Source organism: Ambystoma mexicanum (assembly GCF_040938575.1).
Source record: "Ambystoma mexicanum isolate Mex_15411 chromosome 12 unlocalized genomic scaffold, UKY_AmexF1_1 Mex_chr12_unloc.1, whole genome shotgun sequence".
NCBI lineage: Eukaryota > Metazoa > Chordata > Amphibia > Caudata > Ambystomatidae > Ambystoma > Ambystoma mexicanum.
The window spans coordinates 7,459,268-7,514,901 of NW_027182322.1; the positions used below are offsets into that span (position 1 = coordinate 7,459,268).

General features: G+C 46.3%; 3 non-coding genes across 3 annotated transcripts; all 3 read left to right on the top strand.

Annotated features, from left to right (window-relative positions):
- The first annotated feature begins 12,842 nt into the window (after nt 1-12,842).
- TRNAH-GUG (transfer RNA histidin (anticodon GUG)) lies at nt 12,843-12,914 on the top strand. The gene has a single exon. It is a non-coding gene; the product is annotated as a tRNA-His (tRNA).
- Nucleotides 12,915-17,653: 4,739 nt separating this feature from the next.
- Nucleotides 17,654-17,725, top strand: TRNAH-GUG (transfer RNA histidin (anticodon GUG)). The gene has a single exon. It is a non-coding gene; the product is annotated as a tRNA-His (tRNA).
- Nucleotides 17,726-29,869: 12,144 nt separating this feature from the next.
- TRNAH-GUG (transfer RNA histidin (anticodon GUG)) lies at nt 29,870-29,941 on the top strand. The gene has a single exon. It is a non-coding gene; the product is annotated as a tRNA-His (tRNA).
- Nucleotides 29,942-55,634: the final 25,693 nt, after the last annotated feature.

Sequence of the window (55,634 nt, forward strand, 5' to 3'; positions counted from 1 at the left end):
GGGAGGAGATATGATCCCCGTATGAAGCCGAGAGAAGGAGGAGGCGTGAACGTGCATCCATGTATGCAGGCGAGAAGGGAAGGAGCATTGGTCATGCATCCCTGCATGAGGGTGAGACAGGGAGGAGATATGATCCCCGTATGAAGCCGAGAGAAGGAGGAGGCGTGAACGTGCATCCATGTATGCGGGCGAGACAGGAAGGAGCATTGGTCATGCATCCCTGCATGAGGGTGAGACAGGGAGGAGATATGATCCCCGTATGAAGCCGAGAGAAGGAGGAGGCGTGAATGTGCATCCATGTATGCGGGCGAGACGGGAAGGAGCATTGGTCATGCATCCCTTCCTGAGGGTGAGACAGGGAGGAGATAAAATCCCTGTATGAAGCCGAGAGAACGAGGAGACATGAACGTGCATCCATGTATGCGGGCGAGAAGGGAAGGAGCATTGGTCATGCATCCCTGCATGAGGGTGAGACAGGGAGGAGATAAAATCCCTGTATGAAGCCAAGAGAACGAGGCGGCATGAACATGCATCCTTGTATGCAGGTGTGACATGGAGTCATCATGAACATGCATCCCTTTATAAGGACATAACATGTAGGACGCATGAACATGAATGCCTGAATTTTATGGTGGTGGCCTTCGGGTGATTTGGCACGTGCAATTGGTGAAGAGCACTTCCCCTGCGCAAAAAAATAAATGTACTATTAGCACCCCGGAGGGAGCCTCTGCACTTCTTATAGGGAGAAAACTCTGCAATGGAAGGGGACAGGGTCAATAACAGCTGTAAACTCTCACAAGACCATCACTGCTCTCACACTTTCCTGCTCTCAGGCTGGCGGGCCATTATCGGCCCTGGCTGCCGCACCATTGCCAGGTTTGTGTAACTATATTATTTCTAATTGGCTCCACTTTGATGACTTTCATTTGGATTCTGACTTGATTATTGAGATCTTAAATAAGTGACTGGGGATCAGGTGTCCACTTATTCTCATGGATAACATCACAACCAACCTTTAATTCAAACATGAGTCATGACATCACAGATGGAGTACAGCTTATGATAGAGGTGGAACGTCACATTGTAGCAGCCCAAGTAGCTCGCCGTGATCGTATAGTGGTTAGTACTCTGCGTTGTGGCTGCAGCAACTTCGGTTCGAATCCGAGTCACGGCATTGCGGTGAGGCAATGTCACGGCAGTTGGGCAGATATTTTAGAATTTCCATTAAGACATTGGCAATCTCTGTGGAGGACTGAAACAATTCGATATGTCCTGTTACTGTTATGAACCTTTTGTTTCTTTAATGCTCTTTGCACACTTTTTCATCGGGTGACTGTAATGTATTTCAACCAAATCTAATTAAGAGCGCATTATGTGGTGACATTTGCAGTACATGAAACATTATAACACTGCCATTTACGTCAATAACCACTAGCTTGATTAAGACATATGTATTGCAGCGACAGTATTTCCCAGTTACAAATGGGAATAAAAACAACATCCGCGAGGGATTGAACCAACGACATTTAACTGATGTTGCCAATGGAGCGCGTTACAGAGAGCGCGAGGTCCCGCCTTTACAGTCACACGCTGATGATAATACAGATGTTTAAATAAACAGGCATATCTGTGGACTTGTGGTCTTTCTACATTGGGACTCATAGTCTAGTCCTAGGCTATTGTAGGCAAAGGCGTATCTTTTAGTGGAATGAGAGGCATTCTGTAGTCGCGTGAAAGGACCTTTCAAGTCAATCTGATCTGTATTGTCCTGTGAAAAAAAGCGTTCTTAGACACAGTGAGGAGTTTTTGGGGATAATGGGAAAATCATTTCCAACTAAATGACAGGAATTTCTTAGTCCAATCATGAGGTGTGCTAGGCTTTTTTATACTTTGGCGGAAAGAGAGAGAGTATAACAATCATTATAAATAAAGGGCCAAGGAAGTGACAGTTTATGGAAGGAACAATTTGCACATAGTTTTAGAATGTGGTCAGGAGGAGGACAATGTGCTTACACATATGAAACATTAGAAGGTAGACATTATGGAAGCACATATATTTCTTTATTTTTATTGTATTTGGGGAGAGGGGGTTAATATAGCACGTCCAATGTGGAAAAGTGCTTTCCATAGCACCTTGCAGGTGGGCGACATCTAGAGCTGTGCAGTAGCCACCCATGCCCCAGACGTCAAAGAGAACAAGAAGTTACACATGTTGGAAGTGAGGGTGAGACATTGAGGAGATATGATCCCCGTATGAAGCCGAGAGAAGGAGGAGGCGTGAACGTGCATCCATGTTTGCAGGCGAGAAGGGAAGGAGAATTGGTCATGCATCCCTGCATGAGGGTGAGACAGGGAGGAGATATGATCCCCGTATGAAGCCGAGAGAAGGAGGAGGCGTGAGCGTGCATCCATGTATGCGGGCGAGACAGGAAGGAGCGTTGGTCATGCATCCCTGCATGAGGGTGAGACAGGGAGGAGATATGATCCCCGTATGAAGCCGAGAGAAGGAGGAGGCGTGAATGTGCATCCATGTATGCAGGCGAGAAGGGAAGGAGCATTGGTCATGCATCCCTGCATGAGGGTGAGACAGGGAGGAGATATGATCCCGTATGAAGCCGAGAGAAGGAGGAGGCGTGAACGTGCATCCATGTATGCGGGCGAGACAGGAAGGAGCATTGGTCATGCATCCCTTCCTGAGGGTGAGACAGGGAGGAGATAAAATCCCCGTATGAAGCCGAGAGAACGAGAAGACATGAACGTGCATCATTGTATGCGGGCGAGAAGGGAAGGAGCATTGGTCATGCATCCCTGCATGAGGGTGAGACAGGGAGGAGATAAAATCCCTGTATGAAGCCAAGAGAACGAGGCGGCATGAACATGCATCCTTGTATGCAGGTGTGACATGGAGTCATCATGAACATGCATCCCTTTATAAGGACATAACATGGAGGACGCATGAACATGAATGCCTGAATTTTATGGTGGTGGCCTTCGGGTGATTTGGCACGTGCAATTGGCGAAGAGCACTTCTCCTGTGCAAAAAAATAAATGTACTATTAGCACCCCGGAGGGAGCCTCTGCACTTCTTATAGGGAGAAAACTCTGCAATGGAAGGGGACAGGGTCAATAACAGCTGTAAACTCTCACAAGACCATCACTGCTCTCACACTTTCCTGCTCTCAGGCTGGCGGGCCATTATCGGCCCTGGCTGCCACACCATTGCCAGGTTTGTGTAACTATATTATTTCTAATTGGCTCCACTTTGATGACTTTCATTTGGATTCTGACTTGATTATTGAGATCTTAAATAAGTGACTGGGGATCAGGTGTCCACTTATTCTCATGGATAACATCACAACCAACCTTTAATTCAAACATGAGTCATGACATCACAGATGGAGTACAGCTTATGATAGAGGTGGAACGTCACATTGTAGCAGCCCAAGTAGCTCGCCGTGATCTTATAGTAGTTAGTACTCTGCGTTGTGGCCACAGCAACCTCGATTCGAATCCGAGTCAGGGGACTGCGGTGAGGCAATGTCACGGCAGTTGGGCAGATATTTTAAAATTTCCATTAATACATTGGCAATCTCTGTGGAGGACTGAAACAATTTGATATGTCCTGTTACAGTTATGAACCTTTTGTTTCTTTAATGCTCTTTGCACACTTTTTCATGGGTGACTGTAATGTATTTCAACCAAATCTAATTAAGAGCGCATTATGTGGTGACATTTGCAGTACATGAAACATTATAACACTGCCATTTACGTCAATAACCACTAGCTTGATTAAGACATATGTATTGCAGCGACAGTATTTCCCAGTTACAAATGGGAATAAAAACAACATCCGCGAGGGATTGAACCAACGACATTTAACTGATGTTGCCAATGGAGCGCGTTACAGAGAGCGCAAGGTCCCGCCTTTACAGTCACACGCTGATGATAATACAGATGTTTAAATAAACAGGCATATCTGTGGACTTGTGGTCTTTCTACATTGGGACTCATAGTCTAGTCCTAGGCTATTGTAGGCACTGGCGTATCTTTGAGTGGAATGAGAGGCGTTCTGTAGTCGCGTGAAAGGACCTTTCAAGTCAATCTGATCTGTATTGTCCTGTGAAAAAAAGCGTTCTTAGACACAGTGAGGAGATTTTGGGGATAATGGGAAAATAATTTCCAACTAAATGACAGGAATTTCTTAGTCCAATCATGAAGTGTGCTAGGCTTTTTTATACTGTGGCGGAAAGAGAGAGAGTATAACAGTCATTATAAATAAAGGGCCAAGGAAGTGACAGTTTATGGAAGGAACAATTTGCACATAGTTTTAGAATGTGGTCAGGAGGAGGACAATGTGCTTACACATATGAAACATTAGAAGGTAGACATTATGGAAGCACATATATTTCTTTATTTTTATTGTATTTGGGGAGAAGGGGTTAATATAGCACGTCCAATGTGGAAAAGTGCTTTCCATAGCACCTTGCAGGTGGGCGACATCTAGAGCTGTGCAGTAGCCACCCATGCCCCAGACGTCAAAGAGAACAAGAAGTTACACATGTTGGAAGTGAGGGTGAGACATTGAGGAGATATGATCCCCGTATGAAGCCGAGAGAAGGAGGAGGCGTGAACGTGCATCCATGCATGCGGGCGAGACAGGAAGGAGCATTGGTCATGCATCCCTGCATGAGGGTGAGACTGGGAGGAGATATGAACCCCGTATGAAGCCGAGAGAAGGAGGAGGCGTGAACGTGCATCCATGTATGCGGGCGAGACGGGAAGGAGCATTGGTCATGCATCCCTTCCTGAGGGTGAGACAAGGAGGAGATAAAATCCCCGTATGAAGCCGAGAGAACGAGGAGACATGAACGTGCATCCATGTATGCGGGCGAGAAGGGAAGGAGCATTGGTCATGCATCCCTGCATGAGGGTGAGACAGGGAGGAGATAAAATCCCTCTATGAAGCCAAGAGAACGAGGCGGCATGAACATGCATCCTTGTATGCAGGTGTGACATGGAGTCATCATGAACATGCATCCCTTTATAAGGACATAACATGGAGGACGCATGAACATGAATGCCTGAATTTTATGGTGGTGGCCTTCGGGTGATTTGGCACGTGCAATTGGTGAAGAGCACTTCTCCTGCGCAAAAAAATAAATGTACTATTAGCACCCCGGAGGGAGCCTCTGCACTTCTTATAGGGAGAAAACTCTGCAATGGAAGGGGACAGGGTCAATAACAGCTGTAAACTCTCACAAGACCATCACTGCTCTCACACTTTCCTGCTCTCAGGCTGGCGGGCCATTATCGGCCCTGGCTGCCGCACCATTGCCAGGTTTGTGTAACTATATTATTTCTAATTGGCTCCACTTTGATGACTTTCATTTGGATTCTGACTTGATTATTGAGATCTTAAATAAGTGACTGGGGATCAGGTGTCCACTTATTCTCATGGATAACATCACAACCAACCTTTAATTCAAACATGAGTCATGACATCACAGATGGAGTACAGCTTATGATAGAGGTGGAACGTCACATTGTAGCAGCCCAAGTAGCTCGCCGTGATCGTATAGTGGTTAGTACTCTGTGTTGTGGCCGCAGCAACCTCGGTTTGAATCCGAGTCACCGCATTGCGGTGAGGCAATGTCACGGCAGTTGGGCAGATATTTTAGAATTTCCATAAATACATTGGCAATCTCTGTGGAGGACTGAAACAATTCGATATGTCCTGTTACTGTTATGAACCTTTTGTTTCTTTAATGCTCTTTGCACACTTTTTCATGGGTGACTGTAATGTATTTCAACCAAATCTAATTAAGAGCGCATTATGTGGTGACATTTGCAGTACATGAAACATTATAACACTGCCATTTACGTCAATAACCACTAGCTTGATTAAGACATATGTATTGCAGCGACAGTATTTCCCAGTTACAAATGGGAATAAAAACAACATCCGCGAGGGATTGAACCAACGACATTTAACTGATGTTGCCAATGGAGCGTGTTACAGAGAGCGCGAGGTCCCGCCTTTACAGTCACACGATGATGATAATACAGATGTTTAAATAAACAGGCATATCTGTGGACTTGTGGTCTTTCTACATTGGGACTCATAGTCTAGTCCTAGGCTATTGTAGGCACTGGCGTATCTTTTAGTGGAATGAGAGACATTCTGTAGTCGCGTGAAAGGACCTTTCAAGTCAATCTGATCTGTATTGTCCTGTGAAAAAAAGCGTTCTTAGACACAGTGAGGAGTTTTTGGGGATAATGGGAAAATCATTTCCAACTAAATGACAGGAATTTCTTAGTCCAATCATGAGGTGTGCTAGGCTTTTTTATACTGTGGCGGAAAGAGAGAGAGTATAACAGTCATTATAAATAAAGGGCCAAGGAAGTGACAATTTATGGAAGGAACAATTTGCACATAGTTTTAGAATGTGGTCAGGAGGAGGACAATGTGCTTACACATATGAAACATTAGAAGGTAGACATTATGGAAGCACATATATTTCTTTATTTTTATTGTATTTGGGGAGAGGGGGTTAATATAGCACGTCCAATGTGGAAAAGTGCTTTCAATAGCACCTTGCAGGTGGGCGACATCTAGAGCTGTGCAGTAGCCACCCATGCCCCAGACGTCAAAGAGAACAAGAAGTTACACATGTTGGAAGTGAGGGTGAGACATTGAGGAGATATGATCCCCGTATGAAGCCGAGAGAAGGAGGAGGCGTGAACGTGCATCCATGTATGCAGGCGAGAAGGGAAGGAGCATTAGTCATGCATCCCTGCATGAGGGTGAGACAGGGAGGAGATATGATCCCCGTATGAAGCCGAGAGAAGGAGGAGGCGTGAACGTGCAGCCATGTATGCGGGCGAGACAGGAAGGAGCGTTGGTCATGCATCCCTGCATGAGGGTGAGACAGGGAGGAGATATGATCCCCGTATGAAGCCGAGAGAAGGAGGAGGGGTGAACGTGCATCCATGTATGCAGGCGAGAAGGGAAGGAGCATTGGTCATGCATCCCTGCATGAGGGTGAGACAGGGAGGAGATATGATCCCCGTATGAAGCCGAGAGAAGGAGGAGGCGTGAACGTGCATCCATGTATGCGGGCGAGACAGGAAGGAGCATTGGTCATGCATCCCTGCATGAGGGTGAGACAGGGAGGAGATATGATCCCCGTATGAAGCCGAGAGAAGGAGGAGGCGTGAATGTGCATCCATGTATGCGGCGAGACGGGAAGGAGCATTGGTCATGCATCCCTTCCTGAGGGTGAGACAGGGAGGAGATAAAATCCCTGTATGAAGCCGAGAGAACGAGGAGACATGAACGTGCATCCATGTATGCGGGCGAGAAGGGAAGGAGCATTGGTCATGCATCCCTGCATGAGGGTGAGACAGGGAGGAGATAAAATCCCTGTATGAAGCCAAGAGAACGAGGCGGCATGAACATGCATCCTTGTATGCAGGTGTGACATGGAGTCATCATGAACATGCATCCCTTTATAAGGACATAACATGGAGGACGCATGAACATGAATGCCTGAATTTTATGGTGGTGGCCTTCGGGTGATTTGGCACGTGCAATTGGTGAAGAGCACTTCTCCTGCGCAAAAAAATAAATGTACTATTAGCACCCCGGAGGGAGCCTCTGCACTTCTTATAGGGAGAAAACTCTGCAATGGAAGGGGACAGGGTCAATAACAGCTGTAAACTCTCACAAGACCATCACTGCTCTCACACTTTCCTGCTCTCAGGCTGGCGGGCCATTATCGGCCATGGCTGCCGCACCATTGCCAGGTTTGTGTAACTATATTATTTCTAATTGGCTCCACTTTGATGACTTTCATTTGGATTCTGACTTGATTATTGAGATCTTAAATAAGTGACTGGGGATCAGGTGTCCACTTATTCTCATGGATAACATCACAACCAACCTTTAATTCAAACATGAGTCATGACATCACAGATGGAGTACAGCTTATGATAGAGGTGGAACGTCACATTGTAGCAGCCCAAGTAGCTCGCCGTGATCGTATAGTGGTTAGTACTCTGCGTTGTGGCCGCAGCAACCTCGGTTCGCACGGCATTGCGGTGAGGCAATGTCACGGCAGTTGGGCAAATATTTTAGAATTTCCATTAATACATTGGCAATCTCTGTGGAGGACTGAAACAATTCGATATGTCCTGTTACTGTTATGAACCTTTTGTTTCTTTAATGCTCTTTGCACACTTTTTCATGGGTGACTGTAATGTATTTCAACCAAATCTAATTAAGAGCGCATTATGTGGTGACATTTGCAGTACATGAAACATTATAACACTGCCATTTACGTCAATAACCACTAGCTTGATTAAGACATATGTATTGCAGCGACAGTATTTCCCAGTTACAAATGGGAATAAAAACAACATACGCGAGGGATTGAACCAACGACATTTAACTGATGTTGCCAATGGAGCGCGTTACAGAGAGCGCGAGGTCCCGCCTTTACAGTCACACGCTGATGATAATACAGATGTTTAAATAAACAGGCATATCTGTGGACTTTTGGTCTTTCTACATTGGGACTCATAGTCTAGTCCTAGGCTATTGTAGGCACTGGCGTATCTTTTAGTGGAATGAGAGGCATTCTGTAGTCGCGTGAAAGGACCTTTCAAGTCAATCTGATCTGTATTGTCCTGTGAAAAAAAGCGTTCTTAGACACAGTGAGGAGTTTTTGGGGATAATGGGAAAATCATTTCCAACTAAATGACAGGAATTTCTTAGTCCAATCATGAGGTGTGCTAGGCTTTTTATACTGTGGCGGAAAGAGAGAGAGTATAACAGTCATTATAAATAAAGGGCCAAGGAAGTGACAGTTTATGGAAGGAACAATTTGCACATAGTTTTAGAATGTGGTCAGGAGGAGGACAATGTGCTTACACATATGAAACATTAGAAGGTAGACATTATGGAAGCACATATATTTCTTTATTTTTATTGTATTTGGGGAGAGGGGGTTAATATAGCACGTCCAATGTGGAAAAGTGCTTTCCATAGCACCTTGCATGTGGGCAACATCTAGAGCTGTGCAGTAGCCACCGATGCCCCAGACGTCAAAGAGAACAAGAAGTTACACATGTTGGAAGTGAGGGTGAGACATTGAGGAGATATGATCCCCGTATGAAGCCGAGAGAAGGAGGAGGCGTGAACGTGCATCCATGTATGCAGGCGAGAAGGGAAGGAGCATTGGTCATGCATCCCTGCATGAGGGTGAGACAGGGAGGAGATATGATCCCCGTATGAAGCCGAGAGAAGGAGGAGGCGTGAACGTGCATCCATGTATGCGGGCGAGACAGGAAGGAGCGTTGGTCATGCATCCTTGCATGAGGGATAGACAGGGAGGAGATATGATCCCCGTATGAAGCCGAGAGAAGGAGGAGGCGTGAACGTGCATCCATGTATGCAGGCGAGAGGGGAAGGAGCATTGGTCATGCATCCCTGCATGAGGGTGAGACAGGGAGGAGATATGATCCCCGTATGAAGCCGAGAGAAGGAGGAGGCGTGAACGTGCATCCATGTATGCGGGCGAGACAGGAAGGAGCATTGGTCATGCATCCCTGCATGAGGGTGAGACAGGGAGGAGATATGATCCCCGTATGAAGCCGAGAGAAGGAGGAGGCGTGAACGTGCATCCATGTATGCGGGCGAGACGGGAAGGAGCATTGGTCATGCATCCCTTCCTGAGGGTGAGACAGGGAGGAGATAAAATCCCCGTATGAAGCCGAGAGAACGAGAAGACATGAACGTGCATCCATGTATGCGGGCGAGAAGGGAAGGAGCATTGGTCATGCATCCCTGCATGAGGGTGAGACAGGGAGGAGATAAAATCCCTGTATGAAGCCAAGAGAACGAGGCGGCATGAACATGCATCCTTGTATGCAGGTGTGACATGGAGTCATCATGAACATGCATCCCTTTATAAGGACATAACATGGAGGACGCATGAACATGAATGCCTGAATTTTATGGTGGTGGCCATCGGGTGATTTGTCACGTGCAATTGGCGAAGAGCACTTCTCCTGTGCAAAAAAATAAATTTACTATTAGCACCCCGGAGGGAGCCTCTGCACTTCTTATAGGGAGAAAACTCTGCAATGGAAGGGGACAGGGTCAATAACAGCTGTAAACTCTCACAAGACCATCACTGCTCTCACACTTTCCTGCTCTCAGGCTGGCGGGCCATTATCGGCCCTGGCTGCCGCACCATTGCCAAGTTTGTGTAACTATATTATTTCTAATTGGCTCCACTTTGATGACTTTCATTTGGATTCTGACTTGATTATTGAGATCTTAAATAAGTGACTGGGGATCAGGTGTCCACGTATTCTCATGGATAACATCACAACCAACCTTTAATTCAAACATGAGTCATGACATCACAGATGGAGTACAGCTTATGATAGAGGTGGAACGTCACATTGTAGCAGCCCAAGTAGCTCGCCGTGATCGTATAGTGGTTAGTACTCTGCGTTGTGGCCGCAGCAACCTCGGATCGAATCTGAGTCACGGCATTGCGGTGAGGCAATGTCACGGCAGTTGGGCAGATATTTTAGAATTTCCATTAATACATTGGCAATCTCTGTGGAGGACTGAAACAATTCGATTTGTCCTGTTACTGTTATGAACCTTTTGTTTCTTTAATGCTCTTTGCACACTTTTTCATCGGGTGACTGTAATGTATTTCAACCAAATCTAATTAAGAGCGCATTATGTGGTGACATTTGCAGTACATGAAACATTATAACACTGCCATTTACGTCAATAACCACTAGCTTGATTAAGACATATGTATTGCAGCGACAGTATTTCCCAGTTACAAATGGGAATAAAAACAACATCCGCGAGGGATTGAACCAACGACATTTAACTGATGTTGCCAATGGAGAGCGTTACAGAGAGCGCGAGGTCCCGCCTTTACAGTCACATGCTGATGATAATACAGATGTTTAAATAAACAGGCATATCTGTGGACTTGTGGTCTTTCTACATTGGGACTCATAGTCTAGTCCTAGGCTATTGTAGGCACTAGCGTATCTTTTAGTGGAATGAGAGGCATTCTGTAGTCGCGTGAAAGGACCTTTCAAGTCAATCTGATCTGTATTGTCCTGTGAAAAAAAGCGTTCTTAGACACAGTGAGGAGTTTTTGGGGATAATGGGAAAATCATTTCCAACTAAATGACAGGAATTTCTTAGTCAAATCATGAGGTGTGCTATGCTTTTTTATACTGTGGTGGAAAGAGAGAGAGTATAACAGTCATTATAAATAAAGGGCCAAGGAAGTGACAGTTTATGGAAGGAACAATTTGCACATAGTTTTAGAATGTGGTCAGGAGGAGGACAATGTGCTTACACATATGAAACATTAGAAGGTAGACATTATGGAAGCACATATATTTCTTTATTTTTATTGTATTTGGGGATAGGGGGTTAATATAGCACATCCAATGTGGAAAAGTGCTTTCAATAGCACCTTGCAGGTGGGAGACATCTAGAGCTGTGCAGTAGCCGCCCATGCCCCAGACGTCAAAGAGAACAAGAAGTTACACATGTTGGAAGTGAGGGTGAGACATTGAGGAGATATGATCCCCGTATGAAGCCGAGAGAAGGAGGAGGTGTGAACGTGCATCCATGTATGCAGGCGAGAAGGGAAGGAGCATTGGTCATGCATCCCTGCATGAGGGTGAGACAGGGAGGAGATATGATCCCCGTATGAAGCCGAGAGAAGGAGGAGGCGTGAACGTGCATCCATGTATGCGGGCGAGACAGGAAGGAGCGTTGGTCATGCATCCCTGCATGAGGGTGAGACAGGGAGGAGATATGATCCCCGTATGAAGCCGAGAGAAGGAGGAGGCGTGAACGTGCATCCATGTATGCAGGCGAGAAGGGAAGGAGCATTGGTCATGCATCCCTGCATGAGGGTGAGACAGGGAGGAGATATGATCCCCGTATGAAGCCGAGAGAAGGAGGAGGCGTGAACGTGCATCCATGTATGCGGGCGAGACGGGAAGGAGCATTGGTCATGCATCCCTTCCTGAGGGTGAGACAGGGAGGAGATAAAATCCCTGTATGAAGCCGAGAGAACGAGGAGACATGAACGTACATCCATGTATGCGGGCGAGAAGGGAAGGAGCATTGGTCATGCATCCCTGCAGGAGGGTGAGACAGGGAGGAGATAAAATCCCTGTATGAAGCCAAGAGAACGAGGTGGCATGAACATGCATCCTTGTATGCAGGTGTGAGATGGAGTCATCATGAAAATGCATCCCTTTATAAGGACATAACATAGAGGACGCATGAACATGAATGCCTGAATTTTATGGTGATGGCCTTCGGGTGATTTGGCACGTGCAATTGGTGAAGAGCACTTCTCCTGCGCAAAAAAATAAATTTACTATTAACACCCCGGAGGGAGCCTCTGCACTTCTTATAGGGAGAAAACTCTGCAATGGAAGGGGACAGGGTCAATAACAGCTGTAAACTCTCACAAGACCATCACTGCTCTCACACTTTCCTGCTCTCAGGCTGGCGGGCCATTATCGGCCCTGGCTGCCGCACCATTGCCAAGTTTGTGTAACTATATTATTTCTAATTGGCTCCACTTTGATGACTTTCATTTGGATTCTGACTTGATTATTGAGATCTTAAATAAGTGACTGGGGATCAGGTGTCCACGTATTCTCATGGATAACATCACAACCAACCTTTAATTCAAACATGAGTCATGACATCACAGATGGAGTACAGCTTATGATAGAGGTGGAACGTCACATTGTAGCAGCCCAAGTAGCTCGCCGTGATCGTATAGTGGTTAGTACTCTGCGTTGTGGCCGCAGCAACCTCGGTTCGAATCCGAGTCACGGCATTGCGGTGAGGCAATGTCACGGCAGTTGGGCAGATATTTTAGAATTTCCATTAATACATTGGCAATCTCTGTGGAGGACTGAAACAATTCGATTTGTCCTGTTACTGTTATGAACCTTTTGTTTCTTTAATGCTCTTTGCACACTTTTTCATCGGGTGACTGTAATGTATTTCAACCAAATCTAATTAAGAGCGCATTATGTGGTGACATTTGCAGTACATGAAACATTATAACACTGCCATTTACGTCAATAACCACTAGCTTGATTAAGACATATGTATTGCAGCGACAGTATTTCCCAGTTACAAATGGGAATAAAAACAACATCCGCGAGGGATTGAACCAACGACATTTAACTGATGTTGCCAATGGAGAGCGTTACAGAGAGCGCGAGGTCCCGCCTTTACAGTCACATGCTGATGATAATACAGATGTTTAAATAAACAGGCATATCTGTGGACTTGTGGTCTTTCTACATTGGGACTCATAGTCTAGTCCTAGGCTATTGTAGGCACTGGCGTATCTTTTAGTGGAATGAGAGGCATTCTGTAGTCGCGTGAAAGGACCTTTCAAGTCAATCTGATCTGTATTGTCCTGTGAAAAAAAGCGTTCTTAGACACAGTGAGGAGTTTTTGGGGATAATGGGAAAATCATTTCCAACTAAATGACAGGAATTTCTTAGTCAAATCATGAGGTGTGCTAGGCTTTTTTATACTGTGGTGGAAAGAGAGAGAGTATAACAGTCATTATAAATAAAGGGCCAAGGAAGTGACAGTTTATGGAAGGAACAATTTGCACATAGTTTTAGAATGTGGTCAGGAGGAGGACAATGTGCTTACACATATGAAACATTAGAAGGTAGACATTATGGAAGCACATATATTTCTTTATTTTTATTGTATTTGGGGATAGGGGGTTAATATAGCACATCCAATGTGGAAAAGTGCTTTCAATAGCACCTTGCAGGTGGGAGACATCTAGAGCTGTGCAGTAGCCGCCCATGCCCCAGACGTCAAAGAGAACAAGAAGTTACACATGTTGGAAGTGAGGGTGAGACATTGAGGAGATATGATCCCCGTATGAAGCCGAGAGAAGGAGGAGGTGTGAACGTGCATCCATGTATGCAGGCGAGAAGGGAAGGAGCATTGGTCATGCATCCCTGCATGAGGGTGAGACAGGGAGGAGATATGATCCCCGTATGAAGCCGAGAGAAGGAGGAGGCGTGAACGTGCATCCATGTATGCGGGCGAGACAGGAAGGAGCGTTGGTCATGCATCCCTGCATGAGGGTGAGACAGGGAGGAGATATGATCCCCGTATGAAGCCGAGAGAAGGAGGAGGCGTGAACGTGCATCCATGTATGCAGGCGAGAAGGGAAGGAGCATTGGTCATGCATCCCTGCATGAGGGTGAGACAGGGAGGAGATATGATCCCCGTATGAAGCCGAGAGAAGGAGGAGGCGTGAACGTGCATCCATGTATGCGGGCGAGACGGGAAGGAGCATTGGTCATGCATCCCTTCCTGAGGGTGAGACAGGGAGGAGATAAAATCCCTGTATGAAGCCGAGAGAACGAGGAGACATGAACGTACATCCATGTATGCGGGCGAGAAGGGAAGGAGCATTGGTCATGCATCCCTGCAGGAGGGTGAGACAGGGAGGAGATAAAATCCCTGTATGAAGCCAAGAGAACGAGGTGGCATGAACATGCATCCTTGTATGCAGGTGTGAGATGGAGTCATCATGAAAATGCATCCCTTTATAAGGACATAACATAGAGGACGCATGAACATGAATGCCTGAATTTTATGGTGGTGGCCTTCGGGTGATTTGGCACGTGCAATTGGTGAAGAGCACTTCTCCTGCGCAAAAAAATAAATTTACTATTAACACCCCGGAGGGAGCCTCTGCACTTCTTATAGGGAGAAAACTCTGCAATGGAAGGGGACAGGGTCAATAACAGCTGTAAACTCTCACAAGACCATCACTGCTCTCACACTTTCCTGCTCTCAGGCTGGCGGGCCATTATCGGCCCTGGCTGCCGCACCATTGCCAGGTTTGTGTAACTATATTATTTCTAATTGGCTCCACTTTGATGACTTTCATTTGGATTCTGACTTGATTATTGAGATCTTAAATAAGTGACTGGGGATCAGGTGTCCACTTATTCTCATGGATAACATCACAACCAACCTTTAATTCAAACATGAGTCATGACATCACAGATGGAGTACAGCTTATGATAGAGGTGGAACGTCACATTGTAGCAGCCCAAGTAGCTCGCCGTGATCATATAGTGGTTAGTACTCTGCGTTGTGGCTGCAGCAACCTCGGTTCGAATCCGAGTCACGGCATTGCGGTGAGGCAATGTCACGGCAGTTGGGCAGATATTTTAGAATTTCCATTAATACATTGGCAATCTCTGTGGAGGACTGAAACAATTCGATATGTCCTGTTACTGTTATGAACCTTTTGTTTCTTTAATGCTCTTTGCACACTTTTTCATCGGGTGACTGTAATGTATTTCAACCAAATCTAATTAAGAGCGCATTATGTGGTGACATTTGCAGTACATGAAACATTATAACACTGCCATTTACGTCAATAACCACTAGCTTGATTAAGACGTATTGCAGCGACAGTATTTCCCAGTTACAAATGGGAATAAAAACAACATCCGTGAGGGATTGAACCAACGACATTTAACTGATGTTGCCAATGGAGCGCGCTACAGAGAGCGCGAGGTCCCGCCTTTACAGTCACACGCTGATGATAATACAGATGTTTCAATAAACAGGCATATCTGTGGACTTGTGGTCTTTCTACATTGGGACTCATAGTCTAGTCCTAGGCTATTGTAGGCAAAGGCGTATCTTTTAGTGGAATGAGAGGCATTCTGTAGTCGCGTGAAAGGACCTTTCAAGTCAATCTGATCTGTATTGTCCTGTGAAAAAAAGCGTTCTTAGACACAGTGAGGAGTTTTTGGGGATAATGGGAAAATCATTTCCAACTAAATGACAGGAATTTCTTAGTCCAATCATGAGGTGTGCTAGGCTTTTTTATACTGTGGCGGAAAGAGAGAGAGTATAACAGTCATTATAAATAAAGGGCCAAGGAAGTGACAGTTTATGGAAGGAACAATTTGCACATAGTTTTAGAATGTGGTCAGGAGGAGGACAATGTGCTTACAAATATGAAACATTAGAAGGTAGACATTATGGAAGCACATATATTTCTTTATTTTTATTGTATTTGGGGAGAGGGGGTTAATATAGCACGTCCAATGTGGAAAAGTGCTTTCCATAGCACCTTGCAGGTGGGCGACATCTAGAGCTGTGCAGTAGCCACCCATGCCCCAGACGTCAAAGAGAACAAGAAGTTACACATGTTGGAAGTGAGGGTGAGACATTGAGGAGATATGATCCCCGTATGAAGCCGAGAGAAGGAGGAGGCGTGAACGTGCATCCATGTATGCAGGCGAGAAGGGAAGGAGCATTGGTCATGCATCCCTGCATGAGGGTGAGACAGGGAGGAGATATGATCCCCGTATGAAGCCGAGAGAAGGAGGAGGCGTGAACGTGCATCCATGTATGCGGGCGAGACAGGAAGGAGCGTTGGTCATGCATCCCTGCATGAGGGTGAGACAGGGAGGAGATATGATCCCCGTATGAAGCCGAGAGAAGGAGGAGGCGTGAACGTGCATCCATGTATGCAGGCGAGAAGGAGCATTGGTCATGCATCCCTGCATGAGGGTGAGACAGGGAGGAGATATGATCCCCGTATGAAGCCGAGAGAAGGAGGAGGCGTGAACGTGCATCCATGTATGCGGGCGAGACAGGAAGGAGCATTGGTCATGCATCCCTGCATGAGGGTGAGACAGGGAGGAGATATGATCCCCGTATGAAGCCGAGAGAAGGAGTAGGCGTGAACGTGCATCCATGTATGCGGGCGAGACGGGAAGGAGCATTGGTCATGCATCCCTTCCTGAGGGTGAGACAGGGAGGAGATAAAATCCCCGTATGAAGCCGAGAGAACGAGGAGACATGAACGTGCATCCATGTATGCGGGCGAGAAGGGAAGGAGCATTGGTCATGCATCCCTGCATGAGGGTGAGACAGGGAGGAGATACAATCCCTGTATGAAGCCAAGAGAACGAGGTGGCATGAACATGCATCCTTGTATGCAGGTGTGACATGGAGTCATCATGAACATGCATCCCTTTATAAGGACATAACATGGAGGACGCATGAACATGAATGCCTGAATTTTATGGTGGTGGCCTTCGGGTGATTTGGCACGTGCAATTGGTGAAGAGCACTTCTCCTGCGCAAAAAAATAAATTTACTATTAGCACCCCGGAGGGGCCTCTGCACTTCTTATAGGGAGAAAACTCTGCAATGGAAGGGGACAGGGTCAATAACAGCTGTAAACTCTCAAAAGACCATCACTGCTCTCACACTTTCCTGCTCTCAGGCTGGCGGGCCATTATCGGCCCTGGCTGCCGCACCATTGCCAGGTTTGTGTAACTATATTATTTCTAATTGGCTCCACTTTGATGACTTTCATTTGGATTCTGACTTGATTATTGAGATCTTAAATAAGTGACTGGGGATCAGGTGTCCACTTATTCTCATGGATAACATCACAACCAACCTTTAATTCAAACATGAGTCATGACATCACAGATGGAGTACAGCTTATGATAGAGGTGGAACGTCACATTGTAGCAGCCCAAGTAGCTCGCCGTGATCGTATAGTGGTTAGTACTCTGCGCTGTGGCCGCAGCAACCTCGGTTCGAATCCGAGTCACGGCATTGCGGTGAGGCAATGTCACAGCAGTTGGGCAGATATTTTAGAATTTCCATTAATACATTGGCAATCTCTGTGGAGGACTGAAACAATTCGATATGTCCTGTTACTGTTATGAACCTTTTGTTTCTTTAATGCTCTTTGCACACTTTTTCATCGGGTGACTGTAATGTATTTCAACCAAATCTAATTAAGAGCGCATTATGTGGTGACATTTGCAGTACATGAAACATTATAACACGGCCATTTATGTCAATAACCACTATCTTGATTAAGACATATGTATTGCAGCGACAGTATTTCCCAGTTACAAATGGGAATAAAAACAACATCCGCGACGGATTGAACCAACGACATTTAACTGATGTTGCCAATGGAGTGCGTTACAGAGAGCGCGAGGTCCCGCCTTTACAGTCACACGCTGATGATAATACAGATGTTTAAATAAACAGGCATATCTGTGGACTTGTGGTCTTTCTACATTGGGACTCATAGTCTAGTCCTAGGCTATTGTAGGCAAAGGCGTATCTTTTAGTGGAATGAGAGGCATTCTGTAGTCGCGTGAAAGGACCTTTCAAGTCAATCTGATCTGTATTGTCCGGTGAAAAAAAGCGTTCTTAGACACAGTGAGGAGTTTTTGGGGATAATGGGAAAATCATTTCCAACTAAATGACAGGAATTTCTTAGTCCAATCATGAGGTGTGCTAGGCTTTTTTATACTGTGGCGGAAAGAGAGAGAGTATAACAGTCATTATAAATAAAGGGCCAAGGAAGTGACAGTTTATGGAAGGAACAATTTGCACATAGTTTTAGAATGTGGTCAGGAGGAGAACAATGTGCTTACACATATGAAACATTAGAAGGTAGACATTATGGAAGCACATATATTTCTTTATTTTTATTATATTTGGGGAGAGGGGGTTAATATAGCACGTCCAATGTGGAAAAGTGCTTTCCATAGCACCTTGCAGGTGGGCGACATCTATAGCTGTGCAGTAGCCACCCATGCCCCAGACGTCAAAGAGAACAAGAAGTTACACATGTTGGAAGTGAGGGTGAGACATTGAGGAGATATGATCCCCGTATGAAGCCGAGAGAAGGAGTAGGCGTGAACGTGCATCCATGTATGCAGGCGAGAAGGGAAGGAGCATTGGTCATGCATCCCTGCATGATGGTGAGACAGGGAGGAGATATGATCCCCGTATGAAGCCGAGAGAAGGTGGAGGCGTGAACGTGCATCCATGTATGCGGGCGAGACAGGAAGGAGCATTGGTCATGCATCCCTGCATGAGGGTGAGACAGGGAGGAGATATGATCCCCGTATGAAGCCGAGAGAAGGAGGAGGCGTGAACGTGCATCCATGTATGCAGGCGAGAAGGGAAGGAGCATTGGTCATGCATCCCTGCATGAGGGTGAGACAGGGAGGAGATATGATCCCCGTATGAAGCCGAGAGAAGGAGGAGGCGTGAACGTGCATCCATGTATGCGGGCGAGACAGGAAGGAGCATTGGTCATGCATCCCTGCATGAGGGTGAGACAGAGAGGAGATATGATCCCCGTATGAAGCCGAGAGAAGGAGGAGGCGTGAACGTGCATCCATGTATGCGGGCGAGATGGTAAGGAGCATTGGTCATGCATCCCTTCCTGAGGATGAGACAGGGAGGAGATAAAATCCCCGTATGAAGCCGAGAGAACGAGGAGACATGAACGTGCATCCATGTATGCGGGCGAGAAGGGAAGGAGCATTGGTCATGCATCCCTGCATGAGGGTGAGACAGGGAGGAGATAAAATCCCTGTATGAAGCCAAGAGAACGAGGCGGCATGAACATGCATCCTTGTATGCAGGTGTGACATGGAGTCATCATGAACATGCATCCCTTTATAAGGACATAACATGGAGGACGCATGAACATGAATGCCTGAATTTTATGGTGGTGGCCTTCGGGTGATTTGGCACGTGCAATTGGTGAAGAGCACTTGTCCTGCGCAAAAAAATAAATGTACTATTAGCACCCAGGAGGGAGCCTCTGCACTTCTTATAGGGAGAAAACTCTGCAATGGAAGGGGACAGGGTCAATAACAGCTGTAAACTCTCACAAGACCATCACTGCTCTCACACTTTCCTGCTCTCAGGCTGGCGGGCCATTATCGGCCCTGGCTGCCGCACCATTGCCAGGTTTGTGTAACTATATTATTTCTAATTGGCTCCACTTTGATGACTTTCATTTGGATTCTGACTTGATTATTGAGATCTTATATAAGTGACTGGGGATCAGGTGTCCACTTATTCTCATGGATAACATCACAACCAACCTTTAATTCAAACATGAGTCATGACATCACAGATGGAGTACAGCTTATGACAGAGGTGGAACGTCACATTGTAGCAGCCCAAGTAGCTCGCCGTGATCGTATAGTGGTTAGTACTCTGCAGGACTGAAACAATTCGATATGTCCTGTTACTGTTATGAACCTTTTGTTTCTTTAATGCTCTTTGCACACTTTTTCATCGGGTGACTGTAATGTATTTCAACCAAATCTAATTAAGAGCGCATTATGTGGTGACATTTGCAGTACATGAAACATTATAACACTGCCATTTACGTCAATAACCACTAGCTTGATTAAGACATATGTATTGCAGCGACAGTATTTCCCAGTTACAAATGGGAATAAAAACAACATCCGCGAGGGATTGAACCAACGACATTTAACTGATGTTGCCAATGGAGCGCGTTACAGAGAGCGCGAGGTCCCGCCTTTACAGTCACATGCTGATGATAATACAGATGTTTAAATAAACAGGCATATCTGTGGACTTGTGGTCTTTCTACATTGGGACTCATAGTCTAGTCCTAGGCTATTGTAGGCACTGGCGTATCTTTTAGTGGAATGAGAGGCATTCTGTAGTCGCGTGAAAGGACCTTTCAAGTCAATCTGATCTGTATTGTCCTGTGAAAAAAAGCGTTCTTAGACACAGTGAGGAGTTTTTGGGGATAATGGGAAAATCATTTCCAACTAAATGACAGGAATTTCTTAGTCCAATCATGAGGTGTGCTAGGCTTTTTTATACTGTGGCGGAAAGAGAGAGAGTATAACAGTCATTATAAATAAAGGGCCAAGGAAGTGACAGTTTATGGAAGGAACTATTTGCACATAGTTTTAGAATGTGGTCAGGAGGAGGACAATGTGCTTACACATATGAAACATTAGAAGGTAGACATTATGGAAGCACATATATTACTTTATTTTTATTGTATTTGGGGAGAGGGGGTTAATATAGCACGTCCAATGTGGAAAAGTGCTTTCCATAGCACCTTGCAGGTGGGCGACATCTAGAGCTGTGCAGTAGCCACCCATGCCCCAGACGTCAAAGAGAACAAGAAGTTACACATGTTGGAAGTGAGGGTGAGACATTGAGGAGATATGATCCCCGTATGAAGCCGAGAAAAGGAGGAGGCGTGAACGTGCATCCATGTATGCAGGCGAGAAGGGAAGAAGCATTGGTCATGCATCCCTGCATGAGGGTGAGACAGGGAGGAGATATGATCCCCGTATGAAGCCGAGAGAAGGAGGAGGCGCGAACGTGCATCCATGTATGCGGGCGAGACAGGAAGGAGCATTGGTTATGCATCCCTGCATGAGGGTGAGACAGGGAGGAGATATGATCCCCGTATGAAGCCGAGAGAAGGAGGAGGCGTGAACGTGCATCCATGTATGCAGGCGAGAAGGGAAGGAGCATTGGTCATGCATCCCTGCATGAGGGTGAGACAGGGAGGAGATATGATCCCTGTATGAAGCCGAGAGAAGGAGGAGGCGTGAACGTGCATCCATGTATGCGGGCGAGACAGGAAGGAGCATTGGTCATGCATCCCTGCATGAGGGTGAGACAGAGAGGAGATATGATCCCCGTATGAAGCTGAGAGAAGGAGGAGGCGTGAACGTGCATCCATGTATGCGGGCGAGATGGGAAGGAGCATTGGTCATGCATCCCTTCCTGAGGATGAGACAGGGAGGAGATAAAATCCCCGTATGAAGCCGAGAGAACGAGGAGACATGAACGTGCATCCATGTATGCGGGCGAGAAGGGAAGGAGCATTGGTCATGCATCCCTGCATGAGGGTGAGACAGGGAGGAGATAAAATCCCTGTATGAAGCCAAGAGAACGAGGCGGCATGAACATGCATCCTTGTACGCAGGTGTGACATGGAGTCATCATGAACATGCATCCCTTTATAAGGACATAACATGGAGGACGCATGAACATGAATGCCTGAATTTTATGGTGGTGGCCTTCGGGTGATTTGGCACGTGCAATTGGTGAAGAGCACTTCTCCTGCGCAAAAAAATAAATGTACTATTAGCACCCCGGAGGGAGCCTCTGCACTTCTTATAGGGAGAAAACTCTGCAATGGAAGGGGACAGGGTCAATAACAGCTGTAAACTCTCACAAGACCATCACTGCTCTCACACTTTCCTGCTCTCAGGCTGGCGGGCCATTATCGGCCCTGGCTGCCGCACCATTGCCAGGTTTGTGTAACTATATTATTTCTAATTGGCTCCACTTTGATGACTTTCATTTGGATTCTGACTTGATTATTGAGATCTTAAATAAGTGACTGGGGATCAGGTGTCCACTTATTCTCATGGATAACATCACAACCAACCTTTAATTCAAACATGAGTCATGACATCACAGATGGAGTACAGCTTATGATAGAGGTGGAACGTCACATTATAGCAGCCCAATTAGCTCGCCATGATCGTATAGTGGTTAGTACTCTGCGTTGTGGCGGCAGCAACCTCGGTTCGAATCTGAGTCACGGCATTGCGTTGAGGCAATGTCACTGCAGTTGGGCAGATATTTTAGAATTTCCATTAATACATTGGCAATCTCTGTGGAGGACTGAAACAATTCGATATGTCCTGTTACTGTTATGAACCTTTTGTTTCTTTAATGCTCTTTGCACACTTTTTCATCGGGTGACTGTAATGTATTTCAACCAAATCTAATTAAGAGCGCATTATGTGGTGACATTTGCAGTACATGAAACATTATAACACTGCCATTTACGTCAATAACCACTAGCTTGATTAAGACATATGTATTGCAGCGACAGTATTTCCCAGTTACAAATGGGAATAAAAACAACATCCGCGAGGGATTGAACCAACGACATTTAACTGATGTTGCCAATGGAGCGCGTTACAGAGAGCGCGAGGTCCCGCCTTTACAGTCACACGCTGATGATAATACAGATGTTTAAATAAACAGGCATATCTGTGGACTTGTGGTCTTTCTACATTGGGACTCATAGTCTAGTCCTAGGCTATTGTAGGCACTGGCGTATCTTTTAGTGGAATGAGAGGCATTCTGTAGTCGCGTGAAAGGACCTTTCAAGTCAATCTGATCTGTATTGTCCTGTGAAAAAAAGCGTTCTTAGACACAGTGAGGAGTTTTTGGGGATAATGGGAAAATCATTTCCAACTAAATGACAGGAATTTCTTAGTCCAATCATGAGGTGTGCTAGGCTTTTTTATACTGTGGCGGAAAGAGAGAGAGTATAACAGTCATTATAAATAAAGGGCCAAGGAAGTGACAGTTTATGGAAGGAACAATTTGCACATAGTTTTAGAATGTGGTCAGGAGGAGGACAATGTGCTTACACATATGAAACATTAGAAGGTAGACATTATGGAAGCACATATATTTCTTTATTTTTATTGTATTTGGGGAGAGGGGGTTAATATAGCACGTCCAATGTGGAAAAGTGCTTTCCATAGCACCTTGCAGGTGGGCGACATCTAGAGCTGTGCAGTAGCCACCCATGCCCCAGACGTCAAAGAGAACAAGAAGTTACACATGTTGGAAGTGAGGGTGAGACATTGAGGAGATATGATCCCCGTATGAAGCCGAGAAAAGGAGGAGGCGTGAACGTGCATCCATGTATGCAGGCGAGAAGGGAAGGAGCATTGGTCATGCATCCCTGCATGAGGGTGAGACAGGGCGGAGATATGATCCCCGTATGAAGCCGAGAGAAGGAGGAGGCGTGAACGTGCATCCATGTATGCGGGCGAGACAGGAAGGAGCATTGGTCATGCATCCCTGCATGAGGGTGAGACAGGGAGGAGATATGATCCCCGTATGAAGCCGAGAGAAGGAGGAGGCGTGAACGTGCATCCATGTATGCAGGCGAGAAGGGAAGGAGCATTGGTCATGCATCCCTGCATGAGGGTGAGACAGGGAGGAGATATGATCCCCGTATGAAGCCGAGAGAAGGAGGAGGCGTGAACGTGCATCCATGTATGCGGGCGAGACAGGAAGGAGCATTGGTCATGCATCCCTGCATGAGGGTGAGACAGAGAGGAGATATGATCCCCGTATGAAGCCGAGAGAAGGAGGAGGCGTGAACGTGCATCCATGTATGCGGGCGAGATGGGAAGGAGCATTGGTCATGCATCCCTTCCTGAGGATGAGACAGGGAGGAGATAAAATCCCCGTATGAAGCCGAGAGAACGAGGAGACATGAACGTGCATCCATGTATGCGGGCGAGAAGGGAAGGAGCATTGGTCATGCATCCCTGCATGAGGGTGAGACAGGGAGGAGATAAAATCCCTGTATGAAGCCAAGAGAACGAGGTGGCATGAACATGCATCCTTGTATGCAGGTGTGACATGGAGTCATCATGAAAATGCATCCCTTTATAAGGACATAACATGGAGGACGCATGAACATGAATGCCTGAATTTTATGGTGGTGGCCTTCGGGTGATTTGGCACGTGCAATTGGTGAAGAGCACTTCTCCTGCACAAAAAAATAAATTTACTATTAGCACCCCGGAGGGAGCCTCTGCACTTCTTATAGGGAGAAAACTCTGCAATGGAAGGGGACAGGGTCAATAACAGCTGTAAACTCTCACAAGACCATCACTGCTCTCACACTTTCCTGCTCTCAGGCTGGCGGGCCATTATCGGCCCTGGCTGCCAACCCATTGCCAGGTTTGTGTAACTATATTATTTCTAATTGGCTCCACTTTGATGACTTTCATTTGGATTCTGACTTGATTATTGAGATCTTAAATAAGTGACTGGGGATCAGGTGTCCACTTATTCTCATGGATAACATCACAACCAACCTTTAATTCAAACATGAGTCATGACATCACAGATGGAGTACAGCTTATGATAGAGGTGGAACGTCACATTGTAGCAGCCCAAGTAGCTGGCCTTGATCATATAGTGGTTAGTACTCTGCGTTGTGGCCGCAGCAACCTCGGTTAGAATCCGAGTCACGGCATGGCAGTTGGGCAGATATTTTAGAATTTCCATTAATACATTGGCAATCTCTGTGGAGGACTGAAACAATTCGATATGTCCTGTTACTGTTATGAACCTTTTGTTTCTTTAATGCTCTTTGCACACTTTTTCATCGGGTGACTGTAATGTATTTCAACCAAATCTAATTAAGAGCGCATTATGTGGTGACATTTGCAGTACATGAAACATTATAACACTGCCATTTACGTCAATAACCACTAGCTTGATTAAGACATATGTATTGCAGCAACAGTATTTCCCAGTTACAAATGGGAATAAAAACAACATCCGCGAGGGATTGAACCAACGACATTTAACTGATGTTGCCAATGGAGCGCGTTACAGAGAGCGCGAGGTCCCGCCTTTACAGTCACACGCTGATGATAATACAGATGTTTAAATAAACAGGCATATCTGTGGACTTGTGGTCTTTCTACATTGGGACTCATAGTCTAGTCCTAGGCTATTGTAGGCAAAGGCGTATCTTTTAGTGGAATGAGAGGCATTCTGTAGTCGCGTGAAAGGACCTTTCAAGTCAATCTGATCTGTATTGTCCTGTGAAAAAAAGCGTTCTTAGACACAGTGAGGAGTTTTTGGGGATAATGGGAAAATCATTTCCAACTAAATGACAGGAATTTCTTAGTCCAATCATGAGGTGTGCTAGGCTTTTTTATACTGTGGCGGAAAGAGAGAGAGTATAACAGTCATTATAAATAAAGGGCCAAGGAAGTGACAGTTTATGGAAGGAACAATTTGCACATAGTTTTAGAATGTGGTCAGGAGGAGGACAATGTGCTTACACATATGAAACATTAGAAGGTAGACATTATGGAAGCACATATATTTCTTTATTTTTATTGTATTTGGGGAGAGGGGGTTAATATAGCACGTCCAATGTGGAAAAGTGCTTTCCATAGCACCTTGCAGGTGGGCGACATCTAGAGCTGTGCAGTAGCCACCCATGCCCCAGACGTCAAAGAGAACAAGAAGTTACACATGTTGGAAGTGAGGGTGAGCCATTGAGGAGATATGATCCCCGTATGAAGCCGAGAGAAGGAGGAGGCGTGAACGTGCATCCATGTATGCAGGCGAGAAGGGAAGGAGCATTGGTCATGCATCCCTGCATGAGGGTGAGACAGGGAGGAGATATGATCCCCGTATGAAGCCGAGAGAAGGAGGAGGCGTGAACGTGCATCCATGTATGCGGGCGAGACAGGAAGGAGCGTTGGTCATGCATCCCTGCATGAGGGTGAGACAGGGAGGAGATATGATCCCCGTATGAAGCCGAGAGAAGGAGGAGGCGTGAACGTGCATCCATGTATGCAGGCGAGAAGGGAAGGAGCATTGGTCATGCATCCCTGCATGAGGGTGAGACAGGGAGGAGATATGATCCCCGTATGAAGCCGAGAGAAGGAGGAGGCGTGAACGTGCATCCATGTATGCGGGCGAGACAGGAAGGAGCATTGGTCATGCATCCCTGCATGAGGGTGAGACAGGGAGGAGATATGATCCCCGTATGAAGCCGAGAGAAGGAGGAGGCGTGAACGTGCATCCATGTATGCGGGCGAGACGGGAAGGAGCATTGGTCATGCATCCCTTCCTGAGGGTGAGACAGGGTGGAGATAAAATCCCCGTATGAAGCCGAGAGAACGAGGAGACATGAACGTGCATCCATGTATGCGGGCGAGAAGGGAAGGAGCATTGGTCATGCATCCCTGCATGAGGGTGAGACAGGGAGGAGATAAAATCCCTGTATGAAGCCAAGAGAACGAGGCGGCATGAACATGCATCCTTGTATGCAGGTGTGACATGGAGTCATCATGAACCTGCATACCTTTATAAGGACATAACATGGAGGATGCATGAACATGAATGCCTGAATTTTATGGTGGTGGCCTTCGGGTGATTTGGCACGTGCAATTGGTGAAGAGCACTTCTCCTGCGCAAAAAAATAAATTTACTATTAGCACCCCGGAGGGAGCCTCTGTACTTCTTATAGGGAGAAAACTCTGCAATGGAAGGGGACATGGTCAATAACAGCTGTAAACTCTCACAAGACCATCACTGCTCTCACACTTTCCTGCTCTCAGGCTGGCGGGCCATTATCGGCCCTGGCTGCCGCACCATTGCCAGGTTTGTGTAACTATATTATTTCTAATTGGCTCCACTTTGATGACTTTCATTTGGATTCTGACTTGATTATTGAGATCTTAAATAAGTGACTGGGGATCAGGTGTCCACTTATTCTCATGGATAACATCACAACCAACCTTTAATTCAAACATGAGTCATGACATCACAGATGGAGTACAGCTTATGATAGAGGTGGAACGTCACATTGTGGCAGCCCAAGTAGCTCGCCGTGATCATATAGTGGTTAGTACTCTGTGTTGTGGCCGCAGCAACCTCGGTTCGAATCCGAGTCACGGCATTGCGGTGAGGCAATGTCACGGCAGTTGGGCAGATATTTTAGAATTTCCATTAATACATTCGCAATCTCTGTGGAGGACCGAAACAATTCGATATGTCCTGTTACTGTTATGAACCTTTTTTTTTCTTTAATGCTCTTTGCACACTTTTTCATCGGGTGACTGTAATGTATTTCAACCAAATCTAATTAAGAGCGCATTATGTGGTGACATTTGCAGTACATGAAACATTATAACACTGCCATTTACGTCAATAACCACTAGCTTGATTAAGACATATGTATTGCAGCGACAGTATTTCCCAGTTACAAATGGGAATAAAAACAACATCCGCGAGGGATTGAACGAACGACATTTAACTGATGTTGCCAATGGAGCGCGTTACAGAAAGCGCGAGGTCCCGCCTTTACAGTCACACGCTGATGATAATACAGATGTTTAAATAAACAGGCATATCTGTGGACTTGTGGTCTTTCTACATTGGGACTCATAGTCTAGTCCTAGGCTATTGTAGGCACTGGCGTATCTTTTAGTGGAATGAGAGGCCTTCTGTAGTCGCGTGAAAGGACCTTTCAAGTCAATCTGATCTGTATTGTCCTGTGAAAAAAAGCGTTCTTAGACACAGTGAGGAGTTTTTGGGGATAATGGGAAAATCATTTCCAACTAAATGACAGGAATTTTTTAGTCCAATCATGAGCTGTGCTAGGCTTTTTTATACTGTGGCGGAAAGAGAGAGAGTATAACAGTCATTATAAATAAAGGGCCAAGGAAGTGACAGTTTATGGAAGGAACAATTTGCACATAGTTTTAGAATGTGGTCAGGAGGAGGACAATGTGCTTACACATATGAAACATTAGAAGGTAGACATTCTGGAAGCACATATATTTCTTTATTTTTATTGTATTTGGGGAGAGGGGGTTAATATAGCACGTCCAATGTGGAAAAGTGCTTTCCATAGCACCTTGCAGGTGGGCGACATCTAGAGCTGTGCAGTAGCCACCCATGCCCCAGACGTCAAAGAGTACAAGAAGTTACACATGTCGGAAGTGAGGGTGAGACATTGAGGAGATATGATCCCCGTATGAAGCCGAGAGAAGGAGGAGGCGTGAACGTGCATCCATGTATGCAGGCGAGAAGGGAAGGAGCATTGGTCATGCATCCCTGCATGAGGGTGAGACAGGGAGGAGATATGATCCCCGTATGAAGCCGAGAGAAGGAGGAGGCGTGAACGTGCAACCATGTATGCGGGCGAGACAGGAAGGAGCGTTGGTCATGCATCCCTGCATGAGGGTGAGCCAGGGAGGAGATATGATCCCCGTATGAAGCCGAGAGAAGGAGGAGGCGTGAACGTGCATCCATGTATGCAGGCGAGAAGGGAAGGAGCATTGGTCATGCATCCCTGCATGAGGGTGAGACAGGGAGGAGATATGATCCCCGTATGAAGCCGAGAGAAGGAGGAGGCGTGAACGTGCATCCATGTATGTGGGCGAGACAGGAAGGAGCATTGGTCATGCATCCCTGCATGAGGGTGAGACAGGGAGGAGATATGATCCCCGTATGAAGCCGAGAGAAGGAGGAGGCGTGAATGTGCATCCATGTATGCGGGCGAGACGGGAAGGAGCATTGGTCATGCATCCCTTCCTGAGGGTGAGACAGGGAGGAGATAAAATCCCTGTATGAAGCCGAGAGAACGAGGAGACATGAACGTGCATCCATGTATGCGGGCGAGAAGGGAAGGAGCATTGGTCATGCATCCCTGCATGAGGGTGAGACAGGGAGGAGATAAAATCCCTGTATGAAGCCAAGAGAACGAGGCGGCATGAACATGCATCCTTGTATGCAGGTGTGACATGGAGTCATCATGAACATGCATCCCTTTATAAGGACATAACATGGAGGACGCATGAACATGAATGCCTGAATTTTATGGTGGTGGCCTTCGGGTGATTTGGCACGTGCAATTGGTGAAGAGCACTTCTCCTGCGCAAAAAAATAAATGTACTATTAGCACCCCGGAGGGAGCCTCTGCACTTCTTATAGGGAGAAAACTCTGCAATGGAAGGGGACAGGGTCAATAACAGCTGTAAACTCTCACAAGACCATCACTGCTCTCACACTTTCCTGCTCTCAGGCTGGCGGGCCATTATCGGCCCTGGCTGCCGCACCATTGCCAGGTTTGTGTAACTATGTTATTTCTAATTGGCTCCACTTTGATGACTTTCATTTGGATTCTGACTTGATTATTGAGATCTTAAATAAGTGACTGGGGATCAGGTGTCCACTTATTCTCATGGATAACATCACAACCAACCTTTAATTCAAACATGAGTCATGACATCACAGATGGAGTACAGCTTATGATAGAGGTGGAACGTCACATTGTAACAGCCAAAGTAGCTCGCCGTGATCGTATAGTGGTTAGTACTCTGCGTTGTGGCCGCAGCAACCTCGGTTCGAATCCGAGTCACGGCATTGCGGTGAGGCAATGTCACGGCAGTTGGGCAGATATTTTAGAATTTCCATTAATACATTGGCAATCTCTGTGGAGGACTGAAACAATTCGATATGTCCTGTTACTGTTATGAACCTTTTGTTTCTTTAATGCTCTTTGCACACTTTTTCATCGGGTGACTGTAATGTATTTCAACCAAATCTAATTAAGAGCGCATTATGTGGTGACATTTGCAGTACATGAAACATTATAACACTGCCATTTACGTCAATAACCACTAGCTTGATTAAGACATATGTATTGCAGCGACAGTATTTCCCAGTTACAAATGGGAATAAAAACAACATCCGCGAGGGATTGAACCAACGACATTTAACTGATGTTGCCAATGGAGCGCGTTACAGAGAGCGCGAGGTCCCGCCTTTACAGTCACACGCTGATGATAATACAGATGTTTAAATAAACAGGCATATCTGTGGACTTGTGGTCTTTCTACATTGGGACTCATAGTCTAGTCCTAGGCTATTGTAGGCACTGGCGTATCTTTTAGTGGAATGAGAGGCATTCTGTAGTCGCGTGAAAGGACCTTTCAAGTCAATCTGATCTGTATTGTCCTGTGAAAAAAAGCGTTCTTAGACACAGTGAGGAGTTTTTGGGGATAATGGGAAAATCATTTCCAACTAAATGACAGGAATTTCTTAGTCCAATCATGAGGTGTGCTAGGCTTTTTTATACTGTGGCGGAAAGAGAGAGAGTATAACAGTCATTATAAATAAAGGGCCATGGAAGTGACAGTTTATGGAAGGAACAATTTGCACATAGTTTTAGAATGTGGTCAGGAGGAGGACAATGTGCTTACACATATGAAACATTAGAAGGTAGACATTATGGAAGCACATATATTTCTTTATTTTTATTGTATTTGGGGAGAGGGGGTTAATATAGCACGTCCAATGTGGAAAAGTGCTTTCCATAGCACCTTGCAGGTGGGCGACATCTAGAGCTGTGCAGTAGCCACCCATGCCCCAGACGTCAAAGAGAACAAGAAGTTACACATGTTGGAAGTGAGGGTGAGCCATTGAGGAGATATGATCCCCGTATGAAGCCGAGAGAAGGAGGAGGCGTGAACGTGCATCCATGTATGCAGGCGAGAAGGGAAGGAGCATTGGTCATGCATCCCTGCATGAGGGTGAGACAGGGAGGAGATATGATCCCCGTATGAAGCCGAGAGAAGGAGGAGGCGTGAACGTGCATCCATGTATGCGGGCGAGACAGGAAGGAGCGTTGGTCATGCATCCCTGCATGAGGGTGAGACAGGGAGGAGATATGATCCCCGTATGAAGCCGAGAGAAGGAGGAGGCGTGAACGTGCATCCATGTATGCAGGCGAGAAGGGAAGGAGCATTGGTCATGCATCCCTGCATGAGGGTGAGACAGGGAGGAGATATGATCCCCGTATGAAGCCGAGAGAAGGAGGAGGCGTGAACGTGCATCCATGTATGCGGGCGAGACAGGAAGGAGCATTGGTCATGCATCCCTGCATGAGGGTGAGACAGGGAGGAGATATGATCCCCGTATGAAGCCGAGAGAAGGAGGAGGCGTGAATGTGCATCCATGTATGCGGGCGAGACGGGAAGGAGCATTGGTCATGCATCCCTTCCTGAGGGTGAGACAGGGAGGAGATAAAATCCCTGTATGAAGCCGAGAGAACGAGGAGACATGAACGTGCATCCATGTATGCGGGCGAGAAGGGAAGGAGCATTGGTCATGCATCCCTGCATGAGGGTGAGACAGGGAGGAGATAAAATCCCTGTATGAAGCCAAGAGAACGAGGCGGCATGAACATGCATCCTTGTATGCAGGTGTGACATGGAGTCATCATGAACATGCATCCCTTTATAAGGACATAACATGGAGGACGCAGGAACATGAATGCCTGAATTTTATGGTGGTGGCCTTCGGGTGATTTGGCACGTGCAATTGGTGAAGAGCACTTCTCCTGTGCAAAAAAATAAATGTACTATTAGCACCCCGGAGGGAGCCTCTGCACTTCTTATAGGGAGAAAACTCTGCAATGGAAGGGGACAGGGTCAATAACAGCTGTAAACTCTCACAAGACCATCACTGCTCTCACACTTTCCTGCTCTCAGGCTGGCGGGCCATTATCGGCCCTGGCTGCCGCACCATTGCCAGGTTTGTGTAACTATATTATTTCTAATTGGCTCCACTTTGATGACTTTCATTTGGATTCTGACTTGATTATTGAGATCTTAAATAAGTGACTGGGGATCAGGTGTCCACTTATTCTCATGGATAACATCACAACCAACCTTTAATTCAAACATGAGTCATGACATCACAGATGGAGTACAGCTTATGATAGAGGTGGAACGTCACATTGTAGCAGCCCAAGTAGCTCGCCGTGATTGTATAGTGGTTAGTACTCTGCGTTGTGGCCACAGCAACCTCGGTTCGAATCCGAGTCACTGGATTGCGGTGAGGCAATGTCACGGCATTTGGGCAGATATTTTAGAATTTCCATTAATACATTGGCAATCTCTGTGGAGGACTGAAACAATTCGATATGTCCTGTTACTGTTATGAACCTTTTGTTTCTTTAATGCTCTTTGCAAACTTTTTCATCGGGTGACTGTAATGTATTTCAACCAAATCTAATTAAGAGCGCATTATGTGGTGACATTTGCAGTACATGAAACATTATAACACTGCCATTTACGTCAATAACCACTAGCTTGATTAAGACATATGTATTGCAGCGACAGTATTTCCCAGTTACAAATGGGAATAAAAACAACATCCGCGAGGGATTGAACCAACGACATTTAACTGATGTTGCCAATGGAGCGCGTTACAGAGAGCGCGAGGTCCCGCCTTTACAGTCACACGCTGATGATAATACAGATGTTTAAATAAACAGGCATATCTGTGGACTTGTGGTCTTTCTACATTGGGACTCATAGTCTAGTCCTAGGCTATTGTAGGCACTGGCGTATCTTTTAGTGGAATGAGAGGCATTCTGTAGTCGCGTGAAAGGACCTTTCAAGTCAATCTGATCTGTATTGTCCTGTGAAAAAAAGCGTTCTTAGACACAGTGAGGAGTTTTTGGGGATAATGGGAAAATCATTTCCAACTAAATGACAGGAATTTCTTAGTCCAATCATGAGGTGTGCTAGGCTTTTTTATACTGTGGCGGAAAGAGAGAGAGTATAACAGTCATTATAAATAAAGGGCCAAGGAAGTGACAGTTTAGGGAAGGAACAATTTGCACATAGTTTTAGAATGTGGTCAGGAGGAGGACAATGTGCTTACACATATGAAACATTAGAAGGTAGACATTATGGAAGCACATATATTTCTTTATTTTTATTGTATTTGGGGAGAGGGGGTTAATATAGCACGTCCAATGTGGAAAAGTGCTTTCCATAGCACCTTGCAGGTGGGCGACATCTAGAGCTGTGCAGTAGCCACCCATGCCCCAGACGTCAAAGAGAACAAGAAGTTACACATGTTGGAAGGGAGGGTGAGACATTGAGGAGATATGATCCCCGTATGAAGCCGAGAGAAGGAGGAGGCGTGAACGTGCATCCATGTATGCAGGCGAGAAGGTAAGGAGCATTGGTCATGCATCCCTGCATGAGGGTGAGACAGGGAGGAGATATGATCCCCGTATGAAGCCGAGAGAAGGAGGAGGCGTGAACGTGCATCCATGTATGCGGGCGAGACAGGAAGGTGCGTTGGTCATGCACCCCTGCATGAGGGTGAGACAGGGAGGAGATATGATCCCCGTATGAAGCCGAGAGAAGGAGGAGGCGTGAACGTGCATCCATGTATGCAGGCGATAAGGGAAGGAGCATTGGTCATGCATCCCTGCATGAGGGTGAGACAGGGAGGAGATATGATCCCCGTATGAAGCCGAGAGAAGGAGGAGGCGTGAACGTGCATCCATGTATGCGGGCGAGACTGGAAGGAGCATTGGTCATGCATCCCTGCATGAGGGTGAGACAGGGAGGAGATATGATCCCCGTATGAAGCCGAGAGAAGGAGGAGGCGTGAACGCGCATCCATGTATGCGGGCGAGACGGGAAGGAGCATTGGTCATGCATCCCTGCATGAGGGTGAGACAGGGAGGAGATAAAATCCCTGTATGAAGCCAAGAGAACGAGGCGGCATGAACATGCATCCTTGTATGCAGGTGTGACATGGAGTCATCATGAACATGCATCCCTTTATAAGGACATAACATGGAGGACGCATGAACATGAATGCCTGCATTTTATGGTGGTGGCCTTCGGGTGATTTGGCACGTGCAATTGGTGAAGAGCACTTCTCCTGCGCAAAAAAATAAATTTACTATTAGCACCCCGGAGGGAGCCTCTGCACTTCTTATAGGGAGAAAACTCTGCAATGGAAGGGGACAGGGTCAATAACAGCTGTAAACTCTCACAAGACCATCACTGCTCTCACACTTTCCTGCTCTCAGGCTGGCGGGCCATTATCGGCCCTGGCTGCCGCACCATTGCCAGGTTTGTGTAACTATATTATTTCTAATTGGCTCCACTTTGATGACTTTCATTTGGATTCTGACTTGATTATTGAGATCTTAAATAAGTGACTGGGGATCAGGTGTCCACTTATTCTCATGGATAACATCACAACCAACCTTTAATTCAAACATGAGTCATGACATCACAGATGGAGTACAGCTTATGATAAAGGTGGAACGTCACATTGTAGCAGCCCAAGTAGCTCGCCGTGATCGTATAGTGGTTAGTACTCTGCGTTGTGGCCGCAGCAATTTCGGTTTGAATCCGAGTCACGGCATTGCGGTGAGGCAATGTCACGGCAGTTGGGCAGATATTTTAGAATTTCCTTTAATACATTGGCAATCTCTGTGGAGGACTGAAACAATTCGATATGTCCTGTTACTGTTATGAACCTTTTGTTTCTTTAATGCTCTTTGCACACTTTTTCATCGGGTGACTGTAATGTATTTCAACCAAATCTAATTAAGAGCGCATTATGTGGTGACATTTGCAGTACATGAAACATTATAACACTGCCATTTACGTCAATAACCACTAGCTTGATTAAGACATATGTATTGCAGCGACAGTATTTCCCAGTTACAAATGGGAATAAAAACAACATCCGCGAGGGATTGAACCAACGACATTTAACTGATGTTGCCAATGGAGAGCGTTACAGAGAGCGCGAGGTCCCGCCTTTACAGTCACACGCTGATGATAATACAGATGTTTAAATAAACAGGCATATCTGTGGACTTGTGGTCTTTCTACATTGGGACTCATAGTCTAGTCCTAGGCTATTGTAGGCACTGGCGTATCTTTTAGTGGAATGAGAGGCATTCTGTAGTCGCGTGAAAGGACCTTTCAAGTCAATCTGATCTGTATTGTCCTGTGAAAAAAAGCGTTCTTAGACACAGTGAGGAGTTTTTGGGGATAATGGGAAAATCATTTCCAACTAAATGACAGGAATTTCTTAGTCCAATCATGAGGTGTGCTAGGCTTTTTTATACTGTGGCGGAAAGAGAGAGAGTATAACAGTCATTATAAATAAAGGGCCAAGGAAGTGACAGTTTATGGAAGGAACAATTTGCACATAGTTTTAGAATGTGGTCAGGAGGAGGACAATGTGCTTACACATATGAAACATTAGAAGGTAGACATTATGGAAGCACATATATTTCTTTATTTTTATTGTATTTGGGGAGAGGGGGTTAATATAGCACGTCCAATGTGGAAAAGTGCTTTCCATAGCACCTTGCAGGTGGGCGACATCTAGAGCTGTGCAGTAGCCACCCATGCCCCAGACGTCAAAGTGAACAAGAAGTTACACATGTTGGAAGTGAGGGTGAGACATTGAGGAGATATGATCCCTGTATGAAGCCGAGAGAAGGAGGAGGCGTGAACGTGCATCCATGTATGCAGGCGAGAAGGGAAGGAGCATTGGTCATGCATCCCTGCATGAGGGTGAGACAGGGAGGAGATATGATCCCCGTATGAAGCCGAGAGAAGGAGGAGGCGTGAACGTGCATCCATGTATGCGGGCGAGACAGGAAGGAGCATTGGTCATGCATCCCTGCATGAGGGTGAGACAGGGAGGAGATATGATCCCCGTATGAAGCCGAGAGAAGGAGGAGGCGTGAACGTGCATCCATGTATGCGGGCGAGACAGGAAGGAGCATTGGTCATGAATCCCCGCATGAGGGTGAGACAGGGAGGAGATATGATCCCCGTATGAAGCCGAGAGAAGGAGGAGGCGTGAACGTGCATTCATGTATGCAGGCGAGAAGGGAAGGAGCGTTGGTCATGCATCCCTGCATGAGGGTGAGACAGGGAGGAGATATGATCCCCGTATGAAGCCGAGAGAAGGAGGAGGGGTGAACGTGCATCCATGTATGGAGGCGAGAAGGGAAGGAGCATTGGTCATGCATCCCTGCATGAGGGTGAGACAGGGAGGAGATATGATCCCCGTATGAAGCCGAGAGAAGGAGGAGGCGTGAACGTGCATCCATGTAAGCGGGCGAGACGGGAAGGAGCATTGGTCATGCATCCCTTCCTGAGGGTGAGACAGGGAGGAGATAAAATCCCTGTATGAAGCCGAGAGAACGAGGAGACATGAACGTGCATCCATGTATGCGGGCGAGAAGGGAAGGAGCATTGGTCATGCATCCCTGCATGAGGGTGAGACAGGGAGGAGATAAAATCCCTGTATGAAGCCAAGAGAACGAGGTGGCATGAACATGCATCCTTGTATGCAGGTGTGACATGGAGTCATCATGAACATGCATCCCTTTATAAGGACATAACATGGAGGACGCATGAACATGAATGCCTGAATTTTATGGTGGTGGCCTTCGGGTGATTTGGCACGTGCAATTGGTGAAGAGCACTTCTCCTGCGCAAAAAAATAAATTTACTATTAGCACCCCGGAGGGAGCCTCTGCACTTCTTATAGGGAGAAAACTCTGCAATGGAAGGGGACACGGTCAATAACAGCTGTAAACTCTCACAAGACCATCACTGCTCTCACACTTTTCTGCTCTCAGGCTGGCGGGCCATTATCGGCCCTGGCTGCCGCACCATTGCCAGGTTTGTGTAACTATATTATTTCTAATTGGCTCCACTTTGATGACTTTCATTTGGATTCTGACTTGATTATTGAGATCTTAAATAAGTGACTGGGGATCAGGTGTCCACTTATTCTCATGGATAACATCACAACCAACCTTTAATTCAAACATGAGTCATGACATCACAGATGGAGTACAGCTTATGATAGAGGTGGAACATAACATTGTAGCAGCCCAAGTAGCTCGCCGTGATCGTGTAGTGGTTAGTACTCTGCGTTGTGGCCGCAGCAACCTCGGTTCTAATCCGAGTCACGGCATTGCGGTGAGGCAATGTCATGGCAGTGGGGCAGATATTTTAGAATTTCCATTAATACATTGGCAATCTCTGTGGAGGACTGAAACAATTCGATATGTCCTGTTACTGTTAGGAACCTTTTGTTTCTTTAATGCTCTTTGCACACTTTTTCATCGGGTGACTGTAATGTATTTCAACCAAATCTAATTAAGACCGCATTATGTGGTGACATTTGCAGTACATGAAACATTATAACACTGCAATTTACGTCAATAACCACTAGCTTGATTAAGACATATGTATTGCAGCGACAGTATTTCCCAGTTACAAATGGGAATAAAAACAACATCCGCGAGGGATTGAACCAACGACATTTAACTGATGTTGCCAATGGAGCGCATTACAGAGAGCGAGGTCCCGCCTTTACAGTCACACGCTGGTGATAATACAGATGTTTAAATAAACAGGCATATCTGTGGACTTGTGGTCTTTCTACATTGGGACTCATAGTCTAGTCCTAGGCTATTGTAGGCACTGGCGTATCTTTTAGTGGAGTGAGAGGCATTCTGTAGTCGCGTGAAAGGACCTTTCAAGTCAATCTGATCTGTATTGTCCTGTGAAAAAAAGCGTTCTTAGACACAGTGAGGAGTTTTTGGGGATAATGGGAAAATCGTTTCCAACTAAATGACAGGAATTTCTTAGTCCAATCATGAGGTGTGCTAGGCTTTTTTATACTGTGGCAGAAAGAGAGAGAGTATAACAGTCATTATAAATAAAGGGCCAAGGAAGTGACAGTTTATGGAAGGAACAATTTGCACATAGTTTTAGAATGTGGTCAGGAGGAGGACAATGTGCTTACACATATGAAACATTAGAAGGTAGACATTATGGAAGCACATATATTTCTTTATTTTTATTGTATTTGGGGAGAGGGGGTTAATATAGCACGTCCAATGTGGAAAAGTGCTTTCCATAGCACCTTGCAGGTGGGCGACATCTAGAGCTGTGCAGTAGCCACCCATGCCCCAGACGTCAAAGAGAACAAGAAGTTACACATGTTGGAAGTGAGGGTGAGACATTGAGGAGATATGATCCCCGTATGAAGCCGAGAAAAGGAGGAGGCGTGAACGTGCATCCATGTATGCAGGCGAGAAGGGAAGGAGCATTGGTCATGCATCCCTGCATGAGGGTGAGACAGGGAGGAGATATGATCCCCGTATGAAGCCGAGAGAAGGAGGAGGCGTGAACGTGCATCCATGTATGCGGGCGAGACAGGAAGGAGCGTTGGTCATGCATCCCTGCATGAGGGTGAGACAGGGAGGAGATATGATCCCCGTATGAAGCCGAGAGAAGGAGGAGGCGTGAACGTGCATCCATGTATGCAGGCGAGAAGGGAAGGAGCATTGGTCATGCATCCCTGCATGAGGGTGAGACAGGGAGGAGATATGATCCCCGTATGAAGCCGAGAGAAGGAGGAGGCGTGAACGTGCATCCATGTATGCGGGCGAGACAGGAAGGAGCATTGGTCATGCATCCCTGCATGAGGGTGAGACAGGGAGGAGATATGATCCCCGTATGAAGCCGAGAGAAGGAGGAGGCGTGAATGTGCATCCATGTATGCGGGCAAGACGGGAAGGAGCATTGGTCATGCATCCCTTCCTGAGGGTGAGACAGGGAGGAGATAAAATCCCTGTATGAAGCCGAGAGAACGAGGAGACATGAACGTGCATCCATGTATGCGGGCGAGAAGGGAAGGAGCATTGGTCATGCATCCCTGCATGAGGGTGAGACAGGGAGGAGATAAAATCCCTGTATGAAGCCAAGAGAACGAGGCGGCATGAACATGCATCCTTGTATGCAGGTGTGACATGGAGTCATCATGAACATGCATCCCTTTATAAGGACATAACATGGAGGACGCATGAACATGAATGCCTGAATTTTATGGTGGTGGCCTTCGGGTGATTTGGCACGTGCAATTGGTGAAGAGCACTTCTCCTGCGCAAAAATATAAATGTACTATTAGCACCCCGGAGGGAGCCTCTGCACTTCTTATAGGGAGAAAACTCTGCAATGGAAGGGGACAGGGTCAATAACAGCTGTAAACTCTCACAAGACCATCACTGCTCTCACACTTTCCTGCTCTCAGGCTGGCGGGCCATTATCGGCCCTGGCTGCCGCACCATTGCCAGGTTTGTGTAACTATATTATTTCTAATTGGCTCCACTTTGATGACTTTCATTTGGATTCTGACTTGATTATTGAGATCTTAAATAAGTGACTGGGGATCAGGTGTCCACTTATTCTCATGGATAACATCACAACCAACCTTTAATTGAAACATGAGTCATGACATCACAGATGGAGTACAGCTTATGATAGAGGTGGAACATCACATTGTAGCAGCCCAAGTAGCTCGCTGTGATCGCATAGTGGTTAGTACTCTGCATTGTGGCCGCAGCAACCTCGGTTCGAATCCGAGTCACGGCATTGCGGTGAATCAATGTCACGGCAGTTGGGCAGATATTTTAGAATTTCCATTAATACATTGGCAATCTCTGTGGAGGACTGAAACAATTCGATATGTCCTGTTACTGTTATGAACCTTTTGTTTCTTTAATGCTCTTTGCACACTTTTTCATCGGGTGACTGTAATGTATTTCAACCAAATCTAATTAATTGCGCATTATGTGGTGACATTTGCAGTACATGAAACATTATAACACTGCCATTTACGTCAATAACCACTAGTTTGATTAAGACATATGTATTGCAGCGACAGTATTTCCCAGTTACAAATGGGAATAAAAACAACATCCGCGAGGGATTGAACCAACGACATTTAACTGATGTTGCCAATGGAGCGCGTTACAGAGAGCGCGAGGTCCCGCCTTTACAGTCACACGCTGATGATAATACAGATGTTTAAATAAACAGGCATATCTGTGGACTTGTGGTCTTTCTACATTGGGACTCATAGTCTAGTCCTAGGCTATTGTAGGCACTGGCGTATCTTTTAGTGGAATGAGAGGCATTCTGTAGTCGCGTGAAAGGACCTTTCAAGTCAATCTGATCTGTATTGTCCTGTGAAAAAAAGCGTTCTTAGACACAGTGAGGAGTTTTTGGGGATAATGGGAAAATCATTTCCAACTAAATGACAGGAATTTCTTAGTCCAATCATGAGGTGTGCTAGGCTTTTTTATACTGTGGCGGAAAGAGAGAGAGTATAACAGTCATTATAAATAAAGGGCCAAGGAAGTGACAGTTTATGGAAGGAACAATTTGCACATAGTTTTAGAATGTGGTCAGGAGGAGGACAATGTGCTTACACATATGAAACATTAGAAGGTAGACATTATGGAAGCACATATATTTCTTTATTTTTATTGTATTTGGGGATAGGGGGTTAATATAGCACGTCCAATGTGGAAAAGTGCTTTCCATAGCACCTTGCAGGTGGGAGACATCTAGAGCTGTGCAGTAGCCGCCCATGCCCCAGACGTCAAAGAGAACAAGAAGTTACACATGTTGGAAGTGAGGGTGAGACATTGAGGAGATATGATCCCCGTATGAAGCCGAGAGAAGGAGGAGGCGTGAATGTGCATCCATGTATGCAGGCGAGAAGGGAAGGAGCATTGGTCATGCATCCCTGCATGAGGGTGAGACAGGGAGGAGATATGATCCCCGTATGAAGCCGAGAGAAGGAGGAGGCGTGAACGTGCATCCATGTATGCGGGCGAGACAGGAAGGAGCGTTGGTCATGCATCCCTGCATGAGGGTGAGACAGGGAGGAGATATGATCCCCGTATGAAGCCGAGAGAAGGAGGAGGCGTGAACGTGCATCCATGTATGCAGGCGAGAAGGGAAGGAGCATTGGTCATGCATCCCTGCATGAGGGTGAGACAGGGAGGAGATATGATCCCCGTATGAAGCCGAGAGAAGGAGGAGGCGTGAACGTGCATCCATGTATGCGGGCGAGACAGGAAGGAGCATTGGTCATGCATCCCTGCATGAGGGTGAGACAGGGAGGAGATATGATCCCCGTATGAAGCCGAGAGAAGGAGGAGGCGTGAACGTGCATCCATGTATGCGGGCGAGACGGGAAGGAGCATTGGTCATGCATCCCTTCCTGAGGGTGAGACAGGGAGGAGATAAAATCCCTGTATGAAGCCGAGAGAACGAGGAGACATGAACGTGCATCCATGTATGCGGGCGAGAATGGAAGGAGCATTGGTCATGCATCCCTGCATGAGGGTGAGACAGGGAGGAGATAAAATCCCTGTATGAAGCCAAGAGAACGAGGTGGCATGAACATGCATCCTTGTATGCAGGTGTGACATGGAGTCATCATGAACATGCATCCCTTTATAAGGACATAACATGGAGGACGCATGAACATGAATGCCTGAATTTTATGGTGGTGGCCTTCGGGTGATTTGGCACGTGCAATTGGTGAAGAGCACTTCTCCTGCGCAAAAAAATAAATTTACTATTAGCACCCCGGAGGGAGCCTCTGCACTTCTAATAGGGAGAAAACTCTGCAATGGAAGGGGACAGGGTCAATAACAGCTGTAAACTCTCACAAGACCATCACTGCTCTCACACTTTCCTGCTCTCAGGCTGGCGGGCCATTATCGGCCCTGGCTGCCGCACCATTGCCAGGTTTGTGTAACTATATTATTTCTAATTGGCTCCACTTTGATGACTTTCATTTGGATTCTGACTTGATTATTGAGATCTTAAATAAGTGACTGGGGATCAGGTGTCCACTTATTCTCATGGATAACATCACAACCAACCTTTAATTCAAACATGAGTCATGACATCACAGATGGAGTACAGCTTATGATAGAGGTGGAACGTCACATTGTAGCAGCCCAAGTAGCTCGCCATGATCGTATAGTGGTTAGTACTCTGCGTTGTGGCCGCAGCAACCTCTGTTCGAATCCGAGTCACGGCATTGCGGTGAGGCAATGTCACGGCAGTTGGGCAGATATTTTAGAATTTCCATTAATACATTGGCAATCTCTGTGGAGGACTGAAACAATTCGATATGTCCTGTTACTGTTATGAACCTTTTGTTTCTTTAATGCTCTTTGCACACTTTTTCATCGGGTGACTGTAATGTATTTCAACCAAATCTAATTAAGACCGCATTATGTGGTGACATTTGCAGTACATGAAACATTATAACAATGCCATTTACGTCAATAACCACTAGCTTGATTAAGACATATGTATTGCAGCGACAGTATTTCCCAGTTACAAATGGGAATAAAAACAACATCCGCGAGGGATTGAACCAACGACATTTAACTGATGTTGCCAATGGAGCGCATTACAGAGAGCGCGAGGTCCCGCCTTTACAGTCACACGCTGGTGATAATACAGATGTTTAAATAAACAGGCATATCTGTGGACTTGTGGTCTTTCTACATTGGGACTCATAGTCTAGTCCTAGGCTATTGTAGGCACTGGCGTATCTTTTAGTGGAGTGAGAGGCATTCTGTAGTCGCGTGAAAGGACCTTTCAAGTCAATCTGATCTGTATTGTCCTGTGAAAAAAAGCGTTCTTAGACACAGTGAGGAGTTTTTGGGGATAATGGGAAAATCGTTTCCAACTAAATGACAGGAATTTCTTAGTCCAATCATGAGGTGTGCTAGGCTTTTTTATACTGTGGCAGAAAGAGAGAGAGTATAACAGTCATTATAAATAAAGGGCCAAGGAAGTGACAGTTTATGGAAGGAACAATTTGCACATAGTTTTAGAATGTGGTCAGGAGGAGGACAATGTGCTTACACATATGAAACATTAGAAGGTAGACATTATGGAAGCACATATATTTCTTTATTTTTATTGTATTTGGGGAGAGGGGGTTAATATAGCACGTCCAATGTGGAAAAGTGCTTTCCATAGCACCTTGCAGGTGGGCGACATCTAGAGCTGTGCAGTAGCCACCCATGCCCCAGACGTCAAAGAGAACAAGAAGTTACACATGTTGGAAGTGAGGGTGAGACATTGAGGAGATATGATCCCCGTATGAAGCCAAGAGAAGGAGGAGGCGTGAACGTGCATCCATGTATGCAGGCGAGAAGGGAAGGAGCATTGGTCATGCATCCCTGCATGAGGGTGAGACAGGGAGGAGATATGATCCCCGTATGAAGCAGAGAGAAGGAGGAGGCGTGAACGTGCATCCATGTATGCGGGCGAGACAGGAAGGAGCGTTGGTCATGCATCCCTGCATGAGGGTGAGACAGGGAGGAGATATGATCCCCGTATGAAGCCGAGAGAAGGAGGAGGCGTGAACGTGCATCCATGTATGCAGGCGAGAAGGGAAGGAGCATTGGTCATGCATCCCTGCATGAGGGTGAGACAGGGAGGAGATATGATCCCCGTATGAAGCCGAGAGAAGGAGGAGGCGTGAACGTGCATCCATGTATGCGGGCGAGACAGGAAGGAGCATTGGTCATGCATCCCTGCATGAGGGTGAGACAGGGAGGAGATATGATCCCCGTATGAAGCCGAGAGAAGGAGGAGGCGTGAACGTGCATCCATGTATGCGGGCGAGACGGGAAGGAGCATTGGTCATGCATCCCTTCCTGAGGGTGAGACAGGGAGGAGATAAAATCCCTGTATGAAGCCGAGAGAACGAGGAGACATGAACGTGCATCCATGTATGCGGGCGAGAAGGGAAGGAGCATTGGTCATGCATCCCTGCATGAAGGTGAGACAGGGAGGAGATAAAATCCCTGAATGAAGCCAAGAGAACGAGGTGGCATGAACATGCATCCTTGTATGCAGGTGTGACATGGAGTCATCATGAACATGCATCCCTTTATAAGGACATAACATGGAGGACGCATGAACATGAATGCCTGAATTTTATGGTGGTGGCCTTCGGGTGATTTGGCACGTGCAATTGGTGAAGAGCACTTCTCCTGCGCAAAAAAATAAATTTACTATTAGCACCCCGGAGGGAGCCTCTGCACTTCTAATAGGGAGAAAACTCTGCAATGGAAGGGGACAGGGTCAATAACAGCTGTAAACTCTCACAAGACCATCACTGCTCTCACACTTTCCTGCTCTCAGGCTGGCGGGCCATTATCGGCCCTGGCTGCCGCACCATTGCCAGGTTTGTGTAACTATATTATTTCTAATTGGCTCCACTTTGATGACTTTCATTTGGATTCTGACTTGATTATTGAGATCTTAAATAAGTGACTGGGGATCAGGTGTCCACTTATTCACATGGATAACATCACAACCAACCTTTAATTCAAACATGAGTCATGACATCACAGATGGAGTACAGCTTATGATAGAGGTGGAACGTCACATTGTAGCAGCCCAAGTAGCTTGCCGTGATCATATAGTGGTTAGTACTCTGCGTTGTGGCCTCAGCAACCTCGGTTCGAATCCGAGTCACGGCATTGCGGTGAGGCAATGTCACGGCAGTTGGGCAGATATTTTAGAATTTCCATTAATACATTGGCAATCTCTGTGGAGGACTGAAACAATTCGATATGTCCTGTTACTGTTATGAACCTTTTGTTTCTTTAATGCTCTTTGCACACTTTTTCATCGGGTGACTGTAATGTATTTCAACCAAATCTAATTAAGACCGCATTATGTGGTGACATTTGCAGTACATGAAACATTATAACACTGCCATTTACGTCAATAACCACTAGCTTAATTAAGACATATGTATTGCAGCGACAGTATTTCCCAGTTACAAATGGGAATAAAAACAACATCCGCGAGGGATTGAACCAACGACATTTAACTGATGTTGCCAATGGAGCGCATTACAGAGAGCGCGAGGTCCCGCCTTTACAGTCACACGCTGGTGATAATACAGATGTTTAAATAAACAGGCATATCTGTGGACTTGTGGTCTTTCTACATTGGGACTCATAGTCTATTCCTAGGCTATTGTAGGCACTGGCGTATCTTTTAGTGGAGTGAGAGGCATTCTGTAGTCGCGTGAAAGGACCTTTCAAGTCAATCTGATCTGTATTGTCCTGTGAAAAAAAGCGTTCTTAGACACAGTAAGGAGTTTTTGGGGATAATGGGAAAATCGTTTCCAACTAAATGACAGGAATTTCTTAGTCCAATCATGAGGTGTGCTAGGCTTTTTTATACTGTGGCAGAAAGAGAGAGAGTATAACAGTCATTATAAATAAAGGGCCAAGGAAAGGACAGTTTATGGAAGGAACAATTTGCACATAGTTTTAGAATGTGGTCAGGAGGAGGACAATGTGCTTACACATATGAAACATTAGAAGGTAGACATTATGGAAGCACATATATTTCTTTATTTTTATTGTATTTGGGGAGAGGGGTTAATATAGCACGTCCAATGTGGAAAAGTGCTTTCCATAGCACCTTGCAGGTGGGCGACATCTAGAGCTGTGCAGTAGCCACCCATGCCCCAGACGTCAAAGAGAACAAGAAGTTACACATGTTGGAAGTGAGGGTGAGACATTGAGGAGATATGATCCCCGTATGAAGCAGAGAAAAGGAGGAGGCGTGAACGTGCATCCATGTATGCAGGCGAGAAGGGAAGGAGCATTGGTCATGCATCCCTGCATGAGGGTGAGACAGGGAGGAGATATGATCCCCGTATGAAGCCGAGAGAAGGAGGAGGCGTGAACGTGCATCCATGTATGCGGGCGAGACAGGAAGGAGCGTTGGTCATGCATCCCTGCATGAGGGTGAGACAGGAAGGAGATATGATCCCCGTATGAAGCCGAGAGAAGGAGGAGGCGTGAACGTGCATCCATGTATGCAGGCGAGAAGGGAAGGAGCATTGGTCATGCATCCCTGCATGAGGGTGAGACAGGGAGGAGATATGATCCACGTATGAAGCCGAGAGAAGGAGGAGGCGTGAACGTGCATCCATGTATGCGGGCGAGACAGGAAGGAGCATTGGTCATGCATCCCTGCATGAGGGTGAGACAGGGAGGAGATAGGATCCCCGTATGAAGCCGAGAGAAGGAGGAGGCGTGAATGTGCATCCATGTATGCGGGCAAGATGGGAAGGAGCATTGGTCATGCATCCCTTCCTGAGGGTGAGACAGGGAGGAGATAAAATCCCTGTATGAAGCCGAGAGAACGAGGAGACATGAACGTGCATCCATGTATGCGGGCGAGAAGGGAAGGAGCATTGGTCATGCATCCCTGCATGAGGGTGAGACAGGGAGGAGATAAAATCCCTGTATGAAGCCAAGAGAACGAGGCGGCATGAACATGCATCCTTGTATGCAGGTGTGACATGGAGTCATCATGAACATGCATCCCTTTATAAGGACATAACATGGAGGACGCATGAACATGAATGCCTGAATTTTATGGTGGTGGCCTTCGGGTGATTTGGCACGTGCAATTGGTGAAGAGCACTTCTCCTGCGCAAAAAAATAAATGTACTATTAGCACCCCGGAGGGAGCCTCTGCACTTCTTATAGGGAGAAAACTCTGCAATGGAAGGGGACAGGGTCAATAACAGCTGTAAACTCTCACAAGACCATCACTGCTCTCACACTTTCCTGCTCTCAGGCTGGCGGGCCATTATCGGCCCTGGCTGCCGCACCATTGCCAGGTTTGTGTAACTATATTATTTCTAATTGGCTCCACTTTGATGACTTTCATTTGGATTCTGACTTGATTATTGAGATCTTAAATAAGTGACTGGGGATCAGGTGTCCACTTATTCTTATGGATAACATCACAACCAACCTTTAATTGAAACATGAGTCATGACATCACAGATGGAGTACAGCTGTGGAAAGTCACATTGTAGCAGCCCAAGTCGCTCGCCGTGATCTTATAGTGGTTAGTACTCTGCGTTGTGGCCGCAGCAACCTCGGTTCGAATCCGAGTCACGGCATTGCGGTGAGGCAATGTCACGGCAGTTGGGCAGATATTTTAGAATTTCCATTAATACATTGGCAATCTCTGTTTAGGACTGAAACAATTCGATATGTCCTGTTACTGTTATGAACCTTTTGTTTCTTTAATGCTCTTTGCACACTTTTTCATCGGGTGACTGTAATGTATTTCAACCAAATCTAATTAAGAGCGCATTATGTGGTGACATTTGCAGTACATGAAACATTATAACACTGCCATTTACGTCAATAACCACTAGCTTGATTAAGACATATGTATTGCAGCGACAGTATTTCCCAGTTACAAATGGGAATAAAAACAACATCCGCGAGGGATTGAACCAACAACATTTAACTGATGTTGCCAATGGAGCGCGTTACAGAGAGCGCGAGGTCCCGCCTTTACAGTCACACGCTGATGATAATACAGATGTTTAAATAAACAGGCATATCTGTGGACTTGTGGTCTTTCTACATTGGGACTCATAGTCTAGTCCTAGGCTATTGTAGGCACTGGCGTATCTTTTAGTGGAATGAGAGGCATTCTGTAGTCGCGTGAAAGGACCTTTCAAGTCAATCTGATCTGTATTGTCCTGTGAAAAAAAGCGTTCTTAGACACAGTGAGGAGTTTTTGGGGATAATGGGAAAATCATTTCCAACTAAATGACAGGAATTTCTTAGTCCAATCATGAGGTGTGCTAGGCTTTTTTATACTGTGGCGGAAAGAGAGAGAGTATAACAGTCATTATAAATAAAGGGCCAAGGAAGTGACAGTTTATGGAAGGAACAATTTGCACATAGTTTTAGAATGTGGTCAGGAGGAGGACAATGTGCTTACACATATGAAACATTAGAAGGTAGACATTATGGAAGCACATATATTTCTTTATTTTTATTGTATTTGGGGATAGGGGGTTAATATAGCACGTCCAATGTGGAAAAGTGCTTTCCATAGCACCTTGCAGGTGGGAGACATCTAGAGCTGTGCAGTAGCCGCCCATGCCCCAGACGTCAAAGAGAACAAGAAGTTACACATGTTGGAAGTGAGGGTGAGACATTGAGGAGATATGATCCCCGTATGAAGCCGAGAGAAGGAGGAGGCGTGAACGTGCATCCATGTATGCAGGTGAGAAGGGAAGGAGCATTGGTCATGCATCCCTGCATGAGGGTGAGACAGGGAGGAGATATGATCCCCGTATGAAGCCGAGAGAAGGAGGAGGCGTGAACGTGCATCCATGTATGCGGGCGAGACAGGAAGGAGCGTTGGTCATGCATCCCTGCATGAGGGTGAGACAGGGAGGAGATATGATCCCCGTATGAAGCCGAGAGAAGGAGGAGGCGTGAACGTGCATCCATGTATGCAGGCGAGAAGGGAAGGAGCATTGGTCATGCATCCCTGCATGAGGGTGAGACAGGGAGGAGATATGATCCCCGTATGAAGCCGAGAGAAGGAGGAGGCGTGAACGTGCATCCATGTATGCGGGCGAGACAGGAAGGAGCATTGGTCATGCATCCCTGCATGAGGGTGAGACAGGGAGGAGATATGATCCCCGTATGAAGCCGAGAGAAGGAGGAGGCGTGAACGTGCATCCATGTATGCGGGCGAGACGGGAAGGAGCATTGGTCATGCATCCCTTCCTGAGGGTGAGACAGGGAGGAGATAAAATCCCTGTATGAAGCCGAGAGAACGAGGCGACATGAACGTGCATCCATGTATGCGGGCGAGAAGGGAAGGAGCATTGGTCATGCATCCCTGCATGAGGGTGAGACAGGGAGGAGATATGATCCCCGTATGAAGCCGAGAGAAGGAGGAGGCGTGAACGTGCATCCATGTATGCGGGCGAGACAGGAAGGAGCATTGGTCATGCATCCCTGCATGAGGGTGAGACAGGGAGGAGATATGATCCCTGTATGAAGCCGAGAGAAGGAGGAGGCGTGAACGTGCATCCATGTATGCGGGCGAGACGGGAAGGAGCATTGGTCATGCATCCCTGCATGAGGGTGAGACAGGGAGGAGATAAAATCCCTGTATGAAGCCAAGAGAACGAGGCGGCATGAACATGCTTCCTTGTATGCAGGTGTGACATGGAGTCATCATGAACATGCATCCCTTTATAAGGACATAACATGGAGGACGCATGAACATGAATGCCTGAATTTTATGGTGGTGGCCTTCGGGTGATTTGGCACGTGCAATTGGTGAAGAGCACTTCTCCTGCGCAAAAAAATAAATTTACTATTAGCACCCCGGAGGGAGCCTCTGCACTTCTTATAGGGAGAAAACTCTGCAATGGAAGGGGACAGGGTCAATAACAGCTGTAAACTCTCACAAGACCATCACTGCTCTCACACTTTCCTGCTCTCAGGCTGGCGGGCCATTATCGGCCCTGGCTGCCGCACCATTGCCAGGTTTGTGTAACTATATTATTTCTAATTGGCTCCACTTTGATGACTTTCATTTGGATTCTGACTTGATTATTGAGATCTTAAATAAGTGACTGGGGATCAGGTGTCCACTTATTCTCATGGATAACATCACAACCAACCTTTAATTCAAACATGAGTCATGACATCACAGATGGAGTACAGCTTATGATAGAGGTGGAACGTCACATTGTAGCAGCCCAAGTAGCTCGCCGTGATCGTATAGTGGTTAGTACTCTGCGTTGTGGCTGCAGCAACCTCGGTTCGAGTCCGAGTCACGGCATTGCGGTGAGGCAATGTCACGGCAGTTGAGCAGATATTTTAGAATTTCCATTAATACATTGGTAATCTCTGTGGAGGACTGAAACAATTCGATATGTCCTGTTACTGTTATGAACCTTTTGTTTCTTTAATGCTCTTTGCACACTTTTTCATCGGGTGACTGTAATGTATTTCAACCAAATCTAATTAAGAGCGCATTATGTGGTGACATTTGCAGTACATGAAACATTATAACACTGCCATTTACGTCAATAACCACTAGCTTGATTAAGACATATGTATTGCAGCGACAGTATTTCCCAGTTACAAATGGGAATAAAAACAACATCCGCGAGGGATTGAACCAACGACATTTAACTGATGTTGCCAATGGAGCGCGTTACAGAGAGCGCGAGGTCCCGCCTTTACAGTCACACGCTGATGATAATACAGATGTTTAAATAAACAGGCATATCTGTGGACTTGTGGTCTTTCTACATTGGGACTCATAGTCTAGTCCTAGGCTATTGTAGGCACTGGCGTATCTTTTAGTGGAATGAGAGGCATTCTGTAGTCGCGTGAAAGGACCTTTCAAGTCAATCTGATCTGTATTGTCCTGTGAAAAAAAGCATTCTTAGACACAGTGAGGAGTTTTTGGGGATAATGGGAAAATCGTTTCCAACTAAATGACAGGAATTTCTTAGTCCAATCATGAGGTGTGCTAGGCTTTTTTATACTGTGGCAGAAAGAGAGAGAGTATAACAGTCATTATAAATAAAGGGCCAAGGTAGTGACAGTTTATGGAAGGAACAAGGTGCACATAGTTTTAGAATGTGGTCAGGAGGAGGACAATGTGCTTACACATATGAAACATTAGAAGGTAGACATTATGGAAGCACATATATTTCTTTATTTTTATTGTATTTGGGGAGAGGGGATTAATATAGCACGTCCAATGTGGAAAAGTGCTTTCCATAGCACCTTGCAGGTGGGCGACATCTAGAGCTGTGCAGTAGCCACCCATGCCCCAGACGTGAAAGAGAACAAGAAGTTACACATGTTGGAAGTGAGGGTGAGACATTGAGGAGATATGATCCCCGTATGAAGCCGAGAAAAGGAGGAGGCGTGAACGTGCATCCATGTATGCAGGCGAGAAGGGAAGGAGCATTGGTCATGCATCCCTGCATGAGGGTGAGACAGGGAGGAGATATGATCCCCGTATGAAGCCGAGAGAAGGAGGAGGCGTGAACGTGCATCCATGTATGCGGGCGAGACAGGAAGGAGCATTGGTCATGCATCCCTGCATGAGGGTGAGACAGGGAGGAGATATGATCCCCGTATGAAGCCTAGAGAAGGAGGAGGCGTGAACGTGCATCCATGTATGCGGGCGAGACAGGAAGGAGCATTGGTCATGCATCCCCGCATGAGGGTGAGACAGGGAGGAGATATGATCCCCGTATGAAGCCGAGAGAAGGAGGAGGCGTGAACGTGCATCCATGTATGCAGGCGAGAAGGGAAGGAGCATTGGTCATGCATCCCTGCATGAGGGTGAGACAGGGAGGAGATATGATCCCCGTATGAAGCCGAGAGAAGGAGGAGGCGTGAACGTGCATCCATGTATGCGGGCGAGACAGGAAGGAGCATTGGTCATGCATCCCTGCATGAGGGTGAGACAGGGAGGAGATATGATCCCCGTATGAAGCCGAGAGAAGGAGGAGTCGTGAACGTGCATCCATGTATGCGGGCGAGACGGGAAGGAGCATTGGTCATGCATCCCTTCCTGAGGGTGAGACAGGGAGGAGATAATATCCCCGTATGAAGCCGAGAGAACGAGGAGACACGAACGTGCATCCATGTATGCGGGCGAGAAGGGAAGGAGCATTGGTCATGCATCCCTGCATGAGGGTGAGACAGGGAGGAGATAAAATCCCTGTATGAAGCCAAGAGAACGAGGCGGCATGAACATGCATCCTTGTATGCAGGTGTGACATGGAGTCATCATGAACATGCATCCCTTTATAAGGACATAACATGGAGGACGCATGAACATGAATGCCTGAATTTTATGGTGGTGGCCTTCGGGTATTTTGGCACGTGCAATTGGTGAAGAGCACTTCTCCTGCGCAAAAAAATAAATTTACTATTAGCACCCCGGAGGGAGCCTCTGCACTTCTTATAGGGAGAAAACTCTGCAATGGAAGGGGACAGGGTCAATAACAGTTGTAAACTCTCACAAGACCATCACTGCTCTCACACTTTCCTGCTCTCAGGCTGGCGGGCCATTATCGGCCCTGGCTGCCGCACCATTGCCAGGTTTGTGTAACTATATTATTTCTAATTGGCTCCACTTTGATGACTTTCATTTGGATTCTGACTTGATTATTGAGATCTTAAATAAGTGACTGGGGATCAGGTGTCCACTTATTCTCATGGATAACATCACAACCAACCTTTAATTCAAACATGAGTCATGACATCACAGATGGAGTACAGCTTATGATAGAGGTGGAACGTCACATTGTAGCAGCCCAAGTAGCTCGCTGTGATTGTATAGTGGTCAGTATTCTGCGTTGTGGCCGCAACCTCGGTTCGAATCCGAGTCACGGCATTGCGGTGAGGCAATGTCACGGCAGTTGGGCAGATATTTTAGAATTTCCATTAATACATTGGCAATCTCTGTGGAGGACTGAAACAATTCGATATGTCCTGTTACTGTTATGAACCTTTTGTTTCTTTAATGCTCTTTGCACACTTTTTCATCGGGTGACTGTAATGTATTTCAACCAAATCTAATTAAGAGCGCATTATGTGGTGACATTTGCAGTACATGAAACATTATAACACTGCCATTTACGTCAATAACCACTAGCTTGATTAAGACATATGTATTGCAGCGACAGTATTTCCCAGTTACAAATGGGAATAAAAACAACATCCGCGAGGGATTGAACCAACGACATTTAACTGATGTTGCCAATGGAGCGCGTTACAGAGAGCGCGAGGTCCCACCATTACAGACACACGCTGATGATAATACAGATGTTTAAATAAACAGGCATATCTGTGGACTTGTGGTCTTTCTACATTGGGACTCATAGTCTAGTCCTAGGCTATTGTAGGCACTGGCGTATCTTTTAGTGGAATGAGAGGCATTCTGTAGTCGCGTGAAAGGACCTTTCAAGTCAATCTGATCTGTATTGTCCTGTGAAAAAAAGCGTTCTTAGACACAGTGAGGAGTTTTTGGGGATAATGGGAAAATCATTTCCAACTAAATGACAGGAATTTCTTAGTCCAATCATGAGGTGTGCTAGGCTTTTTTATACTGTGGCGGAAAGAGAGAGAGTATAACAGTCATTATAAATAAAGGGCCAAGGAAGTGACAGTTTATGGAAGGAACAATTTGCACATAGTTTTAGAATGTGGTCAGGAGGAGGACAATGTGCTTACACATATGAAACATTAGAAGGTAGACATTATGGAAGCACATATATTTCTTTATTTTTATTGTATTTGGGGAGAGGGGGTAATATAGCACGTCCAATGTGGAAAAGTGCTTTCCATAGCACCTTGCAGGTGGGCGACATCTAGAGCTGTGCAGTAGCCACCCATGCCCCAGACGTCAAAGAGAACAAGAAGTTACACATGTTGGAAGTGAGGGTGAGACATTGAGGAGATATGATCCCCGTATGAAGCCGAGAGAAGGAGGAGGCGTGAACGTGCATCCATGTATGCAGGCGAGAAGGGAAGGAGCATTGGTCATGCATACCTGCATGAGGGTGAGACAGGGAGGAGATATGATCCCCGTATGAAGCCGAGAGAAGGAGGAGGCGTGAACGTGCATCCATGTATGCGGGCGAGACAGGAAGGAGCATTGGTCATGCATCCCTGCATGAGGGTGAGACAGGGAGGAGATATGATCCCGTATGAAGCCGAGAGAAGGAGGAGGCGTGAACGTGCATCCATGTATGCGGGCGAGACAGGAAGGAGCATTGGTCATGCATCCCCGCATGAGGGTGAGACAGGGAGGAGATATGATCCCCGTATGAAGCCGAGAGAAGGAGGAGGCGTGAACGTGCATCCATGTATGCAGGCGAGAAGGGAAGGAGCATTGGTCATGCATCCCTGCATGAGGGTGAGACAGGGAGGAGATATGATCCCCGTATGAAGCCGAGAGAAGGAGGAGGCGTGAACGTGCATCCATGTATGCGGGCGAGACAGGAAGGTGCGTTGGTCATGCATCCCTGCATGAGGGTGAGACAGGGAGGAGATATGATCCCCGTATGAAGCCGAGAGAAGGAGGAGGCGTGAACGTGCATCCATGTATGCAGGCGATAAGGGAAGGAGCATTGGTCATGCATCCCTGCATGAGGGTGAGACAGGGTGGAGATATGATCCCCGTATGAAGCCGAGAGAAGGAGGAGGCGTGAACGTGCATCCATGTATGCGGGCGAGACAGGAAGGAGCATTGGTCATGCATCCCTGCATGAGGGTGAGATAGGGAGGAGATATGATCCCCGTATGAAGCCGAGAGAAGGAGGAGGCGTGAACGTGCATCCATGTATGCGGGCGAGACGGGAAGGAGCATTGGTCATGCATCCCTGCATGAGGGTGAGACAGGGAGGAGATAAAATCCCTGTATGAAGCCCAGAGAACGAGGCGGCATGAACATGCTTCCTTGTATGCAGGTGTGACATGGAGTCATCATGAACATGCATCCCTTTATAAGGACATAACATGGAGGACGCATGAACATGAATGCCTGAATTTTATGGTGGTGGCCTTCGGGTGATTTGGCACGTGCAATTGGTGAAGAGCACTTCTCCTGTGCAAAAAAATAAATTTATTATTAGCACCCCAGAGGGAGCCTCTGCACTTCTTATAGGGAGAAAACTCTGCAATGGAAGGGGACAGGGTCAATAACAGCTGTAAACTCTCACAAGACCATCACTGCTCTCACACTTTCCTGCTCTCAGGCTGGCGGGCCATTATCGGCCCTGGCTGCCGCACCATTGCCAGGTTTGTGTAACTATATTATTTCTAATTGGCTCCACTTTGATGACTTTCATTTGGATTCTGACTTGATTATTGAGATCTTAAATAAGTGACTGGGGATCAGGTGTCCACTTATTCTCATGGATAACATCACAACCAACCTTTAATTCAAACATGAGTCATGACATCACAGATGGAGTACAGCTTATGATAGAGGTGGAACGTCACATTGTAGCAGCCCAAGTAGCTCGCCGTGATCGTATAGTGGTTAGTATTCTGCGTTGTGGCCGCAACCTCGGTTCGAATCCGAGTCACGGCATTGCGGAGAGGCAATGTCACTGCAGTTGGGCATATATTTTAGAATTTCCATTAATACATTGGCAATCTCTGTGGAGGACTCAAACAATTCGATATGTCCTGTTACTGTTATGAACCTTTTGTTTCTTTAATGCTCTTTGCACACTTTTTCATCGGGTGACTGTAATGTATTTCAACCAAATCTAATTAAGAGCGCATTATGTGGTGACATTTGCAGTACATGAAACATTATAACACTGCCATTTACGTCAATAACCACTAGCTTGATTAAGACATATGTATTGCAGCGACAGTATTTCCCAGTTACAAATGGGAATAAAAACAACATCCGCGAGGGATTGAACCAACGACATTTAACTGATGTTGCCAATGGAGCGCGTTACAGAGAGCGCGAGGTCCCACCTTTACAGACACACGCTG